The 72,089-nt window shown below is 41.2% G+C and overlaps 2 protein-coding genes and 4 pseudogenes across 2 annotated transcripts in view; 3 read left to right on the forward strand and 3 right to left on the reverse strand.

Moving 5' to 3' along the window:
- Window positions 1-21,025: 21,025 nt before the first annotated feature.
- On the forward strand, window positions 21,026-22,073 carry LOC120429536 (40S ribosomal protein S2-like; annotated as a pseudogene).
- Window positions 22,074-29,562: 7,489 nt separating this feature from the next.
- Window positions 29,563-40,501, reverse strand: LOC120429541 (sorting nexin-6-like; annotated as a pseudogene).
- Window positions 40,502-42,158: 1,657 nt separating this feature from the next.
- LOC120429537 (uncharacterized) lies at window positions 42,159-49,615 on the reverse strand (annotated as a pseudogene).
- Window positions 49,616-50,159: 544 nt separating this feature from the next.
- Window positions 50,160-50,537, forward strand: LOC120429542 (superoxide dismutase [Mn], mitochondrial-like; annotated as a pseudogene).
- Window positions 50,538-51,761: 1,224 nt separating this feature from the next.
- Window positions 51,762-56,040, reverse strand: LOC128092324 (uncharacterized). Its single transcript, XM_052705958.1, has 3 exons — window positions 55,613-56,040; window positions 54,928-55,375; window positions 51,762-53,312 (listed from the first exon to the last, which is right to left on the reverse strand). The coding sequence occupies exons 1-3, from the start codon at window positions 56,038-56,040 to the stop codon at window positions 52,401-52,403; spliced, it is 1,788 nt and encodes a 595-aa protein (XP_052561918.1). The 3' UTR covers window positions 51,762-52,400.
- Window positions 56,041-69,846: 13,806 nt separating this feature from the next.
- The window catches only part of LOC120429543 (uncharacterized), a 2,847-nt gene continuing 604 nt past the window's right edge, over window positions 69,847-72,089 (forward strand). The window contains exon 1 of the mRNA XM_039594599.1: window positions 69,847-72,089. This exon is cut by the window's right edge and continues 604 nt beyond it. Coding sequence (XP_039450533.1) covers window positions 69,847-72,089 — 2,243 coding nt within the window.

Here is a 72,089-nt window from a genome sequence, read left to right on the forward strand (position 1 = left end):
AGGACACGGGAGTTCTCGGTGAAGGAAAACACCGCTGGTTAAGTTTGTTTTGGTTTTGGTGTCGCTTGATTGGAATCCTGATTTGTGGGGGAACATTGTTTTCGCGAATGCGCGATTGTGTGCGTGTGTTTGTTTACGTTTGACGTATTCATGGTAAACGGGTGATTACAACTGGATGAAACTTTCTTGGTGTTTCCGGAGGGGGTGAGCGAGAGAAAAACTGACAAATCCGCGTTGGTGCTGGTTGCGGCCTGCGTTTGTTTATGTGACTGTGCTTTGGGGTTTGTTTACGTTTTTAATTGATTATTGTGAGTGTGTGGCAGGGGCAGGGACGTGACAATGTGACATTGCTTCTATCCTTTAGGGGTGTCCGTGACAGAAGGAAGAACCTTTCTCTGGTTATTTCAGAGGAGGTAATCTATTGAGCGACTCGCGGGCAGTTTCCCGGTGAAGGTGGAGAGTTGAGTCCATTTGAATCGATGGTACATGCTGGTTCTATATACTTAGCAGGAAGAAGTATTTCAACGATTTTTTGACTCAGATAAGTATTATTTGTTTTCCTGTTCATTTTTTTTATATAATATCATGTTGAATTATTTGATAAAAAATAACCCTGGAAATTCTGTTTGAGAATTGATACTTTGTGATTTGTTTTCTTTAACAGGACCACAACCTGGGCATGTTTTGGGACATTCAGCATCTGGCGTTTTGTTTAATTAGGCAAATTAGCTGCGATGCAACCGTGCTTTGGTTGAATGGATTTGAAGAGGATTAACCAGGTATGTACGAAAAATATTATTTTAAAGTGAACCTATCACTGTTCGAACTTCATTTTGTTACTTTTGCGCATATATATTTTTTTTTTCAAACCAAATCAATGTAGTCATAAATTTTATATTAATTGAATTGAAACACCAAGATATATTGATCACAGATGGCTTCGAAAATCTTTTTCTAGAATATTTTGTGCGAATTATTGTTTTAATATTTTTTAAAGACGTTCTCGTAAAGAGTTTTTTTTTTAATTTCACGTTGTTGCAGTATTTTATTGGTATAGTAGTTGTCCTAAACTGAGATGAGGAGTACCTTTAGAAACTGTTTTATTCAAAGAAAGATTTGGGTTTTGTGCGAATAATTCAACTGAAGAAAGAACATCACCTTTCTTCAATATTTGATTTGCTTTTATTATTTCAGTGTTTTAAAGAATTTGGGCATGAATCGTTTTTAAGTTTATAAATTGATTTTTTTAGAAGTAGATTATGTTAAAGTCAATGTAATTTTTTCCAACAAAAAAGTTGTTAATATTACATTGAAAAACTGATGATCTATGTAACTTGCAATATCAAATAAAGTGAAATTTTATTTAAATATTTAATGAATTTCTTTAAATATTTTTTACATTTAAAAATATTGTTGACTTTCAGTTCACAGAAAAAAAATTATGGTAATATTCATCAGGAAATGGTGACAGATTTTGTGGCAAAATAAATGATTAATTTTACCCCAGAAAATGATGAATTTTAATCAGTTTTTGATGAATATTCATCAGGTTCACATTTTTAAACATTTTTTATGAAGTATTAGTAAAAAAAGGTAATATTCAACCTACCAAATTTTCAACATTCCAAAATTCAACTTTTTTTTTCTGTGATGATATACAATAATAACAGATTGATTGAAAGTTATTAACAAAACCTTCAAAAAATAGATAAGACTGGTATCCCTTAAAATATACACATTGTATCTGAGTTTTGTGGCATGCATATAAAATGAATATTAATGGGAAAAACTCAATACATTAATCGATTTAATTTAAAAATCTATTTTGATAATTAATTCAATTTATACGCAATGTTTTTCACAGTACGCTTTCACTGTGCGCGCACGCTCTCTCTCTTTTCGCTCTTGCTGCTTACGCTCGCACACACGGCGAAATGTCAAAACAGGAATCAAAACAAACCGGTGCTGTGCTTTTTCGTTCAGATTTTGGTGCATTATGTGTCGATAGTCGTATGTATTTGTGTTTGATTATGTGTAGTGAGTGAGGGGAAAGTGGAGGTTGTCGTTTTACCGCGGAAAAGAACGATTTGTAGCGAGAACCTTTTGTGTTTTTGCGTCACCATTTTGGTGCATTAGAAGAAGGAAAACTAAGTAGATTCACCACCGCCAGAGTGGGCCACCGATGGAAACTGAGGCTTCAATTCGGTGCGGAGTGAACCCGGCAGGCTGTGCTGTTTTTGTTTATGTGTTTTATGTCGGTAATTGCGTGTGTATTAGTTTGTTTATGTGGAGGATGTGGTTTGCAAAAGAATTTGGAGGAGGTTTTTTCGCGATCGACTTTTGCACCTGTCACAGAAGAAGTCAGAAGAAGAATCCTCGTTGCCGGTATGGTCACCATCATTCAGCTCTACGGAAGCTCTACAATCTCCAGATTCTTCCTGTGGCAGACGGTGCTAGTTTTGCCTGTTGACAGATGCATCTCACGGAAGAGGAGCTTTGCAGTCGCAAGGTATTATTTATTTATCTTAGCCCCCAAAGTTTTTGTTCTGCTGCAGCTTGTCCCCACCGTCAAAAGCCAGGATCAATTTTTTTTTCAACCTCTGAAGGAGGAGGAGGAGGCAAAACGGTGCAATCTAATAAGCAGCTGCGTTTTGTAACTGTCTCCAGCGGGGCGGGTCCTACCTATTTAGCAGCACCATCTTCCATCGGAAGATTTTGGGACCTCCATCGTTCCGGTAGCCATCATTTGCATTGGACAAATCCGGTCATTTCGACAACGGAATTCTCGTTTTTATTCAGATAAGTATTGTTTGCTTTCATTTTGTAGAAGTTACATTTAATAATTATTGTAAAGGTGGAGTATCTTTACAAAAATGATTTACATTTTCATTTTAGAATTGATATTTTGTGTTCTCTTCTCCTTCACAGGACAGCAATTTCTGGACAACCATCATCATATCATAGTATTCATCATAGGGAATTGATTGGATGGGTTTAGAGATCATTTACAAGGTATGTTAAACAATATTGTTATGTGAACATATCACTTTTTATCAATTGGATATTCAAAACATGTCAATTCCCGTTTTTTTAAAAAGATAATGGGTCTTAATTGAAAACATTCATGGTGTTGATTTTTGAGATATTAACCTTAAAACTACCATTTAGAAAAACTTCACGCAAATTGTAATTCTCGCTTTTTTTTCAATTGTCCTTTGTACATAGGAAACCCATGGCGCATTGGTGGTTCTGAAAAAGTAATCTAGAATTGGCCAAAATAAAAAGGAATTTAAAAATATGCAATTTAGCATATCAAATAGATGATTACACCAGCTGTATGATTAACTTTTTTTTCGTTTTGCAAAATCATCTTCAATCAAAGTCATCTGGTTTATGGTACCCATGCTTATTAATGTTAGCCCCAAATCAAACAAAAGAATCCATTTCATATAAATTAATTAGACTCTTGAACACTTATATATTTTCAAAAAAAAAATACCGATGCCACTTGTTTTCATAGTTCTATTATGTTTTCATATGACAGTTTTCGACATTAAAAAAACTTCTTGTGACTATTTCTTTTTGTAAACAGTGCATTGGGCTTACTCAGTTCAGATAGCGCGAAGCACTTTTACTTAAAAAATAAGTCCTTTTAAGTTTTCTGTCGAAAAATACCATTTGAATATAAAAATGTATCATGGGAAGTTGCGAAATATGGATTGGTAAGATTTCTTCACAAATCACAAGTTTTCATGATACATTAATGTTTCTGGATGATATTTTTACGAACAGTTTTTCTCAGGCAAAAACCTGAACCTGTCTTAATTTTTTTATGTTTCTGGATGATATTTTTTCGCACCAATTTTTTCAGGAAAAAGCAGAATTGGCCATGATTATTTCATGTTCCTGGATGATATTTTTCGGTACCATGACATGATATTTTGAAGTTCAAAATGTCAACTTGGTTTGATATTTTTTTGATGTTTCGTAGAGTAACTCATGTTACATTTTATGTTTCTACATCTCTTAAGTCAAGCGTTCTGGAAACATGTCATCTTCATGTTTTTGGCAACATGACAAGTTTACCGTAAGATGTAATTTTCTGATCGGGCCGGGAATCCCTTGCAACCTCCGCCGTACGAACAACGCTGCCGTTTGATCGACCTCGATACACTCTAGCTACGACGAGACCTAGCCCGTGCAATGACTTCTACTGATGTCCTACTCGGCCGAATTGATTACCCTGACCTGCGTAACCAGATTCAGCTCCGAGTGCCTACCCGTCAACTACGCCACACATCAGCTCTCGAAGTTCCGTTTCGTCGCACCAACTACAGCGCGAATGGTGCCATCAACGGACTAAAGAGAGCGTTTTACAAAGTGTCCAGTGTGTTTAGCTCAGATGTGTCTCGTACTACGTTGGGTTTTAAGTTTGTGTCTTTGTTAAGATCTCTGTTACTTATGTAAATTTAGTTTTAAGTGCATCATTGGGGCAAAAATAAGTGCCTTTTGAGAAGAAATAAACAATAAATCAACTGTAGATAACTCAGTATGATCATGAAACATACTTCCCATGATATGCAGTTTATTTCAAAAGTCGTCACAACACGAGAAGTTAACAGCAAGATGCGAATAAACAAGCCAAGATAGTTCGAAGTTATCGCCACCAACTCACTTTCCGCCCGGGATTCTAATAACAAAAAAATCATAACGTCGGATAACGAATCTTGTTATAAATTACATAATATGTTATTGGCCGGATGATTCTGGATTCGATTCCCATCTGCTGCAACCTTCCATCGGATGAGGAAGTAAATGTCGGTCCCGGCCTTGGTTGTTAGGCCGTTAAGTCATTCCAGGTGTAGGAGTCGTCTCCACCCGAGAAGACGGTAATAACAAAATTCATAATATTTCAATAACAAATCCTGTTAAAATAACAAACAGTGTTATTATTTTAACCTGAAGTTCAACTTCAAGAAGAAAAATTAATAACAGTTTCTGATAAAATAACAATATTTGGTATTGAAGTGATATTATATTGAAAATGTTTAATAACACGCCAATAAGAGGAAATGTTATACATTTCAAAAACTCTCCTAATAACAAAATTTGTTATTCGTTCGGTATACTGACTTAGAAATAAAATTACCACAAATCGCACAAATGGAAAAGTTTCTAAGTGTCCATAACACAATCTGTTATTATTTTTTCTTTTGTTAAATATGTTTAGATCTTTGGGATAATTTTGTCTAATTTCGTCGGGGTCAATATTTTGGCCATGAAATGGGGTCCTTAAGCTAAAATTATTCTAAAAAGTTGAAATATTGGAAGTTGATTTTTTAAATTATTTGATATACCCCCTAAGGGACTTTGCTAAAATTGGCTAGAACTATGGGATAATTTTGACCAATTTCGTCGGGGTCATTATTTTGGCCATGAAATGGGGTCCTTAAGCTAAAATTATTCTAAAAAGTTGAAATTTTGAAAGTTGATTTTTTTAATTATTTGATATACCCCCTAAAGGACTTAGTTTAAAATGGTTAGAACTATGGGATAATTTTGACCAATTTCGTCGGGGTCATTATTTTGGCCATGAAATGGGGTCCTTAAGCTAAAATTATTCTAAAAAGTTGAAATTTTGAAAGTTGATTTTTTTAATTATTTGATATACCCCCTAAAGGACTTAGTTTAAAATGGTTAGAACTATGGGATAATTTTTACCAATTTCGTCAGGGTCATTATTTTGGCCATGAAATGGGGTCCTTAAGCTAAAATTATTCTAAAAAGTTGAAATTTTGAAAGTTGATTTTTTTAATTATTTGATATACCCCCTAAGGGACTTTGTTAAAATTGGCTAGAACTATGGGATAATTTTTACCAATTTCATCGGGATCATTATTTTGGTCATGAAATGGGGTCCTTAAGCTAAAATTATTCTAAAAAGTTGAAATTTTGAAAGTTGATTTTTTTAATTATTTGATATACCCCCTAAAGGACTTAGTTTAAAATGGTTAGAACTATGGGATAATTTTTACCAATTTCGTCAGGGTCATTATTTTGGCCATGAAATGGGGTCCTTAAGCTAAAATTATTCTAAAAAGTTGAAATTTTGAAAGTTGATTTTTTTAATTATTTGATATACCCCCTAAAGGACTTAGTTTAAAATGGTTAGAACTATGGGATAATTTTGACCAATTTCGTCAGGGTCATTATTTTGGCCATGAAATGGGGTCCTTGAGCTAAAATTATTATAAAAAGTTGAAATTTTGAAAGTTGATTTTTTTAATTATTTGATATACCCCCTAAGGGATTTTACTAAAATTGGCTAGAACTATGGGATAATTTTGACCAATTTCGTCGGGGTCATTATTTTGGCCATGAAATGGGGTCCTTAAGCTAAAATTATTCTAAAAAGTTGAAATTTTGAAAGTTGATTTTTTTAATTATTTGATATATCCCCTAAAGGACTTAGTTTAAAATGGTTAGAACTATGGGATAATTTTGACCAATTTCGTCGGGGTCATTATTTTGGCCATGAAATGGGGTCCTTAAGCTAAAATTATTCTAAAAAGTTGAAATTTTGAAAGTTGATTTTTTTAATTATTTGATATACCCCCTAAAGGACTTAGTTTAAAATGGTTAGAACTATGGGATAATTTTGACCAATTTCGTCGGGGTCATTATTTTGGCCATGAAATGGGGTCCTTAAGCTAAAATTATTCTAAAAAGTTGAAATTTTGAAAGTTGATTTTTTTAATTATTTGATATACCCCCTAAGGGACTTTGCTAAAATTGGCTAGAACTATGGGATAATTTTGACCAATTTCGTCGGGGTCATTATTTTGGCCATGAAATGGGGTCCTTAAGCTAAAATTATTCTAAAAAGTTGAAATTTTGAAAGTTGATTTTTTTAATTATTTGATATACCCCCTAAAGGACTTAGTTTAAAATGGTTAGAACTATGGGATAATTTTGACCAATTTCGTCGGGGTCATTATTTTGGCCATGAAATGGGGTCCTTAAGCTAAAATTATTCTAAAAAGTTGAAATTTTGAAAGTTGATTTTTTTAATTATTTGATATACCCCCTAAAGGACTTAGTTTAAAATGGTTAGAACTATGGGATAATTTTGACCAATTTCGTCAGGGTCATTATTTTGGCCATGAAATGGGGTCCTTAAGCTAAAATTATTCTAAAAAGTTGAAATTTTGAAAGTTGATTTTTTTAATTATTTGATATACCCCCTAAAGGACTTAGTTTAAAATGGTTAGAACTATGGGATAATTTTGACCAATTTCGTCAGGGTCATTATTTTGGCCATGAAATGGGGTCCTTAAGCTAAAATTATTATAAAAAGTTGAAATTTTGAAAGTTGATTTTTTTAATTATTTGATATACCCCCTAAGGGATTTTACTAAAATTGGCTAGAACTATGGGATAATTTTGACCAATTTCGTCGGGGTCATTATTTTGGCCATGAAATGGGGTCCTTAAGCTAAAATTATTCTAAAAAGTTGAAATTTTGAAAGTTGATTTTTTTAATTATTTGATATATCCCCTAAAGGACTTAGTTTAAAATGGTTAGAACTATGGGATAATTTTGACCAATTTCGTCGGGGTCATTATTTTGGCCATGAAATGGGGTCCTTAAGCTAAAATTATTCTAAAAAGTTGAAATTTTGAAAGTTGATTTTTTTAATTATTTGATATACCCCCTAAGGGATTTTACTAAAATTGGCTAGAACTATGAAATAATTTTGACCAATTTCATCGGGGTCATTATTTCACCATGAAATGGGGTTTCAAGCTAAAATTAATCCGATAAATTAACTTTTGAGAGTTCTTTTTTTTTATTTTGTTATATTCGCTAACGGAATTGATTTATTTATTGAGAATTTTTGAAGTGTGAATAACAAAAACTGTTATTATTTTCACAGAGCCAGGAAGTCGGAGCTGACGTTGAAGTTCGAGCTGGAGTGTGACCTCGGAGACTGCATCGGATTCATCTAATTTTCAGCAACTTTTACTTGGAGTCGGAATCTGTGAAGTCGGGTATTTTTGGAGAGCTAAAGTCGTCGTTGACGTCATATCCTGCATCCAGTGTCGGAGTTGTCTTCAAAGTATGGATTCAAAGTCGCTTGGAGGTACCCGACTCTACAGCCCTGACTAGTACAGAGGAGTTATGGCAACTGCAGGTTTATTTGCAAATTATAAATAAACCAAAACAATAACTTTTTTTGTTATGGAGACATACCAGTGCAATAACATTTTTTGTTATTATGCTGCTCCACCTCTCCGCACAAAATAACAAATCTTGTTATTCCTTCATGATTCCTTCTGTGTTATTGGTTTGTTATTGCAATAACAACATAATAACAGTTTAAGTTATTCTTCGAACAAATCTTTGTTATTGATTTTTGTTATTTTAACAACTAATCCGATCATCCCAATAACATATTTCGATCTTCTCACAATATCAAAAACTGACCTTCCCAAGTTATTTCCGTCTGCTCGGGCATGCCATAAGTTCAAACAACACACCAAACCAAGCCTACTCCGGTGGAATCGCTGGCGGCGGTTGGACTCGCAATCCAAAGGTCGTCAGTTCAAACACTGGGGTAAAAGGTTCCTTGGAGTAGAAAGAGGTTTGGGTGCTCTCCCCATTCAAGCCTTCGGACTCCTAGGTTCGAGCAGAAACTTGCAATAGTTTCTCGTTAATGTGGATGGTTTGATTTTTTTTGTTATTGGCCTAGAATTTTCCAATATCAAAAAATGTTATTCCCAAGTTATTTCCGTCTGCTCGGGTTAAGACAAATTTTAACGGGTCCAGGAATACGAAAAGTTTGTATTGATACCGGAGAAAGGTATTGTGACGCATTTCCCTTGTTATTTACCCATGCTTGGGCATGCTTGTCAGCTTTTACTCGCAGATATAAATGCGCATTGAATGCTGAACAGTGGTTTAGTTTTAGTGCTGGATAGTTACTTGGGCATACATTTTGTCAGTATCATTAGAATTTCGGAGATGGAAATAAATTGGGTTCAAGGCACATTTCGGTGGAGTTATTCCTCATGCGAATCCTGTCAAATCCTAATAAACAAGTTTTACCAGTAAATTTTCAATTGAACTTGTTGCGGTGAATTAATATGTTATATGTTTTCTTTTTATACTTACAGACTACTATCATCATGCTTTAAACGATCTAATTGTAGAGTGCACAATAATGTCCATACCAAAAAAAATAATTCCAGATATCATGTGGTTGAGAGATGACGATCCAATCACTCTTAACAATAGAATACGTGCGACTTATGAGGGAAATGAGATGTTCCAGTTGAATATTTACAACCCAACCCCAGATGATAGCGGAATTTATACATGCATAGCAAAAAACAACGCTGGACAGCGAAGTATTTCTCATGAAGTCCATTTCATGACCAAAACTCATTACATTCATCTCCCTGGTATGCATCACGCCGATAAAAAGATACTGACTGAAGAGGAGTTAATGCAAAAAGAAATACTAGATTTGCAATTGACACAAGAAAGAGCAACATCTAAGCAAGTTTCAAGAGCCCAGCCACCTATGGAACCGTTTAAAGAAGAGTCTTATGTGATCAGAGATTCTAAAAATAAAATAAAATGGGCAGGTCAACTAAGCAACCAAACAGTACAAAAAGGGCAAACAGTGAAAATGATATGTTCTGTTATTGGAGAACAGGCTATTTTAAAATGGCAAAAAAACAGTAAAGCTATAGATTTTGATTCTCGTGTCAAATTGATGAATAGTGGAGTAATTGGACAGATCATGATTTCAGATGTTTCTGCTAAGGATGCCGGCGAATATGTGTGTCATGCCAAAAATAATTACAATGAAATCAAAACTTCATGTGTTCTCAAAGTTATTGAGCTACCTGTAGCTGGTGTCTCTCCTCCAATGTTCATAAAAGCCATCAAAGGTATGTTGCAACCAACTTATACAAAGCCCAATAGCACGCTGTTTTCGCTAAGAGCTTTCCGAACTGGTTGTTCAACTCATCAGCCATCCCGGGCACACGATAATAACAAAATTCATGCCATTTCAATAACAAATACTGTTAAAATAACATAAAGTGTTGAGAATCTTCTTGTAAAATCCATTTTTGCATACCCGACCCGGGCAGAAAGTCGCATCTTAGGATGAACTTAAAAATATCATGGACTGTTTTTGTGAACATGGCATGATTTTTGTTTGTTCCAAAAACTAAAAAATTGGTCGAAGAAATTCATGATACCGTATACCGGGGTGACTTTGATAGGATTTCAATTTGTTTTTGGAATATTTTCCAACAGGTAAGGTTTTTCTCAAGATTATTATTTTTAAAACATGTACTGGGGTAGGCCACTCAAAGTCCATGCACTATTTTGGAAAAAAAAGTTTTTTCAATAGTGTTTAGAAAAATAGTTACGTTAAAAATTCTTAGTTTAAATTCCGGGGTGACTTTGATAGTCATAGTTTTTCTGGTTGAAATCATATTTAAGATGTTCAAACTTTATTTGTACGTTAAATGTAAAATCAAAAAAAAACAATGTTTATATTTAGTTAACTAAGTTTATAAGCTTTTTAACAAAATACATATAAATTTTAGGTAAAATTGTTGAAAAGTCGGAATTTTGCCTGATATTTATTAAAACTAGTTTTGTTTATAAAATTATCGATTTATATTGCATTTTATACTGAATTAGAAGCAATCACAAGTTTTCACATTTTACATGAAATTTGTACAACTGAAATTGCTTATAAATATGGAGATTTTTTTAAATTGTGTTTCAAAAACACATATTATTTATTATTTACAAACTTACTTAACCTTCTCCTAGTGGAAAATTGTCCAAGGAATCCGAAAATGCATTCCGTTTTCCGATTCAAAATCATGTTCATTGAGAAAATCATGACACTTTGTTAAAGTTAAAAATGATGACTTTCATCAATATTTTCCTAACTATAGTAACCTAACTTTTTAAACTTTTCAAAATTTTTAGAACAGGTACTTTGAATACTTTCTTACCATAGTCAGTATGATTCTAAACCTTTCCGTAAGTATTTTAATTGTACTCCTCATTTTGCTGAAAAATTGCGAACCTATCAAAGTAACCCCGGCTGTCACAGTCACCCCGTTTTACGGTACTTTTTATGTTTCTAGACAGTGTATCACCAAATGTTTTATTTTCATTTCTATTTGATATTTTTGGACTTAGCAGAATTTCGAAAATTTATTAATTTGAGGCTTTGAAAAAATTTCGACCCGTCTATCATGAGATGGTATTTTGATGTTTGATCAAGTTTTCGCTGGACTTAGAAAAATTTCGAAAGCCAAATTATTTTGGGACTTAGAAAAAAATCGACCTCTCCATCATGAGATGATATTTTCTAGTTTTATCTTGTTTTCGCTGGACTTAGCAAAATTTCGAATGCCCAATTATTTTGGGACTTAGAAAAAAAACCGACCTGTAAATTATGAGATGATACATTTTTTTTTCATCATGTTTACGTTGGACTTAGCAAAATTTTCACTCCTCCGCAAAATGCCAGTTTTGCTAATAGAAATTTTTATAGAGTTTTTTTCACTTTAATTTACTTTAAATACACTAGTTAAACTAATCACATTAAACAGTATTTTACCGCATATAAAATTTCATCGCAAAGCGCAAAAATGAGTCCACGCGCTCGCTCATTCTCTCTTTTCTCTCTTCTTTCGTTTACTGCTCGCACGCAACGCGCGCGACATGTCGTGACAGGAATCGGTAATCGGCAGACAGACAGCTTTTGCGTTCGTGGCGGGCTGGTTTGTTTACGTTTTCGCGCAGTAGTTTTCCGCAGATAAATTGTAGTCCGCGAATCGTCGCGGGTTGTGAGTACGTTCTGTGGCCGAGGGAGTGTGTGTTCGTTCGTTCCGTGGCGTTCGGGAGCCGCGATATATTGTGGTTAAGTGATTGCTTTTGTTTTGGTGGCTGGGGGCGAAAAAAAAGTTCCGCTCAGTGTTGGCGGATGCAAGGAATGTTCAGGCCAAGCAGCTGTTCCCAGAAGAGGAATCCTCTTGCCCTCACTTGTCCTCCTTCCTTCTCCTCTTCCTGCAGGTGATGTCTTGACACGGATCAACGCCGGAACTATTTCGGCGAATTTGACAGGACACGGGAGTTCTTTGTGAAGGAAAACACAGCTGGTTAAGTTTATTTTGGTTTCGGTTTCGCGTGATTGTAATCCCGATTTGTGGGGGAACATTGTTTTCGCGAGTGCGCGATTGTGTGCGTGTGTGTTTGTTTACGTTTGCCGTATTCTTGGTGAGCGGGTGATTACAACTGGATGAAACTTTCTTGGTGTTTCCGGAGGGGGTGAGCGAGAGAAAAACTGACAAATCCGCGTTGGTGCTGGTTGCGGCCTGCGATTGTTTATGTGACTGTGCTTTGGGGTTTGTTTACGTTTTTAATTGATTATTGTGGGTGTGTGGCAGGGGCAGTGACGTGACAATGTGACATTGCTTCTATCCTTTAGGGGTGTCCGTGACAGAAGGAAGAACCTTTCTCTGGTTATTTCGGAGGAGGTAATCTATTGAGCGACTCGCGAGCAGTTTCCCGGTGAAGGATGAGAGTGGAGTCCATCTGAATCGATGGTACATGCTGGTTCTATATACTTAGTAGGAAGAAGTATTACAACGATTTTTTGACTCAGATAAGTATTATTTGCTTTCCTTTTCTATTTTTTTTATATAACCATGTTGGATTATTTGATAAAAAAAAACCCTGGAAATTCCGTATGAGCATTGATACTTTGTGATTTGTTTTCATCAACAGGACCACAACCTGGGCATTTTTAGGGACATTCAGCATCTGGCGTTTTGTTTAATTTGACAAATAAGCTGCGATGCAATCGTGCTTTGGTTGGATGGATTTGAAGAGGATTAACCGGGTATGTACAAAAATATTATTTTAAAGTGAACCTATCACTGTTCGAACTTCATTTTGTTAATTTTGCGAATATTTTTTTTTTCAAACCAAATCAGTGTAGTCATAAATTTTATATTAATTGAATTGAAACACCAAGATTATTGATCACAGATGGCTTCGAAAATCTTCTTCTGGGAAGTCACTAGAATATTTATTGCGAATTATTGTTTTAATATTTTTAAAAGACGTTCTCGTAAAGAGATTATTTTTTTAAATTTCACGTTGTTGCAGTATTATATTGGTATAGTAGTTGTCCTTAGCTGAGATGAGGAGTACCTTTAGAAACTGTTAAATTCAAAGAAAGATTTTGGTTTTGAGCGAATAATTCAACTGAAGAAAGAACATACCCTTTCTTCAATATTTTATTTAGTTTTATTACAGGGGTGCTCAAAGTTTTTGAAGGCCGGGCCAAATTTGAAGCTCAAATGAGCTGGCGGGCCAAATTTACAAAAAAAAAGGTTGTTAAAAAAAATAAATTACGTTATTACGTAATCTTTTAACATTTCTGTTAAATATTTAAAAAAATGTCTTTTCAAAATAATAGAAACCACAAAAGAACGAGTTACTATCGGTATTGTTGTTTCTGGTATTTGAAAAAAAAAGTTCTTAGCTGAATGTACTTGTGTTTTCAAAAAAAATAAATTAAGTTTTGTTTTTATATTTCGAAAATTGTGGTGACATTACATGTTGAACAATTCTTCTATAAGTTAAGTGTGGCTAATGAACAATCGTTGAGATCCAGAATTTGAACATTTCAATGAAAAACAACTTTTAGAAAATGTTTTAAGCTTCCGTATAGTTAACCTGCAATCATTTTTTTCAAAAAAAAAAGCGAATCAACATTTATTTATTTAATCGAAAATTCCCTAAAATTCAAATTATTTTTAATAAACCCAAACATGCTCAAATGATTTTAAATGCAAAGGAATGCATATTTAAATAATTTCAGCTAAATGCACTTAAATTTATTTTTTTTTAAGTTTTTTGAAAATATATTTATGCTCCTGGTTTTTTAATAATGGTGATCGACGAAAGCTTTGTAAAATATTTGCTGCAAACTTGATCCTCCGATTTCCACATTTTGTCTGCCTGAATCAGTTGATAGTCAATCAGATTCGTTATCTAACTGTAATGAGCTCGAATCCCTAAGGAAGTGCAATGTAAGTTTGAGGGTGACTTGCAAATTAATAAAGAAAACTTTTATTTTTGCAACTATTACAGAATTCTATCTAAGTCAAACTTGAACGTTTTTTTGATATTGATTTGATTTGATTTGATTTGATGTGATAACCAACAGGGCCACAAGGATGACCTATGTAGCGGTTGCCTAGAATTACAGTGGCTCAGACTCAAAGGGAGCATCTTCAAATTACTGCCGTATGAAGGGCCAAAAGGGGGTGGTTGGACGCGAACAAGCAAAATCACTCACAGTGTCCTCAGGGGAAGAGAATCTCCTTCCGACAGTAACCTCCAATAACTCCGAAAAAAGTCTGACAAAGCTGAAAAACAGGGCTCGCACCCTGTTGGGGGCCTAAAAGGGCGCGGCAGACAGCTGGAGACTGACAGGGGTCAAAAGATGTAGTAATTAGACAATCATTTAGAATTGTATAATTAATAAACTATTTCCCCCTTGTGACGTAGTTCTGGTCTTCCATTATCTACATCCAATCTCCGCCATTACAGCATACCGTCCACTGCCCTGATGCTCTCTCCCCGATCCCCGGCTTTGATTCTAACTACTGATGAAAAGGAAAATCATAGATGAGAAAAGGTCTATGCGGATGGAGAGCAAATCGAGCTCAGTATCCCCTCACAAAGACTGGTAGTAAGTGTGAAAAAGACAGTGGAAAATATAAAGAAAGGCAGAAAAATAAAAAGATAGAATGTCAATGCGGATGGATCGATGATCCCCTCACAATGACAAAAAAGAGACAAATGATAGGGAGAGCAAAAGAAGAACAGAAAATCAGGAATTAGAAATATTCAATGCAGATGAATGGCAAACTATGCTCAATATTCCTCACAAGTTAAATACTTTAAATACTTTAAATACTTTAAATCCTTTAAATACTTTAAATACTTTAAATACTTTAAAAACTTGAAATACTTTAAGTGCATTAAATACTTTAAAATATTTAAATATTTTAAATACTTTAAATACTATAAATATTAAATACTTTTAATACCTAAAATACTTTAAACATTTTTAATACTTCAAATACTTTAAACACTTTAAATATTTCAAATATTTTAAATCCTTAAAGACTTTAAATACCTTAAATACTATAAATACTTTCAAAACTTCGAATACTCAAAATAATTTGTATTTTTTGAATACTGTGAATACATTGAATACTTTAAATACTTTGAATGCTTTTAATACTTTAATACTTTGAATATTTTAATTCAATACTTTAAATATTTTAGGTACTTTAAATACTTTTAAAACTTTCAATACTTAAATACTTCAAGCACTTTTAAAACATTTATTTTTTCAATACTTAAACTACTTTTAAAATTTCAAATGAAATTGTGGAGCCGATGGAGAGCAAATCGAGTTCAGTAACCTCTTAAAAAACATCAATATAGAAAAATATTCAGCACACTACTTCATTAATTTGAAATGATTGTATCTACCACCTTATCACCCACACTTCTATTTTTAAATATGTAAACAAATTGGAAATTCAAAATTGATCCAACAGACGTTAATAAATTAATGAATGTCGCAAAAATTTCAATAGCTTTATTACATTCAAATCATAAAACCAGAAAAAAACAGAATTATTTTCCAATATCCACCACAACTTAAACAGAGTACCTGTAACAAATCAATAATTTTATATTTTAAAATATATCATGTGAAATTTTTTGTAAAACACTGAAAATTTTAATTGAGCGAAACCAATCAAAACCAGTGTGGATTCGAAAAAAAAAATAATAAAAATAAGAAGGCCATTTAAATAAGAACTTTGACACAAAAAACAAAAGTGTCAAGAAAAATGGAACAAAAGTGATAAGAAAAATGGAACTTCCTCACCGGGATTCTGCTGTACATCCGCAACCTTATCCCGTTCCAGTCGATCCGTCCAACAGCTTCGACTGCGCCAGGGTTTCCCACAACATCGCCATCGGACTCTTAACAGTACCGATATCCATCTTCTTTCAAACTTCCAAAGGTCACGATCCCATGAAAGGCACTCTTTAAAAACTTCCAAGGTTCTTTTTGTTTCAACTGGCGCTCCATAAACACTCGGAATTTTTTTTTCTTCTACACTCTTAAAAAACAGTTGAATTTTTCTTCGAAAAATTTCCTTTCTGTTTCAAACACTAATTCATTTGCAGGGGCACTCCTCCTCTTCCTAGGAGAATTAACTGTACGCGAGGGACCACGAAACGGAACCGACAACTTTGAATTACAAAATCTTTTTTAGATTTTTACTGAATAATCTTTTTTTCAGCAAAATTGACGCGAGCAAAACTTTTTTCGACCTTCCTGTTACGCGACCTACTTCGATCCTTGAACGTTTTTTTGATATTTCTAAAAATGTTTGATGAAAGTTTTGACGATATTTACTAGTTTCACTCATATTGAAACGTGTGAAATTGTTTTAATTATTAAATATTTTGAACAAATTATTTGTATCCTAAAGTGGGGATCAAAATATTGATAAACCATAAGTTTCTTTTTATCTAATCTAATCTAATCAGACCCTATCGCAGCCAATCTTTCGAAGGGATCCTGGAGAGTGCCTTAGGTTAGATGACTTCTAGCACTCTTCTTGTCATTTATTAACATTTACAGTGCACCATTGCATTAGAATGCATTGAAACATCACAAGCGTTAAACCGGCCAGGCCTACTGCGTAAAGCCGTATCGCAGAGATGACTCGTAATTGGGTTGAGTTTGAGCACTGAGTGTTCGAACAACAACACAATTCTGAATCGACAGGGGAGGAAGAAGCGTGGGGACACACCACCATACGCTCCGAGATTTTGGTTGTATTCGTTGGTTTATCAAGGTTTGGTACTCCGGGACCCTCTGGGATGGGACATTGTATTTCCACGAATGCCCTGGACTCTATTTGCCGTGGTTATAGCGCCACAACTCGCTCTCTGTAATAGTATTCCTAATTCCAGTCTACGCTCACCAAGTCGTCGTGGCCTAGTGGTTAGCATTTTTGCTTACCAATTCAAAGGACGGAGGATCGAACCCCGCCTCGAGCGACTTTGATTTTTCGTTCATATTCATCATTTCAAATTTATATGTTCTTAACTTTCTCGTTGGGAGCAGATGGGAATCGAACCCAGAACCATTCGCTTACAAAGCGAACACCGTAACCAGTCAGCCACGGCCGCTCCGTTAAACCATAAGTTTCTTTTTATTATCAAAAAAAATAAAAAAGATTATCATATAAAAAATTAAAATAAACCATAATTTTGAAAAAGTATAAAATCACTTTACAAGTGGTCAACGGGCCATTTTACATGATCATTAAAAATGGGTCCGCGGGCCACAAAATATCACATCGCCGGCCAAGTTTGGCCCGCGGGCCATACTTTGGGCACCCCTGATTTTATTATCTCGGTGTTTTAATGAATTTGGGCATGAATCGTTATTATGTTTATAAATTGATTTTTTGGAAGTCGATTAAGTTTAAGTCAATGTAAGTTTTGCTAACAAAAAAATTTGTATATTACGTTGAAAAACTGATGATCTATAGATAGATAGATGCTAGATGCAACTTGCAATTTCAAATTCAGTGAAATATTATTTAAATATTTAATGAACCTCTTTAAATATTTTTGACATTAAAAAATATTGTTGACTTTCAGTACATCATTTAATAACAGATTTATTGAAAGTTATTAACAGAAACTTTAAAAAATAGATGAGACTGTTATCTCTTAAAAAATACACATTGTAACTGAGTTTTGTGGCATTAATATGAATATTAATGGGAAAAACTCAATACATAAATCGATTTAATTTAAAAATGAATTTTGATAATTAATTCAATTTATACGCAATGTTTTTTTACAATAGTCGTATGTATTTGTGTTTGTTTACGTGTAGTGAGTGAGGGGAAAGTAGGGGTTGTCGTTTTACCGCGTAAAAGAACGAATTGTAGCAAGAATCTTGTGTGTTTTTGCGTCACCATTTTGGTGCATTAGAAGAAGGAAAACTAAGTAGATTCACCACCACCAGAGTGGGCCACCGATGGAAACTGAGGCTTCAATTCGGTGCGGAGTGAACCCGACAGGCTGTGCTGTTTTTGTTTATGTGTTTTATGTCGGTAATTGCTTGTGTTTTAGCTTGTTTATGTGGGGGATGTGGTTTGCAAAAGAATTTGGAGGAGGTTTTTTCGCAGTCGACTTTTTCACCTGTCACAGAAGAAGTCAGAAGAGGAATCCCCGTTGCCGGTGTGGTCACCATCATTCAGCTTCAGCTTCAAGTTCTACAATCTCCAGATTCTTTCTGTGGCAGACGGTGCTAATTTTGCCTCTTGACAGATGCATCTCGCGGAAGAGGAGCTTTGCAGTCGCAAGGTATTATTTATTTATTTCAGCCCCCAAAGTTTTTGTTCTGCTGCAGCTTGTCCCCTCCGTCAAAAGCCCGGTTCAAATATTTTTTTTCAGCCTCTGAAGGAGGAGGAGGCAAAACGGTGCAATCTAATAAGCAGCTGCGTTTTGTAACTGTCTCCAGCGGGGCGGGTCCTACCTATTTAGCAGCACCATCTTCCACCGGAAGATTTTGGGGCCTCCATCGTTCCGGTAGCCATCATTTGCATTGGGCAAATCCGGTCATTTCGACAACGGAATTCTCGGTTTTATTCAGATAAGTATTGTTTACTTTCATTTTGTAGAAGTTACATTTAATAATCATTGTAAAGGTGGAGTATCTTTACAAAAATGATTTACATTTTCATTTTAGAATTGATACTTTGTGTTCTCTTCTCTTTCACAGGACAGCAATTTCTGGACAACCATCATCATATCATAATATTCATCATAGGAAATTGATTGGATGGATTTAGAGATCATTTACAAGGTATGTTAAAAAATATTGTTATGTGAACATATCACTTTTTATCAATTGGATATTCAGTACATGTCAATTCCCGTTTTTTTTTTAAAGATAATGGGTCTTAATTGAAAACATTCATGGTGTTAATTTTTGAGATATTACCCTTAAAACTACTTTTGAGAAAAACTTCTTGCAAATTGTAATTCTCGCTTACTTTTTAAAAAGGTCCTATGTAAATAGGAAACCCATGGCGCATTGGTGGTTTTGAAAAAGTAATCTAGAATTATTTATTGGCAAAAATAAAAAGGAATCTAAAATATGCAATTCAGCATTTCAAAAAGACGATTACACCAGCTGTATGATTAACGCTTGTTTCATTCGTATTCAGTCTTACTTTCGTTTTGCAAAATCATCTTCAATCAAAGTCATCTGGTTTATGGTACCCATGCTTATAAATGTTAACCCCAAATCAAACAAAACACTCAATTTTATGTAAATAAGTTAGACTCTAGTACATTTATATATGTTCAGAAAAAAAACACCAATATATCACTTGTTTTCATAGTTCTTTTATGTTTTCAGATGACAGTTTTTGACATAAAAAAAAATTTCTTCTGACTTTTTTTTTGTAAACAGTGCATTGGGCTTACACCCTTACCAAAAATCATGATTTTCTGAGTTCAATATCCCACTTTTCATACGATTTTTTGAGTTCAGGTACTACAACCATAAAAATGGTTAATCGTATGAAAAGTGGGATATTGAACTCAGAAAATCATGTTTTTTGGTAAGGGTGTACTCAGTTCAGATAGCGCGATGCACTTTTACTTAAAAAATAAGCCCTAAGTCCCAAAATAATTGGGCATTCGAAATTTTGCTAAGTCCAGCGAAAACAAGATAAAACTAGAAAATATCATCTCATGATGGAGAGGTCGATTTTTTTCTAAGTCCCAAAATAATTTGGCTTTCGAAATTTTTCTTAGTCCAGCGAAAACTTGATTAAACATCAAAATATCATCTCATGATAGACGGGTCGAAATTTTTTCAAAGTCCCAAATAAATTAATTTTCGAAATTCTGCTAAGTCCAAAAATATCAAATAGAAATGAAAATAAAACATTTGATGATACACTGTCTCACGGAAAGAAGGTTTATCGTGAATCTTACTAATTTTCGGTTAAAAACCCTAAAAAAATTGGTTGTTTTTTCAACCACGATTTTTTTAAGCTGGAAATCCTAAAAAAAATTCCTGGATTTGACAGCTGGATCCAGGTTCTAAAAATGATAAATCTAGCTAAATTTTTAGTAAATTTTACTAATTTGCAAGCTGGAAAAATGCTGTCAGTCTCAAAAGCTGTATGTTTTGAGAAGGTCTGTTAGCTATTTTAGCTAGATTTTATGGTATTCTTGCGCGTTTTCTAGTTAGTCCAGCAATTTTTTTTTACTGTTTCAACCATTTTTTTTGGAATAATTTTCAAAATTTTCCATTAATGCCACCACAGCGGAAACCTTTTACCCAGCCTCTTGGCTGGAATAGCTAGCTTTTTTGCTGTTTTTGCAGGTATTTTGGTTAGTCTTACTAGTTTTTTTAGCAAGATTTAAAAAAAAATCATTTTTGCCCAAAAAGCTGCTCGTATTTACCCAGCCTTTTGGCTGGTTTAGCTTGTTTTTTCGTTGTTCTTGCTAGGTTTTTTTGTTAGTTAAGCTAATTTAGCGATTATTCACACTAGTTTTTTAAAAATAATTTTCCAAAAAAAATGCGTTTCTGAGTTTTAAGACTAAATAAGTGCTTTGGCCTAAGTACTATTACACGGTTCAATTGCAATTTACCTCCAATTTTTGCGGTCCAAATTTTCATCCTTTTCTCACGCGCTCAGCTAAACTCTGGTGATCCGACGTACTGCGAAGAGGAGCAGGAACCAGGTTCGTTAAAGATTTGGGCGGATTTGGCGGACGCAGCTCCAGCCCGTGGTGGATTCAGAGGAGGATTTGGTTCTCGCGACGGTGCCGGTGATGGCAAGATCCGCACCCATGGAGGATATGTACCTGATGTACTCGCTCACGATCAAAGAGTTCGAGATCATCGATTTTTCCATGAGCCGCTCGCTCAAGGACGAAGTGCTGAAGATCATGCCCGTCCAGAAGTAGACCCGTGCCGGTCAGCGTACCCCCTTCAAGGCGTTCATCGCCATCGGTGACTCCAACGGCCACATCGGTCTCGGCGTCAAGTGCAGCAAGGAAGTGGCCACCGCCATCTGTGGTGCCATCATCCTGGCCAAGCTGTCGGTCATGCCGGTTCGCCGTGGTTATTGGAGTAACAAGATCGGCAAGCCCCACACCGTGCCCTGCAAGATCTTCGGCAAGTGCGGTCCGCTCCTGGTGCGCCTCATCCCGGCTCGCCGTGGTACCGGCATTGTGTTAGCTCCGGTCCCGAAGAAGCTGCTCCAGATGGCCGCGGTATCAAGGATTGCTACACGCTGACGCGCGGTTCGACGACCACGCTGGGTAACTTTGCCAAGGCTACCTACACGGCCATCGTCAAGACGTACGCTTTTCTGACGCCCAATCTGTGGAAGGACCTGCCGTTGGCCAAGACGCCGTACCAGGAGTACGTCGACATTCTGGAGAACACCAGCAAGACCGGCCAGCGCATAATTGAGCTGATTACGGCGAATAAAAACAATGCAAGCGACCTTCACGGGTAGTGTTTTGTGGCGAGAACTTCAAAACTTGGCAAATTTGCGCGCGGTTTACTTGGATCGAGCTTGCAGCTGACTGGTTTTGGTTGTTTGTTTATGTTTTGTTTTCACAAAAAAAAATCTGTGAATTGACCGTGTACACGATCAGATTTAACTATTCATTTTGTAAAAATCGAGCAGTTAGGTGTCGAATGGAGCACCGGATTCAAGTGGTACAAATATGAAAGTTCTCCCATTAGGAATAATTGAGTGGAAGTGCTCCATTGTGATGCATATTTTTTATTAATAGAGTCCTAAAGCTCCATGTCAATTTAATGGTAATTCAATTTTGATTTCTTTATTTTTTCATTGCTAAAAAAAATTACAAGAAAACATTTTACATATGGTACCCTCACAAAAAGTTTTTTGTGAAGCAATGCTGCGAAGTATTTCTTTCAAAATTTATTCAAAAATCCACATAAACCCTATTTTGGCGTACAAAAAACCATTGTACCGTAATCTGGGGTGAATCGGGACTACAGTCTGAATAGGGACAGCAGTTTTTAGAGCACTTAAAGCTTTTAAATTTGGAAATGGATGTACACATTTTGTTGGCCTGAGTCTGTTCTAACCGAAACCAACCAGAAAAATCAAAATATTGTGCTCCAACATGGTTAAAAATGCTGTCCCAATTCGCCCCATGTGTCCCGATTGACCCCAGTTTACGGTACTTAAAAAAGCTTTATCCTTGTTACAATAATATTAGCTATTAATTTATGTTGTTTTATGTTTCAGATATTTGCATCTTCAAAATAAGTAGTCTCTTTAAGCTTTTTTTTTTCAATAACGATATTTAATTCAGTTTTTAATCTACAATAAAACTTTCTATAGTTTTTCTTCCTTATTCCCACCACCACCATCAGGAGGACCAGCTTTAACCTCATTGCTCTCTGAAAAAAAAATATGTTTAAGAACATTTAAACAATAAGTGATAGTTTAAATTCTTACTTAACGTAAGCCAACAATGTGTTGAGGCAGGTGTAATTGTGGTCGCTCGAAGTGTTTATATTATAACAATATTTTTGGAAAAAGGTCCATGTTGGTTTAGCATCCGGAGTATAAGCTGAATTAAGGACCATCGATAGTTTAATTACTCCGTCGATAGCTTCCAATAATCCGTTTACTGAAAAATATCTACCTTGATCTAAATAGATCAGATATTGCCTATTAGCGCTGTTTATTAAGATCACATGTGGCTGTAAAGTTAATTTGTGTTCTCTTAAAATGTTTCGATATTTATCCAACGCCGATTCCAATTCTGCAATTGTCTGAAATAGAAAAACATAATATAAGTATTCAGTTTGTAGTCTATAGTTTTTAATTTTAAGTTTTTAGTTTTTAGTTTTTAGTTTTTAGTTTTTAGTTTTTAGTTTTTAGTTTTTAGTTTTTAGTTTTTAGTTTTTAGTTTTTAGTTTTTAGTTTTTAGTTTTTAGTTTTTAGTTTTTAGTTTTTAGTTTTTAGTTTTTAGTTTTTAGTTTTTAGTTTTTAGTTTTTAGTTTTTAGTTTTTAGTTTTTAGTTTTTAGTTTTTAGTTTTTAGTTTTTAGTTTTTAGTTTTTAGTTTTTAGTTTTTAGTTTTTAGTTTTTAGTTTTTAGTTTTTAGTTTTTAGTTTTTAGTTTTTAGTTTTTAGTTTTTAGTTTTTAGTTTTTAGTTTTTAGTTTTTAATTTTTAATTTTTAGTTTTTAGTTTTTAGTTTTTAGTTTTTAGTTTTTAGTTTTTAGTTTTAGTTTTTAGTTTTTAGTTTTTAGTTTTTAGTTTTGAGTTTTTAGTTTTTAGTTTTTAGTTTTTAGTTTTTAGTTTTTAGTTTTTAGTTTTTAGTTTTTAGTTTTTAGTTTTTAGTTTTTAGTTTTTAGTTTTTAGTTTTTAGTTTTTTAGTTTTTAGTTTTTAGTTTTTAGTTTTTAGTTTTTAGTTTTTAGTTTTTAGTTTTTAGTTTTTAGTTTTTAGTTTTTAGTTTTTAGTTTTTAGTTTTTAGTTTTTAGTTTTTAGTTTTTAGTTTTTAGTTTTTAGTTTTTAGTTTTTAGTTTTTAGTTTTTAGTTTTTAGTTTTTAGTTTTTTAGTTTTTAGTTTTTAGTTTTTAGTTTTTAGTTTTTAGTTTTTAGTTTTTAGTTTTTAGTTTTTAGTTTTTAGTTTTTAGTTTTTAGTTTTTAGTTTTTAGTTTTTAGTTTTTAGTTTTTAGTTTTTAGTTTTTAGTTTTTAGTTTTTAGTTTTTAGTTTTTAGTTTTTAGTTTTTAGTTTTTAGTTTTTAGTTTTTAGTTTCAAAATCACGCTGGTAATTTGCAAACGTTGCTGCATTTACTGGTAGTTTAAGCAGAACACTCGGGAAAGGTAAACTTTTCGTGTACTCGGTTTTCTCAAATTAATATAAATATTGCTTTTATTTGACAGGGAATTATAATTCATGACACTTTTGCAGAAGATGACCTTGTACTGGGATTAAATCAGGTAAGGTAGTTTGTAAATAATCATTGTGTGATTGATGTTTGTTGGGGTAAGGAATCATTTCTCGAGTTTTTTTTTATGAAATGAGATTCTGGGAACTTGTTAAGGAAGAACCATAGTGATAATTTAAAAAAAAACCAGACTTACTCGTTGATTTTTTGTCGCCCGGGTGGCCGATCCTAGCTCAACATCGTAAAGTGCCCTCGGAGTAGTAAAACTCGCCATACAATGTCACCAGATTGTTAGCCCGATTCCACCTGTTTTTGCCAGTTGCCAAACAAACCCATTGTTTTTTCTGAAATTATCAAAATTATGATTAGAATTTTAAAAAACTTTTAACCCTTTTCAACAGTACTTTCTTACAGCCTTCCATGTATTTAAATGGAGCGAAAGAGAACATTATCACGACCTAGAACTGGACACCGTAGAAATGCTGGAACTTTAAGCTCTGCCGGTCGAAAAAGATGCGACGGGTTTCGGTAAACACGTCCAACCGGTAACGCCACTCGGCGTTCCGCGGTCGTCTCTGGACTACGATCACCGTTGAGGTGTTGCTAAGGGCGCCGATAGAGGAAAGCTGGTTGGCCCGAATGGACCATGGATGTTCCGTGCGATCTTTTCGAAGCGTCGTGCGTCGATTCGTTCCCGACAGTTGCAACTTTGGTGGCTGTTAAATTTACTTACATTACAGTCGTAAATGACAACAATCACTGCAAAACACTTTACAGAATCACTTAATTTCACTTCGCGTCACAGCACCTCACTGTTTTATTCTTTTTGCGTTAATTTATAAAACATACAACCACTCAGGATTCAAGGCAAACATGAACTGACAAGCGAATCCGTGAGCTGTCATTTCTACCTAATTTGTCCTTAAAATTTAGATAAAATTTAGCTAAAATAGGAGCTCTTTTAGCAAAAATTTTACTGTCAGTGGAATGCAGGCAGTCAGTTGCTGTCAGCAGAATAGCAATCGGTGTTCCTAAATTTCAACAACAATGGGTCCTGAATTTTTACTAAATAATTAGCTGGTACAACTAAAAAAGTTGTGTTTTAGCCAAAAACGAGCCAGCTAATTGCGATTGTTAAATTCACGATGGAACTCCTTTCCGTGTAGAAACATAAAAAATATCATGGATTTCTGCGGCCAATTTTTTAGTTTTTGGAACAAACAAAAATCATGCCATGTTTACAAAAACAGTCCATGATATTTTTGTGTTCATCCTAAGATGCGACTTTCTGCCCGGGCATGGTTGCACCAGAGCACCACTAATTTTTCACCTCAAATTGAAATTTCTCGAAAACTACTAAATGAAATGAACTTATTCTTCCTGCACTGTGTTACTTAAGATGTTTAATGCATTCAATTCAAATTCCAAATGTGGGGGAGAGTGGGGAGACTTAATCCTCGGGGAAACTTGACCCCTAGCCTGTATCTCGTCAGCATGCAGGTAAACAAATTAGCTCTGTTCTAGAAAGCTGTCGAAATTTACTCAAACTCATTGTGGAAAAAAAAATGTTCGGTTTGAGTTACACATTTTTGTCTAAAAAGTGCTGCAAAAAATTTCAAGAGATCTTTTTTCTTTGTTTTGATATATCTAGAAACAGTTCAAATTTATACAAAAAAAAAGTTTTATACATAAATTGTTTGATAAACTTATCAACTACAAAACCCTCACGCATTTGAGGTAAAATTTATTGTCATTCTATTTTTACAACCAATTGTTTAAAAAAGTGCAATTAGGGAGACTTGATCCCTGCATTTTAACAGTCACTGGAATTAGCCTCAAACTTAATTAATTGGTTTGGTATTTCGTACATGATTTCCTTTAGAATAGTTGTCGATGACTTACTACAGTTTGAACCATTTTTCAAATATTTTGTTTACACAATTCCCGCATAAAAAAGTACCATATAAAAACTTTTTTTCATATGGTAATTGAACTTTAAACTATATTGTTACTACCATTTCCAAAAATGTTTGACTACTATTTTAAAAATGGTATTTATATGGTTGGCATGAATTTTTACTATCTCACAAATGGTTTAACCATCTGGCATAAGGGTGGTTAGCAATGGTAACCTTAAAAAACTCAGTACTATTTTCGTCAAAAAACTGTTTGTTGTATGGTAAATAAATGGTTTAAGTACTATTTGGCAAAAAGTAACCTTAAATCAAACAGTTCACAAATAGTTTAATATAGTTAAATTTTAATTTTGGGAAATTGAAAAAACGATTTCACAAATAGTTACCATTTCTCAAAGTGTCATTGTATGATCCAATATGGTAATCAAATGGTAATTTTTTATCCGGGAACCCGCATAAACGAGAACCTTAAAAAAACTTTGTGTTAAATGGTTTCCTCACCATTTCAGAGATCGTAACCACCATTTCAAAAATGGTAGGAAAACCTTTAAAATACCATATCGGAAATGGTACCCTACCATTTATCATAAAGTTCGACCATCTGAATTGAGGGTGGTTAGCAACGGTAACCTTAAAAATCTCCATACAACGTTTCGTCAGATTACCATTTGTGTAATGGTAAAAATAAAGTTAATTTTCGCGTGGAAGCGACCTTTTTCCTCCGGTTTTTACTGTTTCAGAAACGGTTTTTAAATGGTATTTTAAGGTTTTTCTTACAATTTTTTACCTTGCTGCTACTGTTTTACAAATGGTTCGTAAATTGTTTTTTAGGGTTTTTCTTGCTATTTTTACCGAGCACTACTATTTTAGAAATAGTTTTCACATGGTTATTTAAGGTCAATTCTGTAATTTTCTCCCAGTTCCACTATTTGAGAAATAGTTTTCAAATGGTTTTTAATAGTTTTTCTAGCATTTTTTACCTACCTAATTTTTACAAAATTGTTCACTTTTTGACGGATGGTTCACAACAATAATATGAAAACTTTTTTGGCTTTAATTCTAGTTGATTGCCGATTCTGTTCGGTTGATCATACTGCCAAAGTCGTCCAAACCTGAAAAAATAAGAAAAAAAAATCACAAAGTATCGAGTAGAATGTAACATTTAAATATGTGTACTTATCTGATGATTCAAATGATTTCCTTGATTCCCAGTCACGGCGTTCTCACAGGATTCTTACAGAATTCTAGCAGAGCGAAAATATTCTTACTAGAACGCTGCCATAACCCTGCTAGAATTTCTCAAGAATTCTTTGAGAATTCTAGCTCAAATGCAATAACCGGTTCTATAGCAGGAGCCGGCGAAATAAACCGGTTCTGTAAGAATCCTGCTAGAATGCTGCTAGAACTATTCTGACAGGCCATCCTGCTAGAATTCTGTAAGAATTTTGCTAGAATGAAATGGCAAAAATTTCAACTAGAATCCTGCTAGAATTTTATTAGAATGTTCTTGCTAAAAATTTTGGTTGAAATTTATGACCTGGAATTTAGTTCAAATTATAAAACGACAAAATATTCACATTCCTGTTTAATAACAGTAAAAAGAAAACAAGATGTTTAACATTTTTATTTCGCAGAAAAACACTGGGAAATACTAAAATACTATCATTGTCTTTTTTCCTTCACTTCGGATTAATTCTGGCCTTTACTATGTAGTTTTAAACGTGTAGTGGATTAACCGGCATCTTCTTGGGATTCGGCGGGAACGGAAGCACCAGAACTCAACTGAGATTTTGGCCGTCAGGCGGCAACCGGAGTCTATGTTTCTTGGGGTGAAGTTCCGCCGTGTCTTCCGGGAGTTTCCAATCGGAATTGTGCCTGGGGAGTTAAAATTATGAAATTTTAGTTACTTCGAGGACACAATCAATTTATAACAATCTTACCAAAATGCGGATGGCCAGGAAATCATCAAAACAGCATGAATGGACATTTTTCGAATGAAATAAAAGATGCTGCTTTTGCTCACAAGTTTTTTTTTTGTTACAAGATGGCGGTCACAATACGGTTTGGCGAAAATGACGTAATTTCGACAGATTTCGCTTTGCTAGAAAATTCTGGCAAAATTCTTACAGAATTCTGATAGGTCTGTAAGAATCATTCTAGCAGGATTCTAGCGAAACCAGCTCTGCTAGAAATTTCCGTGACCGGGTTAATGCCAATCGTGCGTTCGCTCCGATTTTGTTTTGTCGGTCGGCTGCCGCCGAATCCTCCAGCACCAGCTGTTCCGTTGTTTCAAGTTCTCCACGGCGCTGAAATGATCAACAAGAAAAATTTAAACAAAGTATCTGGCAAATTAAATGATTTGTTTGAAAATTATACCTGCGCACAAAATGTAGACAACAACCAGCCGCACAAACGTTTCACTTCAGACTGTTTTTGCCTGCGCCAGCCTGCAACGAGTGCAGGTAACGAGCATAGTGAGAGAAGAGAAACGAGAGAGCGTGCAAAGCAGAGTAATAATACTCTGCCTGGCGCGCTCTTTCGTTTCTCTTCTCTCGCTACGCTCGTTACCTGCTCTCGCAAATATGCCGTAAATCCAAAATTATCAACTGTTGAAAAATGATTCGCTCATTCAATTGAAATAAAGTAACAATTATCACAAACATGTTACGCTTAAAATTGAATCGTCAACGAAACTCAAAGGAATTGTAGCGCATCAAAAGGAACCGACATTTTCGAGCCTTTTTGTTCTTGAGCTCCTCAGTTTGTTTTCTCTTTTTGTTGGTTTAGATTCTGTCAATTAAAATTGGTAAACTTCGGATTGGCTTTCTTTGGCAGCTCAAATGTGGGTAAAATCCAGGGGCAAGTAAGCCAAATGATGTCCACACAACTTAGTACTACTGGTGCAGCTGCACGACGAACACTTTACCGTAAAGTGAATGCCTTTACCATATGGTTCACAAACTCTCCGCCAAAGTTGTCATTCTTCGCTTTTATCAGCCCCACCATCGTTGAGTAGATCGTAAACTTTTCCGGCAACTTAGTCAGACAAAATCTTGTTCCGGAAGTTGCCCAAATCCGACTCCAGCACAAACCCAACCCCTTATGAAGCTATAGACAAAAAAGTTTAATTCTTTCATTTGAAAACAAAACTTAGTCAAATTTGGTAAACGCTTTTTGCAAATTCTAACTATTTTTCAATACTGAAAATTCAGTCAAAGAATATATCTGAAAATATTTTTTTTTTTTAAATTTACTCATAAATCAAACACGACACAAGGCTTTAAGAAACAGAGTTTTCGATGATAGATTTAATATGCTTATATCATCAGATTTTTAAAAAAAAATGTTGGTGGCTATTTCTATCACTACAACATTCAACAAAATAAAAATCTAAACACAACCTGTAAAAATCAAAAACTTTCTCGATTTTACTCCGAATTTATAAATAATTCTATTTATAAATCATGTTATAATTATTCAAAAAATCAATATGAAGGGGGGGGGGGGTCAACAGAATGTGACGTACTTTTCAAAGGGGGGTTGGAGCCAGCGTGACAAAGTATGACATAGGGGGGAGGGGGGGTTAATTTTGGCCAATTTTAGCGTGACATACTTTATGGATGACGCCAAATGGGTATTTAATGTTTCTATATGGTAATCGTGAATCAATATGAACCATTTGAACTTAAAAATCACCTTATGATTTAGGGTAACCATTTGAGTAAACATCCTCAAATAGTTTTTTACAGTCATCAAGAAGATAGTTGACCATTACAAACATTCAAATAACTCTATTACTAATGGTAACCATTTGAAAAATAGTTATCAAGGTCCGCCAAATAACATTATTACAAATGGTGACCATAACTCATAAGGTTGTTTTAAGGTCCTCACTAGAATTCATATAGTTTTCGTTTATCCCCCGCATAAACGAGAACCTTAAAAAAACTTTTTGTTAAATGGTTTTCTCACCATTTCAGAGATCGTAACCACTATTTGAAAAATGGTAGGAAAACCTTAAAAATACCATATCGGAAATGGTACCAAACCATTTTTCATAAAGTTCGACCATCTGAATTGAGGGTGGTTAGCAACGGTAACCTTAAAAATCCCCGAACAACGTTTCGTCAAATTACCATTTGTGTAATGGTAAAAATAAAGTAAATTTTCGCGAAAAAGCGACCTTTTTCTCTCGGTTTTTACTGTTTAAGAAATGGTTTTTAAATAGTATTTTAAGGTTTTTCTGACAATTTTAAACCTTGCGTCTACTATTTTAGAAAGGGTTTGTGAATGGTTTTTTAGGGTTTTTCTTGCTATTTTTACCTAGCGCTACTATTTTGGAAATAGTTTTCATATGGTTATTTAAGGTTAATCCAACATTTTTTTCCAGTTTCACTATTTCAGAAATAGTTTTCAAATGGTAAATTAAAGTTTATCATACAAATTTACTGCTTTTTGAGAAATAGTTTTGAAATAGTTTTTAAAAGTTTTTCTTACATTTTTTACTTACCTATTTTTTACAGAATTGTTCACTTTTTGACGGATGGTTCACACCAATAATATTTGTTTGGCTTTAATTCTAGTTGAATGCCGATTCTGTTTAGTTGATCATACTGCCAAAATCGTCCAAACCTGAAAAAGTAAGAAGAAAAAATCACAAAGTATCAAGTTGAATATAATATTCAAATGTCATATGTACTTATCTAATGATTCAGATTGATTGATGCCAATCGTTTGTTCGCTTGGTCGCATCCTCGGCGGAACAAATTTTGCACGTTCGATTTTATATTGTCGGCCGGCTGCCGGCATGATCTCTTTTGATTACCGATCGAATCCTGCAGCACCAGCTGTTCCGTTTTATCAAGTTCTCCACGGCGCTGAAATGAAAAATATAAACAAATTATCTGGTAAATCAAATGATTTGTTTGAAAATTATACCTGCGCACAAAACGTAAACAACAACCAGCCGCACAAACGTTTCACATCAGACTGTTTTTGCCTGCGCAGTGCGCTTGCCTGCGCGAGAGCAGGTAACGGAGCGTAGCGAGAGGAGAGAAAAGAGAGAGCGCGCAAGTTAAATTTAATTTTGCGTTGAATCCAAAATGTTGTTAACTACCTATTGTAAATTGATTTAGAAATGCAAATATTGCTTAAAGAATTGTAATTAATAAACAATAATTTAGGATATGAGATTCTGCAATCTGCATTCAAAAGAAGGCGAGCCCTTACGTTAGTGAACATTGCGTTTCCTTTGATGGTTGGCGTAAATTATGCGAAACCAAGAACAACGGAGGTTCTGAAACTCAATTTCGTCGGGGTAAACGCCCTATTTGTATAAAATATCACACTACACCTCCACACCACCGATTCCGTTGACGCTAGAGAACGGAACCGTAATTCCGCTGGTCAATCTAACCGATTCGATGGTAGAGAGCGTCAGAGAAAAAAATCTCAATAAACTATAGATCTGAATAAATATCTTTGAAAATAAAAATGCCAAATTTACTCGATTAACAATTCATTGCATGTTGTCATCAGCAGACGCGAAGCGACGCCGCGAGGTTACCTTCCTGGTCCACTTCTTTGGAGTTGCTGAATGTGCTCGACGAATAAGCAGGGCCTTGGCGGCGTTGCTGTCGCGCTGGTAGTACCGGAGCGTATCGCTGGCGATGCGGCCTTCCATGTTCTGAAAACTAAAGTGGGATTAGAGCGAGTTGAAAGGTTGTTGTTGCTGCGGTCTCACCCGAAACTTTTCGAAAATATCCGACGTCTTGGCCAGGAACTTCTCCATGGTGCCGTGCTCGGCCGTGGACAGCGTCGTTAGCACCGACGGTAAGCGTACGTGCGCGTCGGCCACCTCCTTGTGTTTGTTGGTATTTTTTCCGTGCGCAGTGCCGCTTCCTTGAGGTGCGCGTGGTGCTCGCCGAGGAATTGCAGCTCGTGCTCGAAGAAGTCGTTGACCTCTTTCACGAATGCGCCCAGAAAGTTTTCGTTGGTGGTTTTGCCTATACCTCAACAATTCAGCTTGGCGCACAAATCCTGGTCGAATTCGAGAAAAAACTTTCAAGTGGGAATCGTTCCGGAAAACCTGATGGGAGGTCACGTGAGAAACACCTCTTGCATGGTCACCGTCTTTTTGAACGTCACCAGATATTCCGCCTCCAGTTCCTCCTTTACCTTTTTGAACTCCTCCTTGGTCATGTTGCCTTCGCCCTCGCCCAGCCGCTGCAGTTTCTCCCGGGACGCGTCGAAATCCGGCCGCGGATTTCGGCGGAATGATGTACACGGCGTACTCTTCGTTCTCCTCTAACCGGTCGTGCAGCCACACAAACTATTCGTGCTGCGGCACCACCAAAAAGTCCGACTTGACCCGATCCTTCTCGCTTAAGGCATCGGAAATGTCCAGTTACAAACCACCCTCGCACACACTAATGGCAGATCCATCACCGGCAGATGCAGATCCCATCCTCCAGCGGAGTCCCGGCCAGCAGCGGCGTTCCGTTGCCGTTCTCCTCAATCGTCCCGTCCTGCAACGATCCCAACAATAAATTTCCTGTCTTATCAGTGCCCTCAAATTACTCACCATAATTTCGAGTTGGTTGCAGCTGCTGCTCCTACTCCACCTTCTGCTGCTTTCGAGCGGAATCGATCCAATAAGACACTCCAAAACAATCTTCAACACTCGCAGGAATCGATATCACGCACTGCAAAAATCTGGCCACAACACAGTGGAACCAAACAGCAGCAGTAGCACGAACTGTTTTTGATTCTTTTGCCACTTCATTGTTTATAAACATCACGCTGACGTTTTGTATCAATGACCTGACAATTAAGTAGACAGGTGAGTATGAAATGTCGGAGTCCTTGTCGAAGTAAGCTGCGGACAACTTCCCGCTGCAGATTTCTGAGAATGCCAGATTTTTCATGTGTTAGACAAAATAATGATCAATCATTATATCAAATTCTACACCTAATCCGATGCACAGCCAGTAAATATTTACACCTCAAATTTGCACAATAAATATTGCACACCACGCATGCCTACTGCGGTGAGTGTCCAGGATAAAAGCTATTATCAATTTGAAGCAAAGCTTTCAGGTGTGTGTCTTGGAAAGTTTATTTTCCTGCTGTAGTTTGAGGTGTGAACTTTTGTAAAGAGCTTTCCACAACTTGCATGATTGCCGAAAAATCATTGCATTCTGCAATAAATATCTGTTCCAGATTTTAATTTTTACCAGTTTCGTCATTTTTTTTATTAAGATCTAGATTTTTTTTAAAAGGTCCAATAAATAATTTTTATTTTTTTTTGCTTTTTGGTTATTTTTGAATACCCCTGATTTACATATCATTACAAACACTCAACAACCAAAAACTAAAAATTTAATTTATTGGACATTTTCAAAAAAAAAACTAGTTATGAACATTGATGAACGAGTTTAAAAATTATTAAATATTTATTTAAATGGTGAAATCCAGAGTATTTTTAAAGGTCCTGTAAACATATGAAACACAATAGGTTTTAGGACCTATTCAAAAATAACTCTAGAAATCTGCAGTTTTTGTTTTGAACCAAATTTCCAGTTTTTGCTTCTTGAGTATTTTTGAAACCGCCTTGAGTCAGGGGTATGAAAAAACACCCAAAAAGCAAAAACTGAAAATTTGGTTTATTGGACCTTTTAAAAAAAAAAACTACAGAAATTGGGTACTAAAGCCCTTTGTAAATTTTTATGTACAACGGTAAAAAACACGATTAAAAACCATTTCTGATCACTTTTTGCCTTCCTCACCTTACTGAGGAAAGGCTATAAAATCACTCGAAAAATGAACTTTTTAGTTAGACCTCCTAGACCTACCTTCATTTGTACATATCGACTCAGAATCACCAGCTGAGCAAATGTCTTTGGTTTGGCTGTATGTAGACATGTGTACCGAATCAATGTCACTGGAATATCTGGTCACTGGCTGAACCGATTTTGACCGGATCCGCCTTATTTTGTTCGTTTTGGGGTCCCCTAAGAGCCTATTAAATTTTATTCTGTTTAGTGAAGTAATTTGAAAGTTATGCCATGAAATAGTTTTTTTGTAGATGCTAAAAAGGGTGATTTTCAACATAACCTCAAATGGCCGGGTCTGCTGTTGCAGGTCGACCCAGTCACGAAATATTCTAGCAGAGCTGGTTCTGCCAGATTCCTGCTAGAACAGTGGAACATTTCAGCTAGAATGCTGTAAGAATATCCAGCTCTGTGGGAACTCTTCTAGAATCCTGCTAGAACGTCGTGACTGGGGACGAGCGAATACAGCGTTGTAATTTTTTCTATATGAGAGATCTGTATTTCCTTATGTAAAAGTCTGTAATTGGCAGGTATATTTGTTGCGGAAAAACGGAATCGACGTAACACCTTATAATGTGGCCCTCTTAAACCTTGCGGTTTCGTCAACGGATCCACAGGCGTGTATCGTTCTTTTTGCGACAAGACTCCGCCTCCCGGGTCTCCTAAGTGTGAAGGTATGGCACGGGGAGAGGGCACCGAATACCTATATTAACACTTAGAATTTTTTGCGTCTGCCTCGGGATTCGAACCTACGACCTCTGGATTGTGAGTCCAGTGCGCGGTCCGATTGATCCACACAGGCAGACTATATTTGTTGCACCTTTATAGATTTTTACTAACTTTAAATGCTAACTAATAATTTTGGAGCATTATTTATTATAGTTTGATAACAATTCAGCTGGAATAAAAAAAATACAATATATTATTGACACTTACTACTTATTTCAAAATAATAAATTTCAAAAGTCTGTACTAAACATTTGGTTCAATATATCTGGCATCCTTGTGTGCGAGAAACGTCAAGTCGCAAGTTGTTTCGTTTCGGTTTTGTTGTGCTGCAATCCTTCCTCTTGAGGAGGCATTTCAACGATTTGAGCCAATTTGAACGGTATTTTCGCGATTCTCAAGCCAAATGCGGTGGATGACCATCAGTAGTGCTAAGCGCTGGTGAACTGTCCCCGCGTTGGAGTTCCAGAACGGGTGAAAAAGTTATGTTAAGGCGGCGGCGGCTCGCCAGGAAGAAACTTTTTTTGTGTGGACCGGGAGCTGGACAAGTAAAACGAGTGCGTTTGCGAGCAGGACCGGGCTCAGAAAAGCTGGAGATCGCTAAATGGTATGAAGTTTTTTTTTGAGATTCAGAAGAATATTTCCTAAAAGGACTTGTTTGTTACAGGCCGGCAATTATAAGATTTGTCTGTTGAACATTGCGTTGGCCAGAAAGCACAACTACAAGGCCAGGTCGGAGCCCAAGTTGGCCGATGGACGAACTTCCAGTGCTGATGGAGAAGCTTCGCAAAGCGAAGAACCTACGCCAGCTGCATCTGGACTTGAACAAGCCGGGGAAAGAGGTGATCTCAGGTGGTCCTTCGATGACTCCAGAACCAGTGCGAGTCCTGGATGGTGGTCCAGTTAACGCAGATTCAATTGGATATTGTGGAAATTGGGTCGTCGGATGTGGTGTGGACTAGGGAGGAGGTGTGCCAAATCTCGACGTCCCTGTCCGTTACGGTTAGACCAACAATAGGAGGATGCCCTCGCTCAGCCGGATCGACTTTGGCCGGTTGGCCAACACGCGGCTTAAGCACGTCAGCCTGAACGACATCCACGATTGGGTCCGGCTGTAGGACTGCTAGGGCAGATGCGGCACCTGGCAACGGTTAGACATGCACGCCTGCTAGCTGGACAGTTGGGCTGAAGTCTTTGGAGCGGTTTAGCAGGCACCGGCGTTGCTGTTTTTTGTAGCTGTGCTGCATATATATATAAATATATATATATATATATTAGGGTGGTCCAAATCCGGACTTTTTTGGGGCTACCCCCTGAAATCAAATATTGACCCATCACTAGGCTAAATTCCAAATTTGAGCTCATTCTGACCACGGGAACCCCTCCCTCCAATCGCTTAAAGTTTGTATGGGAAAAATCGTCAAAATGTATGGAGAGAAGCAACTGTTTAACTTTTTTACCTGTGGAATGCGCCATAGTTATCCGATTCTTACCATTTCTCAAATGTAGAACCTTCATTAAATTTAGAACAACTTTCCCGAAGACACCATATTTTTAGGATTTTTCCCGCGAATTTATTAGCGCCCAAAACTGACCATTTTTGCGCGGCCAGCTGTAAGGGGCTACCTAACAACGATGTTTAATTCCAATTCGTACACGCACGTGCTCTCTCTCAGGTTCAAACTCTCTCACGAGCTTGCTCGCCTGCCTGCCTGTTTACCTACAGGCGCGCGCGCTGTTTCTCAGCTTGGACTTTTGTCGTCGTCGTCGTTTTCGTTTTCGTTTGCGCGCTGCATTCCTCGCATGTTTATTATAATTTTCAAGATATATTTCGATATTTATTTCGAGATATAAAATTAAATGTAATATGTGATTAACAATAGATATCATATTATCAGAGTGTGTGTGAAAGAATACAAATTTCGATAAAATAGTTCATCCATGAATTGTCATCTGTTATTATTGAGTAAATTTTTAATTTTTTTTTATTAAACTCAAGACTGGGATTTTAACTATTCTAGAAAAAAATATAAGACATTTTTTTAACTTAGTCAAGTGTAGATTTTAGGAAGAACAATACACTTAGACAATTCATCGTTTAAGGGAACTGTTTTTTCCGCTTTTGTATTCTATCAAACAAGCTTAAAAAGAAAACATTTAAAGTTTTTTAATAGCCCTATGATCACGATTATTTTTCATTCCATACAAAATATTTTAAACTGGCGAAAATATAACAAACTTCCTTACAACAAATTGCGGTATATTTTGCCTTTGACGATTTTTAGAAGTTTATGTCAGATTCCAAAACATCCAAAAAATGAAACGATGTCTAAGAGCTTCAAAAATAGAAATTGTTGAGCTAGCTAGTTTTATATCTGGAATCAAATTGCGAATGGACAAGCAGTTGGTCGGATGATATTTAGAGTAAAAAAAAACAAAATTTGTATTACCTGAAGATTTTTTTTAAATAATTGAATCATTCTCTCTAATGAGCATATACGAACAACTGCTTGTAATGCTTGGAAAAACGAACAAACCCTGTTCATTTGCTTCATTTTTTTTTAATGAGCCTAAGCCAAGGCCTACGCTGTATTTTATTCAAATTAATAGCGAACAAAACCATCGACATTTTTTATATATTATGCTAAACCTGCTATTTTAGTTGAAAATGATAATAAACATGCCAAGAACGCAGCGCAGCGGATAGCAAACGAAAACGATGACGACGACAAAAGTCCAAGCTGAGAAACAGCGCGCGCGCCTGTAGGTAAACAGGCAGGCAGGCGAGCAAGCTCGTGAGAGAGTTTGAACCTGAGAGAGAGCACGTGCGTGTACGAATTGGAATTAAACATCGTTGTTAGGTAGCCCCTTACAGCTGGCCGCGCAAAAATGGTCAGTTTTGGGCGCTAATAACTTCGCGGGAAAAAATCCTAAAAATATGGTGTCTTCGGGAAAGTTGTTCTAAATTTAATGAAGGTTCTACATTTGAGAAATGGTAAGAATCGGATAGCTATGGCGCCTTACACAGGTAAAAAAGTTAAACAGTTGCTTTTCTCCATACATTTTGACGATTTTTCCCGTACAAACTTTAATCGATTGGAGGGAGGGGTTCCCGTGGTCAGAATGAGCTCAAATTTGGAATTTAGCCTAGTGATGGGTCAATCTTTGATTTCAGGGGGTAGCCCCAAAAAAGTCCGGATTTGGACCACCCTAATATATATATATATATAAATATATATATATATATATATATATATATATATATATATATATATATATATATATATATATATATATATATATATATATATATATATATATATATATATATATACATATATATATATATATATATAAATATATATATATATATATATATATATATATATATATATATATATATATATATATATATATATATATATATATATATATATATATATATATATATATATATATATATATATTTATATATATATATATATATATATATATATATATATATATATATATATATATATATATATATATATATACAGCAATTCCCCACGAAAACAGCATGATTCGAAAAAAAAGTTCTCCGATCGGGCTCAAAATTTTTCTGGGGGATCCTTGGCCGAAATAATTAGACCCGTATTTTTTTGTTTGGCTATTAGGGTGACCTACGCCGTGTTAGGGTGGTCCGAAAAATGGCAATTTTCATCGATCTTCGCAAAAACTACTTTTTTCAAAAAATCATATCTCCGCGCCATTTCATCCGATTTTAGCTGTCCTAGACGCAAAAGAAAGGTGATTAGTTTGGCTATTTGGGAAAAATAGTAAGAAGTTTCGAAAATCTAGCTTAACATTTGAAAAGGTCATATGAAAACTTAAAATGCTGTTTTGAAGGTCTCGGGACCAAAGAGCCTATGTCTGAAAATATTTTTATCGGACTCCTCGGAAAATTTCACATAACATATCAAAAAATGGTGAAGTTATGTTTTCGATACTCTGAGATACGATTTTTTGAAAATAAAAACTGTGTTTTTCGACGCGCCACGCGCAAAAATTGGAAAATGACGAAAACGGGAAAAAATCGACTTTTTTCACTAAAACTACGATAACTTTAAAATTTCAGCGATGACCTATACATGTTAGGATACTAAAATTTTCGTAATTAAAAGACGCAACTTTTGGTACCATAACATCTATAGGTCATCGCTGAAATTTTAAAGTTATCGCAGTTTTAGTGAAAAAAAGTCGATTTTTCCCCGTTTTCGTCATTTTCCAATTTTTGCGCGTGGCGCGTCGAAAACCCCAGTTTTTATTTTCAAAAAATCGTATCTCAGAGTATCGAAAACATAACTGCACCATTTTTTGATATGTTTTGTGAAATTTTCTGAGGAATCCGATAAAAATATTTTCAGACATAGGCTCTTTGGTCCCAAGACCTTCAAAACAGCATTTTATGTTTTCATTCAACCTTTTCAAATGTTATGCTAGATTTTTGAAACTTCTTACTATTTTTCCCAAAAAGCCAAACTAATCACCTTTCTTTTGCGTATAGGACAGCTAAAATCGGATGAAATGGCGCGGAGATATGATTTTTTGAAAAAAGTGGTTTTTGCGAAAATCGACGAAAATTGCAATTTTTCGAACCACTCTAACACGGCGTAGGTCACCCTAATGGCCAAACAAAAAAATACGGGTCGAATTATTTCGGCCAAGGATCCCCCAGAAAAATTTTGAGCCCGATCTGAGAACTTTTGTTTCGAATCATGCTGTTTTCGTGGGGAATTGCTGTATATATATATATATATATATATATATTTTTTTTTTTTTTTGATGTAGGTAATCTCGAAAACACTAAACTTTAAAATTCGATATCTCTGGAACGAAACATATTCATTTCTGTCGATAAGTGATTCTTATGTAAAATTGGCCGGAGAAAACGATGGTGAGGTCAAATCAAAAAAATAAGTTGGGGTGTTTTGAGATACGGCCGTTTAAAGTTTTCAATTGCGCAATACAGGTAGAAAAAATAAATTAATCAACATTTTGATCACGGAAATGGATTCAAAATTGAGTCTAAGACCGACCTTCTAAGATTTGTGGTTCCTGAGCTATCGCCGTTTGAAACTTGGAGGTTTGGTCAAAAATCGCCAAAAAATTGATTTTTTGGGGAGGTACAAAAATGGAGGGGGTGGTCCGATTTGGATGAAATTCGGGATTCTTGCATGTTTTGATAGTATCAACAGCTCTGCCAAATTTGAGCAGGATCGGAGAGGGTAATTTTCAAATTTGCACTTTTTCGTGCACAGTTGAGATGGAATGACCCATACTTAACTTGTTATATTTTAAACAAAAACGTTCAGGCTTTATGTGAAATTTACTGATAGAAAATCAAAAGTTTAGATTTCTTATTCATCCATTTTGCTTAAGATTTGTAATTGTTTGGTTACAATTCTTCAACGAACCTTCACTTTTCTACTTGATTCCGTACATACAACATCACACAATACATGACAGTAGAAGGGTTTTCGTGCCGCTGTAACGAGATAGTCCTTGACAGCGATAGGGCCAGGACTACTCGAATTGAGTGGAAAAGAAAATGGAGCTTTTCCCCTCCCGTTTGGAATTCGAGCGGGAAAATGTCTTGTTGGCCCGCCGATGTTAAGCATCGGCCTCTTTTTTTCCGTGTGTTTAGTCGTGTCCGTTTGTACCAGTACCGTCCTTTGAGCTGTGTACGTCTTCGCCTTCCGGAAGTGGAAGTGCCCACACGGAAGTCTAGTTCCGTCGGCGCGACGGCACACGGGTATCCGGTGAACCTAGCCTTGTGAGTGCGCAGGAGCCGTTGGCTACGTTTTTCGTCAAACACCGACCCCAAATCTCTGGCGCGCGGCGCCATAATCGTCCAGGAGATTATCCCCTCTCGGCACGCCCAAATCAGTGGACTCTGGGGCTGCCGAATCCGCCACTGAGGGAAGACGCCTGCCGCAAGTAGGACCAGCAACGCCCGCTGGCCTACCTCTGCGTTCCAGCCCAACCCAGCAGCAGCTTAAGCCATCCGGAAGTCGACGACCAACCCCCCCCCCCCCCCCTATGGGATCGCGGCGGCACAGTCGAGGGCGCTCCTGTGACCGGCCTTGGAGCAGGTGAACGCCGAAGGCGTTCGAGGTTTCGAGTGGAGTCAGCGAAGCCTCGCGGCGAGTCCAGCTGCTGAACGGTACGTTGCCCCTGAAGTGCATTACACTCCCCAAACACACCCACACCATACACTTATCCAGAAAATACACGTTTTGATTAGAAAATTGTGGTTTTTGATTTTTATTTCATCCGTGTCTCACTTGAATCGCTGAGTAGAAATGCCGACCCTGAGTGATGAGTAGTCAGTAGCTTAGGTCTACGACTAGGTACCTGTAAGTAGATGGTCTCTGCCCTGAAAAAGGAATGAGCTAGTCCACCTTGATACTGAAAAGTCATAAGTTTCAATTGGCTTCCTATCGGAAAGCACGAAAAGCGATCAAGTTTGACCGGGTGGTGTAAAAATCTAAGGATTTTTCCTTCGGGAGGTGGCAGGGATCCGTGCTAGCACAGCTTTCTTCACCTGCACACTTTCCCCGCCCCGACCAAAAATCTGTGTTAGTGCCTTAAACGGTCTTAAATCAATTGAGCGTTTTTGCGCTTACTCAACGCTTTGTTTAGCCGTTTTCGGTTTTGGAAATTCGTGGTTTTGGGCAATTTGTGTTGTTCGGAAACCGATTGAACTCACATGAAACATATTACATAGATTATGAACCCACACATGCATCCCTGTAATCAATAACACCAAACAACAACACACATGAACCCACCACCTAGACAAAATTAAAATTTTACGACTTGCACTGCAGTCGACACATCTCGCTCCATACACAATGACACGAAGGAAAAGAATAAAACTGAAGAAAGTGGAATGGAGGAGAGTGGAATGGCAGGGTGAGGAGTACGACGCAGACTGCTCGGACGTTGAAGGTCTAGTCGAGATGCCCAGCCCAGCGACCTGTGAGTTTAGGGAACCAGAACCGGAACCAAAAACTGAAAGACCACCTCAGTCGGCAGCGGGATCGGCCAAAAGCATAGGCAAGCTGTCCCCCGGCAAGGTCGGTGGCAATAAATTGAAGAAGAAGCAGTCGCGATCTTCGCCGGATTCGGGTAACGGAAGTACCCCGAAGAGTCGGCCGCGGTCTGTGAAATTTAAGAAAAACCAAGGACTAGAATCGAGTAGGTCGTCGGACTCAGCCATGGGCAGTTCGGCAAGGAACCTACCAAAGCCGACGAAATCGTCGCAGGTCAAGCATAAGGCCAAACATAAATTTAAGGAATTTGAACATGAAATTAGAAAAATACAAACATCTGTGATAACTTTGCTAAACGGAAATGGAAATGAATTGGAAACGGAAATAGAACCTGATTTGGAAGAGATTGTCAGATTGATTTCGGAGATGCGGAAGAAAGATCCGGATTTGCCAATCGAGGAGAGGTTGTGCGAATATTCTAACTTTAGTTTACATTCCACACTTCGGATGAACGTAAGAAATTCGACCGAGGGTTGGCAGTCCACGGGAGCTGGTGAAGGGTTCATATACCTTCGGAGCTCACGATCGAATCAACCCGAAGACCCGGATGATTACGGCGAGAACGAAGTGATGGAATGGCGAACCTGCAATTAAAAGAGAAAAATAAAATATTATTAGATAACCGTACTATTGAATGTTTAATGTTGTGTCAAAAATGTGTGAGCGTTTTGTAAAATTTTGTATTTGTGAAAAACTTTTTGAACTCAAAGACTAGTGGATTTTGAACACCCCTAGTCGTGAAAGTGAGTAAAATTATGTTTGAGGTTGAGACTGCATAGTTACACTGGTGGATCAAGTGACGGTGAAGGAGTGATAAGCTTTTATCCTTCACCCGAATAATGTCCGTGGAGCTGTCGCGAGTGGAGTTCTCAACGGCCAATTTGGTCAAAAATAATGAAAAGGTATACCTGTTATGTTTATACTGGCGGTTCATAGCTGCACTGGCATCCGATAAGACGACCAAGGAGTAATCCGTTGTGCCCTTGTGTCCGAGCGCCGGATGTGGAGTGACAGTGAGGGGACTGTGCCACAAAAATCACGGCCAGTAGTGCCAAACCTGAAAAGTCACGGTCAAGGCGACCATAATTAGTGATTTTAATTGCAATTTTAATGTGTACACTAACCTGAAGTACATCTTGCTTAGTCAAGATGGCTCTCACGGTTCATCCCGGGAATTTAGTGGGTTTCTGCAGGCTCATCTTCCTCGCGAAGATGACGCACTGGCAGCAAAACGCCACCAAAGTTTGTCCTTCAATGGGCTACAAAGAAAGCAAAATTTTGACGAAGCCATTCTTCGTTGCTTTTCTTCAATGAATTTGTAAGTACAGTCATCCCACATATTCGGAACACCCACAAATTCGGAACACTTTTGTGGTAATTTGTCAATAACATGCCAAATGAATCATTTCTGGCGACCCTTCTATTTTTAGGACCTTTATTTGATCATTCTCTTGCTATTTCATTAGCAAAAGGAGTTCTTTTTGAATAAAAAACTGCACTTCGAGACTGTTTTGTTCAGAGCTGCAAAACACTGCCTCCAAATTGCCTGTTCCATAATTGTGGGATGTTATTGTGCCTCCCACAATTGTGGAACACCTGAATTTAACAGATATTTTCACAAAAAAAGTTATCAGATCATTTATAAAACATTATTAAGCTTGAGTTTCATTGGTTCCAGTGTGTGAAGTCATTATTTTGTAGAAAATATGTACTCCTGGAGAGAATCAAAGTTTGTTTACATCCGTAAGAAAAAAGTGTTCCGAATTTGTGGATTTCAAGGGTCAAAGTTTTTCTTCAAAAACTTGATATAAAAGTTAAAATTTGCAGTTGTTTGATACAGCATTCGAAAGATCGCAAGAAAAGCTTTCAAATGAAGGTAAAAGCGAATCATTAAGTTAAATTATCGATTTTCCATGATTTTTTGAACATTGGCCGATCTGTAAACTGTTCCGAATATGAGGGATGACTGTACTTACCCAAACATACCGTCATTACATGACGAAATCTGGCCAGAAAAACGACCAAAACTGTCCACGAAAACTGCACCGTCGACCGAACTGATGAATGAAAAGTAAACATTGCGTTATGCTTTGACAGTTCGGCGACGTGTCAGTCGTGACGTTTTTGCATCTGTCATCTGCAGAGAAAGTTTGCTGCAGGGGCTCAATTTGATTTTGTATCACCCCTCAAGGATCGAAAGTGATCTAATTTGTAATTATTATTTTTGTTGCGCAACATAGATATAGAGTTGTCTACCCCAATTACGGGATGATTTTAATATAACTTTTAATTTGTTTCTGCATGTTTTCTGTTAATTTATTCATTGAATTCTTGTAGTTTGTGCATGTTTTGTTTATTTTATTTATTATTTGAGTTGTTTTGTGGAGGTTCATAATTGCGCGTTGTAGAGTAGTTGTACCTGAGAATTGTAGGTTACTTTGTCCACACCCACGAATCCAAAAAAGGCCGACGATGGTTGAATAAAGCGTTGTTGTAAAAAAAAATGCAAAACCTCGTTGAGCTTTCACATTTTTTTCACTGGGGTGGTGGATAGTGTAACCGTTGGTTACAATTCTTCAACGAACCTTCACTTTTCTACTTGATTCCGTACATACAACATCACACAATACATGGCAGTAGAAGGGTTTTCGTGCCGCTGTAACGAGATAGTCCTTGACAGCGATAGGGGCAGGACTACTCGAATTGGGTGGAAAAGAAAATGGAGCTTTTCCCCTCCCGTTTGGAATTCGAGCGGGAAAATGTCTTCTTGGCCCGCCGATGTTCCGATGCCGATGTCGAGGGCGCTCCTGTGACCGGCCTTGGAGCAGGTGAACGCCGAAGGCGTTCGAGGTTTCGAGTGGAGTCAGCGAAGCCTCGCGGCGAGTCCAGCTGCTGAACGGTACGTTGCCCTTGAAGTGCCTTACACTCCCCAAACACACCCATACCCTACACTTATCCAGAAAATACACGTTTTGATTAGAAAATTGTGGTTCTTAATTTTTATTTCATCCGTGTCTCACTTGAATCGCTGAGTAGAAATGCCGACCCTGAGTGATGAGTAGTCAGTAGCTTAGGTGTACGACTACCTGTAAGTAGATGGTCTCTGCCCTGAAAAAGGAATGAGCTAGTTCACCTTGATACTGAAAAGTCATAAGTTTCAGATTTCTTCAACATTTTGAAAGGGGGATCAAGTTACCCCTAACATTTTGAAAAAGCCGGTTAAAAATATATATTTTTTTATTCAACGCTTGGCATGACTCGAAGAGATCATCTGATTAAATACCTTTATCAGCCAAAATTAGTTGAATGTTTAAGCTTTTAATTCAAGCAAAAAGTTAATAGTTTTGTGAGAAATTAAGAAAATTACGTGCGATACAAATAAAGGGGATCAATATCTCCCCACTCTCCCCTTTGTTGTAACTATGGCAAGTATTTAATTAATTTTTTTCTTTCGATCAACTGTGAAATGTCATGGCATGACAAGGATAAGCTGTCCGACGACTTCGGCCCGAAATGATGCTATCTCGAGAATGATCTGCCGGACGTGCTCAAGGGCCCTCCCGGGAACCGAACCAGGGGGGGCTTGCGTTGATGGTAGATCTTAAAATGCATATCAAAGAACTTTTTGTCGGTTCAAGACTCCGCGTCGCAACTACTCCGCCGGATCGTGCACCGCCGCCACGTGCTGCTCGAGCCGTTCTACGAGTCGTACATCTGGTCACACGAGGCGATCGCGAATGGCCGCCCAGGGGAAACGTCGCACGCACTGTGGACACTTGAAGCTCATCTACTCGATCGGATACACCGCCTTGGTGTTCTTCCGGATCATCAACAGGCGACGGAACGTTTCGGAACAAGAGCAGCACTGATATAAGCAGTTGTTCAGTCGGATGTAGTTGTGCTCCTCTTCGGAAGAGTCCTGCTCGTTGTTCCAGCAAAGTATCGTAACGTCGTACTCATCGGGCTTCCCTTCGACGCCATCGATCCCGGACGTTCGGCCTTCATCTTCATGGCAGCAGCGAATGCAGCCAGGTTGGAAGGATCCATCAACCTGCAAAAAAAATCTTTAATTTCAATTTACACCTCAATCCCCACCAACTAAACCTACCTGTACATCTTCCTAGATAATCATCCGCGCCATTCTCCCTCTGGGCCAGTAGCAGGCTTGATTTTTCTATTATATAGACAGCTGAGAGAAGCTCCTTCCGGAATCTAACCATACTCGTCCTTCCGCCCGGTCCCTGAACATGTCTTATAGTTGGCTAGAGATTAGCCGCAAATCGCGGCTGACACCTTAGGTCATGAATGAAGGTCTGGCAGTGAGCAGCGTCCTGAAAATCGTTCAAATGTAACTACATATTTACAAAAATAAATCAAGGAGAGAGAGAGAGAGAAACTCTTCCAACTCACAGCGACTCGTCGTCGCCGTTGCTCGGTACTTCCGGCACAACGCCGCTGTCATCTTCCAGGCTAGTTCCACCGCCGTGCTACCCAAACGCAGCTCCTTCTCGACTTCGTCCTCCTGCAGCAGCTCGGTCAGCACTTCGACGATATTGCGCGATTCCTGCAGCATCTGTTTAGACGTGCTGAGCTCCTCCTTGAGCGACGAAAGCTGCTCGTACAGGTCCATGTTCTCCGAGAGGGATTCCTCGAGGACGGCGCGTCGCTTCTCGGCCAGCACCTCCCAGTAATACTGGTTGAGACCTTCGGCCGAGGTCAGGTCCTCCTCGGTGATGGTAGGTTTCGAGCCGAACGCCTTCTCCAGCGATGTCCGGCTCGACTGGGACTGGACCATCTTTTTACGCTTCAGATCGATGGCGGCCTCCGCCGGATCGGTAAATAGTGCCTTTTTGGCTAGCTCCTTGTGGGCCATGAAGGCCGGCAGTTTCGAGCCCAACACCGACTTGATTTAATTTTGCTTGTTCATGGCGGAACTGTTCTTCACCTCCTTAAGCACCTGTCGCGAGTTTCGTTGGTGCTCCCGAAAGGAAGAGCGCGACAAAGACGAAAGGGACAGTGTTGTCTCGTTGTCCGCCTTCATCACGACGGCCCTTCCGTGCGTCGCAGGTAAGATGACGAGAAATTGCGTTGGTAGGTGGTTGATTGGGGAAGTTTGACGGATACCACCGCCTTCAAGGCCAACAGCCACCGCCCCCACCTCGGAAGTCAATTTTCACGAACCTTCCTCATCACCAGGAAACAAACAAACCGGCACTGTGTGCACCGTGCATCGATTTCGAAGCGAACCTTTCCGGAAAGGATTTAACTGTCATTTAATATGACGTTCCGACGACGATTCCGCGATTAAACAAAAAAACATGATTTGACATTTCGAGCTGGCAGTTCTCGCTGTCAAAACCGAGGCGAGAAAGAGAAAAACGATCATGGCGGCCGCTGTCACGCTGGTAGTAAGCGATTTAAAAAATATATGGGGGAAATCAATTTAAATTCAATATTTCCCAAATTAAAGACCGGTTAGGGATGAAATTTGACCTGGTGGAAGCTGATTTTTTTTTTGAACCAGCAGGTCAAATTTTGTCATCCTGCGATTCGTTGTTGCTGGGATATTCACAAAAAAGAAAAATTCTCAGAACAAATTTGAATTTCTTACCACCAAACGAACAGCGCCATCTATGAGAAATTTTGGCCCGTCGGGTAATCCATTTGGACAACTCGATTTGCGGCGTGCGGCGGCAACACGCACACTTATCACTGAGCAAAACTTACACAGCTCAACGAAGTGTTCTACACATGATCTGGCCCTGCTGTACAGAGCACTCAAATATCAATCGCAAAACACTTGAAATTTCGGTGATTGGCCATGAAATAATGTCAATAGCCAAACACTTGAATTTTAAATGGTATTGAAAAAAAAAGTACATACAACCGATTTACAGGTTCTCGCTTGCTAGTCGTGCGGGCTACCACTGCGCCGGCCGGCCAGTTGAAGACGGGAGTGTTTTTTGTGCTATTGGTTCTTGCCTCGCTTCTAGCCTTCGATGAAAGTCGCGCGAAAATCAATCAGTGAAACACATTAAATTCATGTGGATAATCACGTTGACTTTGAATAGTGCCTGTTTTGGGTAGATCTTAAGATCATTTTCAAGTGTTTTGCTCATCACTTTGAATAGTTCAAGAAGGTGGGACAAATTCACGAGCAAAACAATTTATTACATCGGGACAACGTACCCTCTGGGCCAGGAGGCCCTTAAGACGCCCCTGCCGGTTGGTCTTAGAGCCACGACCGGACAGGGGTGGGCTCGGGGCCTCTTTTGCGCGACTGGCGTGGTTTTCAAAGCAAGGAGCTCTAATTTGCAAGGCGGCTCGGATAATCAAAAGGACAAACCCTGTTATAATCACTTTTAGACGGTTTTTATTTTACTCACTGTGGGCGTGTGTGTGTGTGTTGCGGGGGGCATGCTGGCGGCTTCTTGAAGATGGCGGCTTCTGCGGTTGGCCGGTGGGAGGCCACGTGCGGTGCGAAGTTCGCCGTTCTCGGCCTGTCGATTCTGCGATCTGGACGGCCTGGTGCTGGAGTTGTGGTGCACGGTGCACGATGCCACGTGCGCTTCGTCGTCGGCTGAACTTGGCCTTCTCGAGGCCGCTTGCTGGAACTCGTGGCGGTCTTTCGGCTACGGTGGGGCCGAAACTAGCGTTGTTGGGTGTCACCGGCGGCGTACGTGCTGTCGCCAATCGCCGGTCGTCGAGCTGTTACCTAGACCTCGTGGGTGATCGCTTTTGTCGCCGAGGTACATGCTGTTTCCCTAGGCAAGCGATCCACCAACAGCTTGGGATGCGTCGGTCGTCCTGCCAGCGGCGGGACGAGGCTATCCGACGGCGGCGCTGTTCGCACGGCTTCTAGAGTCCGGTCTGCCCTTCTGGGCAAGGTGCCTGACCGCGTGGGCTAGTGGTCCAACGAACGTGCTATCGTGGACTCAAATAGGTAATTAATTACGGGCCCAGAGGGACCAACCGTGCACGTAAGAAGGAAGAGGGTAGCGAGCTGGCCAGGAATTTGGGGGTCACACTTGGGGTTTACATTTCTTTGCAAATTATACCTGATACAATTGCCTTCACCAGTGGAAGCTTCTTTTCCACTTCTTACAACGCGGTATAGACTTGTAACACTCGATCACTTGATGACGGGATGACGATCTGGTTCACTCAGTGGTTGGTGTGGAAAAAGCCTAATCAGTGAACCCAAGATCAATTGTTGGCTCGCTCTCGCCGCAAACCCTCTTTTATTCCCTTTTTCCTTCTCCCATGCATGCCCTCAATCCAATTGACAATCTCCCTTTTTGGGTCACGATGTATACCCCCCCAACGTGTGTGCTGTTATAGTGTTTTTACAAATATGGTTCCCTTCGGTTCGCGAGTAATGTGTGCTTTATTTGATCTTTATCCCTAAACTGTGCTCTGTTGTAATATGTTTGTGAATTAATCTTTTAATTTTAACGAATAACAAATCATTTTAAACAAAACTGTGCTCTGTTGTAATATGTTTGTGAATTAATCTTTAAATTTTAACGAATAACAAATCATTTTAAACAAAACAACACAAACATCCCTAATTCTAAAAAGCCCTACTAACAAGTTAAATCGTTAATTTATAGCAATAAACCCTACTCCTATTTGCAACCGTAAGCGATGGTTAGCAAAATGGATTGCTGATGTCGTAACGGTAACAAATTGAAAAGCTTGAGCCACCCGAATGAAAATAACATGTTAAAAAATACCAAAAAGTCAACCGCCCAAACACTTGCATTTGATAGTGGTTTGGATTGATGTTGAAACACAAACCAATTAGATCTACGATGTGACTTTATTCAATCATTCAAGTGTTTGGGCACTTGAATAAAAAGTGTGGCATATTTTCAGTGTACAAAAACTCGGTTTGATAAACCAAAGGGCCTATCCACGATTATAATTTGGAAAATATTTATTTCAGGAATTAAATAACTATGATAAAACAATGGATTTGAATTTGAAAACGTGTTTTAATTATATTGAATGGAAACTCACGCATCTTAAGCAGGTCTCTGTCCTATTTAGAATTTGCGTATTCTTACGACCTAATTGTTCAAGCATTAGAACATAAAAGTTGACCCGTTATCAGTCGCAATAAAAACACATTTACTTAAAATTAAATTAATGACAGAGATACATAACAAGTTACAATGAAAAAAGGTTCTAAATTTTACGCAGAGCTTAAGTTCAAATGTTATTAAACAATCAAGAAATTCAAAGGGAGATTATAGCTTGTAACTTGGTGTGAAACTTTCTCATCTGTCATGTTAAACCTAGGGGCTGGATAACTTGGTCAATAGGTTAACAATAGTTTGTTAAAATATTTATATTTCGTCAATAGTTTAACGCGACCTTACCTTGTATTTTGCAACCTTGATCCAAAAACGCTGTCAAATTAAAATGTCAACATAAACATAAACACAACAACTCTGTCACGAAAATGATCAACTGGACGGTGCCATTAAGTTTCAAGGCGGTGGCCACATCAACCATTCGATCTTCCGCAAGAACTTCTCGCTGGACCGGTCGGATCCGTTGGCCGAGCTGAAGAAGGCTTTCGAGCGGGACTTGTATGAACTCAAGAAGTAGATGGAGGCCGCCGCCTTGGCCGTCGAGGGTTTGGAGCTACAAAAAGACATCGCTTTGGTTATGGCTTGTCCGGACCAGAACCCGCTGGAGGCAACTACGAGTTTGGTCCCACTGTTTGGAACTGACGTGTAGGAGCATGCGTACTACCTGCTGAGCAAGAACCTGCGTCCCAACTAAGTCGATGCCATCTGGGACGTGGGCAACTGGTAGAGTCGGCATGAAATCCAGAAATAATGTTAGGAAGTAAACATTTAATTAAATTATAGCAAAGATTCTGAACAAAGAAATTCTAAGGCTAATTCGAATTTTTAACTGCGGACAGAACAGGCGAAGTTGCCTACTTCAGCAAGCCATGTTGCATCTTTACACCGTTTAGGCGAAACCTTGCCAATCCTGAGCACCGGCCGGAAGACATGACCTTCTGCTCCTGCTAAGACCACCCTCCTGTCTGGACGTTATCTTGCGTGGCTCCGTGCGGACCGTACTGAAGTCCGTGCGAAAAGGAAACGTTCTACGATCCGCTGAGCTGGTGCATTCAGACCGTAAGCTGCGCGTTTTTTTTCCGGAATGCCAAGTTCGACCACGTTATGCGTCTGAGAAACGCCGGGTTAATCGATTCAGGGCGCAAACGCGCAAGAGGAGAAAGTTGAGCTTGAGTAGGTATGAGGTTCGGATCGGGGATTCAATTTATTAACAGGTTGTTTTACCTCCTTTTTTCACGCGAAAGGAGAAATTACGGTCATATTCATGGTCAGAAACCTGAAAAAATCCTGCGAACCGGGAAACCCGTTAAATTTTGCCGCAAGCTGCACCGGAGGTGCTCCTTTTGCCTGCTGCTCTGAAACTTTCTCCCGTTCTAACTCCGTTTTACTTGGTCAAAAGAGCAAATTCTTCGTTGAGGTAAGAGCTCTCTCTTATGATGGCCGGGTTTGACCGAATTTTCGACTAAGTATTTCTATTTTACAAGAATTTTCGGATTGTTAGCAGAGAATAAGCGGAAACGCAAAAAACTTCGGTCGTCAAAATGTGGTTGTTGTTTCAATCTGTCATCTGTCAAACCAAGGTGTCCAAATGCAGGTCGAAACATTTTTCGTTAATATATTGACGAAATATCAAAAACAATGTCAATATATTGACGCATGGTTAAAACTTTAACTCTGACCAACCCCTAGTGTTAAACTTTACATTTGCTTGACAAAAAGTTTAACTACATGTTGCACTTTTAAAAACAATGTAATATTTGAAAAAATCTTTGTTTGAATACCAGGGTGCTCAACCATTCTGTTGAGTTGCATCATGATATACAGTTGGGTGCACCGGTGGTGTACTAAGGGAGCGTTCTTTTATTACGTAACGCAAACATTTGGATTTTTGGACCCCCTCCCCTCCCCTCGTAACAAATTTTCCATACAAATTTGAAAAAAAAATGTATGGATCGCAACACATCCTTCGACCCCCCCCCCCTTTCTGTGTTACGTAATAAAAGAAAGCTCCCTAAGGTGCTTTCAGCACAGTTGCTATGATGTGACAATAAACAGCTCGGTTTGAGTTCTAGTGTGTGTGTGTGTATGTGTGTGTGTGTGTGTGTGTGTTTTTTTTTACAAGGTCGGAATCTGCTACAAGACACCTGAGAATTCATTTCTCAGGTAGTGTGGGGTTGGGAAACAAAAAAAAAGATTACCACTAAACCAGTCCTTGAACGCCTTGCCCTTTTCCTCCCGGGACCACCTTCCGGTATAACTTCGGGGGGGAGGCGTTGCATTTTCCGCACTAGTTACAGGATCCATGCCGGGTACTAGAACCATTTCCTGTTCTACATACATATGAGTCCATGCGAGGGTTTAACCGCGCCCAAGAATCGCGTTGCTTTTGATCGGCTAGTCATATGCAGCCCTCTCCTTGGACCATCGAGACGATTTGGTAGAGCCAACCGTCAAAACGTACTCTCCTTCACAGCCACACTTGTGGGTTCTCGACTCCTGTGACCATCGAGACGTGTACCGATTTTGGTAGAGCCGACCATCATAACGTGCTCTCCTTCACAGCCAAACTCGTGGGTTTTCGACTAGGCTCCTAGTCGTTCCTCCTCTGATCGTCTCTCCATTTCCGCTGGAGAGCCGAAGTGATCTGCGTCACCGCTCCGACGACCGCATTCCACTTGGCGATGTCGCTGCACATTCTTTGCATCACATTATCCGAGCTGGTGTCCGCTCCGATAATGGCAAGCATTTCGCTTCGCGCTGCCTCGAAGCGAGGGCAGCCAAACACCACGTGCTCCGGTGTTTTCTCGCAATCAACGCAGTCCGAACAGAGAGGAGACTCTGCATGTCCAAACCTGTGCAGATACTTCCTGAAGCAGCCATGGCCCGACAGGAACTGTGTGAGGTGGAAGGTGACCTCTCCATGCCTTCTGCTCACCCACGTGGATACGGACGGGATAAGCCGATGCGTCCATCTGCCTTTCTCCGTAGTGTCCCACTCACGTTGCCACCTTGCCAGCGATTCGGCTCTCGCAGCTTCCCGGATACCTCTCGTGCCTCTTCGGGTGTAGCGCACGGTGTCCTCCTCCAGTGTGATGCCGATGGGGATCATTCCGGCTATGACGCCAACTGCTTCCGACGAGATGGTCCTGTATGCGCTTGCAACCCGTATGGCCATCAGTCTCTGCGTTCTGTCGAGCAGCGCTCGATTTCGCTTCGTCCCCAGCGCCGTCCACCATACCGGTCCGCCGTACCTAAGTATGGACGTCGCGACACTTGCCAAGAGACGGCGCCTACTGCTTCTGGGTCCAGCGTTGTTCGGCATAATCCTCGACAGTGCCATGATCGCCTTCGCCGCCTTCTCGCAGGCGTAATCGACGTGGCTGTTGAAGTTCAGCCGGTCATCCACCATCACCCCGAGGTACTTGAGCGCTCTCTTCGAGTGCACTACGTGTTCCCCAACGTGTATCTGGGCCTGCTGCACCTTTTTGTGGTTACTAACCATATCAACACTCCGTCATACATTCCGTTCCACAGTGCTGAACCCAGAATGGATCCCTGCGGAACTCCCGCGGTAACAACAACGGTTTTTTGTCCATCGGCAGTGTCGTAGACCAGCACGCGGTTCTCGAAGTAGCTCTTCAAGATCATGCACAAATAGTCAGGCACCTTCATTTTGTGCAGCGCTGCTGCTATGGCCGCCCAGCTGTTGAACGCGTTCTTGACGTCAATCGTGACTATTGCGCAGCAACGGTTCCCTCTGCGTTTTTTCTTCCGCGCTTCGTCGGCTTTCTCGACCACTTTCCGGATGGCGTCCACCGTGGATCTCCCTTTACGGAAGCCGAACTGCCTCGCTGCTAAGCCATGCTCGCTCTCCGTGTACTTGGTCAGCCGGTTAAGGATGATCCGTTCCAGAAGCCAGAAGACCGGTACTCCTCTCTGCACTCCTCTCTAGTTGCTTCGGATCTTGCTCTCTGGCGCTGAGGCAGCTTGCTTGAAGGGTACCGAGTTCTTCATTCCACCAGTAGGCTGGACGACGACAGTTCCTTGGCTCCAGTCTCCGCGGCATGGTTGTGTCGCATGCTGTCACTAGTTGTGCTGTTAGCTCGTCGGCCCTCAAGTCTTGGGGACCCTCGCTCCAATGGAGCGCTTCCACGAAGAGACCTTCGTCGAAGTATTGCAGCTTCCATTTACTCCCGTTGGACCGGTTGCTCCTTTCTGGTACAGGGGCTCGTCTCCAGATGCTGTACCGGATCGCTTGGTGATCGCTACGGGTATAGTCTTCACTTACCCTCCAGTTCATGTCGGCCGCCAGTCGCGGGCTACAGAACGTAACGTCGATAATGGACTCACGACCGTCTTTGCGGAAGGTACTGCTGGTTCCACGATTCGCCAGCCTAACGTCCAGCTTTGCCAGAGCTTCCATTAGGCTATGCCCCCTAGCATTGGTGCATTTGCTACCCCACTCGACTGCCCATGCGTTGAAGTCACCTCCGATGACGATTGGGCTTCGTCCGATCAGTTCGTCGTCAGACTATCCAGCATCTGCTGAAACTGCTCCAAGGTCCATCTTGGGGGAGCATAGCAGCTACAGAAGAAGGTTCCGTTTACTTTGGCGATCACGAATCCTTCAAATGCTCTCGAGACCACTTCCTGTATGGGGTACCGCCCCATCACGTGTATCGCCGCCATTCTTGCTGTATCCGCGACCCAGTTTCCATTGTCGTGGGGAACTCGGTACGGTTCTGCAATAATTGCCACGTCGCAACCCGTCTCCGCGGTCGACTGCCACAGCAGTTGCTGTGCAGTGTCGCAGTGATTGAGGTTCACCTGGGACACCTCCATTACTTTTTGCCCGAGGCCAGCTTCTGATATACCGGGCAATTAAAGCCACCCGTCGTGTGACTATTGCCATCTCCTTCTTTATAGAGCATGCACTTCGGCTTATTTTTGCAGTCTCTTGCCATGTGGCCTTCTCTACCACACCTTCTGAAACTGTTGGTTCGATCGGGACCATCGCAATTTCTCGCCTGGTGGCCGAAACCCATACAGCGGAAACACCTCGTCATCTGCTGGGTCACTCGAGGAACAGGCCTCAGTGGACACACCGACCACCCTACTTTGACCTTGCCGGCTTCCAGCAGCTTAGACGCCGCAGGCGTCGATAGTCGGATCGACGCAATTTGCGTGCCGCCGTAGGCTTTCCTCAACCGGATTGCCATCGGTGTCGTACGGTCATCCAGAAGAACGATCAGCGCATCTTCTAGCTCTTCCTCCGTCGTGATCTTGTCCAGGTTCCTGCACTCGATCGTTGTCTCCGGCAATAGCGCCCTCACCTTCGACTCGTAGCCTACGGCTTTCTCGACGAGGGACTTAAAAGCTGAGCTCTTGACCGCGGGATCATTTTTCAGCTCAAAAAGCATCGCGCCGGTCTGGGTGCGCCTGGTTTTAACCACGTTCTCGCCAAGCTCCTCGAGTTCCGGATCGGTTCGTACTTTCCCGAGGAGGTCTGCGTACGAAACACCTTCCTTCACCTCGACCACTAAAGCCTCGCCTTTGTTACGCTCCCTGCGAAACTTGGGTTTTTGGGTGTCCTCGTTCTGCTTCCCTTTTTTCTTCCGCTTCTTTTCCTTGACCTTCTCCCATTCCTTCTCCTTCCCTGGGTCTGGTTCTGGCTCCTTCGCTGGGTCCGGACTGTCTCCATTCCCCTGCTTCTGCTTCTTTGCGTCCTCCTCCTCTCCAGGCGTTTCCCTGTCCCTTTTTGTGCTTGGGCCGGGCGGCGTTTTCGGTTCTTTCTCCCATAACGCTTCCTCCTCCAGTTTTGCCTCCAGCGCTTCTACGGCTCTTTCAGCTCTCAGCTTCAGTGAAGTTCTCGTCACCACCAGCGAACTGTTTTCGCGCTCTGCAGCAATCATGGCTGCCTTGACTCCATTCACCATCTGCTTGATTCTGGTGTGGACGTTGTTTCTGTCCTTGATGAATTCAAAGAGCTCGTTAACCCTCCTTCTGACCTCCTGCAACGCGGTCCTTCCGAGCAGGACTCCATCCTGAGGGGTACCGCCGGCGAAGTTCAATACGGATGACTTGGGAGTTTCCCCTCCAATGACTCCTATCTGCTGACTCGAAGCAGCCGCCTGGTTCAACACTGGGGATCTCAACACCTTCCCGCTTCCACGGAACGCGCTAGCCCCTCCGCTTGCTGTGTCGCCGCCGTTTGACTCGCCTCCTGCCATTTCGACGTTTGCGTCCTCTTCTACCTCCGTGTTTTCCGATGCTTGGGGCGCATCGGGACCCTTTTGTTGGTTTGTTTCACTTGTCTTCATTTTGAATCCCACGAGTCGCTAGGAAAATACGGTCCGCTGCGGCAGTGCCCTGCCGTGACGCAGTAAGGGCAAATTACGTGTGGGGTGCGCCCCTGTGCCCCACAGGCTCCGTTATCGACTGGGAATTTGTTGAACCCCCACAGCCATGCATCCCTCGACACGGGTCGCGTCACATCTTGGATTCGGGGTTTGGTGAGGTTTTGGGCTAAAACACTTATAGCGGCGTTCGATCGCTTGACAGAGATGTTTACGGACCCATGTGGTTTTTTTTTCGAAGAAATTACATCCTCCCGCTGCTGGTCCGGGGGCGATTCAATGAATGTATGCAATCGCCGACAGCTATCCGCCTACTGCAACCCGCCCGGTAGCTGGCAGCTAAGCTCCGCAGGGACCCTCACCTATCCCCACGGTTCACGGGTGTGTGTGTGTGTGTGTGCGTGTTTTTTTTTTTTTTACAAGGTCGGAATCTGCTACCAGACACCTGAGAATTCATTTCTCAGGTAGTGTGGGGTTGGGAAAACGAATTTCCCGACCCACTAAACCAGTCCTTGAACGCCATGCCCTTTTCCCCCGGGACCACCTTTCGGTATAACTTCGGGGGGAGGCGTTGCATTTTCTGCACTAGTCTACTTACAGGATCCATGCCGAGTACTAGAACCATTTCCTGTTCCACATACATATGAGTCCATGCGAGGGTTTAACCGCGCCCAAGAATCGCGTTGCTTTTGATCGGCTAGTCATATGCAGCCCTCTCCTTGGACCATCGAGACGTGTACCGATTTGGTAGAGCCAACCGTCATAACGTGCTCTCCTTCACAGCCACACTCGTGGGTTCTCGACTCCTGTGACCATCGAGACGTGTACCGATTTGGTAGAGCCGACCATCATAACGTGCTCTCCTTCACAGCCACACTCGTGGGTTTTCGACTAGGAGCCTAGTCGTTTCTCCTCTGATCGTCTCTCCATTTCCGCTGGAGAGCCGAAGTGATCTGCGTCACTGCTCCGACGACCGCATTCCACTTGGCAATGTCGCTGCACATTCTTTGCACCACATTATTCGGGCTAGTGTCTGCTCCGATAATTGCCAGCATTTCGCTTCGCGTTGCCTCGAAGCGAGGGCAGGCGAACACCACGTGCTCCGGTGTTTCCTCGCACTCGACGCAATCCGGACAGAGAGGAGACTCTGAATGTCCGAACCTGTGCAGGTACTTCCTGAAGCAGCCATGGCCCGACAGGAACTGTGTGAGGTGGAAGGTGACCTCTCCGTGCCTTCTGCTCACCCACGTGGATACGGACGGGATAAGCCGATGCGTCCATCTGCCTTTCTCCGTGGTGTCCCACTCACGTTGCCACCTTGCCAGCGATTCGGCTCTCGCAGCTTCCCGGATACCTCTCGTGCCTCTTCGGGTGTAGCGCACGGTGTCCTCCTCCAGTGTGATGCCGATGGGGATCATTCCGGCTATGACGCCAACTGCTTCCGACGAGATGGTCCTGTATGCGCTTGCAACCCGCATGGCCATCAGTCTCTGCGTTCTGTCGAGCAGCGCTCGATTTCGCTTCGTCCCCAGCGCCGTCCACCATACCGGTCCGCCGTACCTAAGTATGGACGTCGCAACACTTGCCAAGAGGCGGCGCCTACTGCTCCTGGGTCCAGCGTTGTTCGGCATCATCCTCGACAGTGCCATGATCGCCTTAGCCACCTTCTCGCAGGCGTAATCGACGTGACTGTTGAAGTTCAGCCGGTCATCCACCATCACCCCGAGGTACTTGAGCGCTCTCTTCGAGTGCACTACGTGTTCCCCAACGTGTATCTGGGCCTGCTGCACCTTCTTGTGGTTACTAACCAGAACCATCTCCGTCTTGTGGTGAGCGATCCGCAGCTTCACCTCGAGCATCAAGTTTTTTTTCTGAATTTAATATTTTATTTCAGTTGTACAATAATATTACACCGCCATAATATCAATCGCTCTCCCCATTGAACTTTTGTTCTTTAAAAGGGAACACGATTGGCATTTAAGTTTCATTTAAATGTACATTAAAGTTAATTAAACAAATAGTTCTCGATCATTGCAATGGTCTCCGTAGCCAGAATTTCGACCTCCTCAACATTTTCGCCGGTTACCGTCAGCACTATGTCGTCTGCAAAGCCAACGATCTCCACGCCGTTGGGTAGCCCCAGTGTCAACACTCCGTCATACATTCCGTTCCACAGTGCTGAACCCAGAATAGAACCCTGTGGAACTCCCGCGGTAACAACAACGGTTTTTTGTCCATCGGCAGTGTCGTAGACCAGCACGCGGTTCTCAAAGTAGCTCTTCAAGATCATGCACAAATAGTCAGGCACCTTCATTTTGTGCAGCGCTGCTGTTATGGCCGCCCAGCTCGCACTGTTGAACGCGTTCTTGACGTCAATCGTGACTATTGCGCAGCAACGGTTCCCTCTGCGTTTTTTCTTCCGCGCTTCGTCGGCTTTCTCGACCACTTTCCGGATGGCGTCCACCGTGGATCTCCCTTTACGGAAGCCGAACTGCCTCGCTGCTAAGCCATGCTCGCTCTCCGTGTACTTGGTCAGCCGGTTAAGGATGATCCGTTCCAGAAGCTTTCCGAGGGTGTCCAGCAAACATATAGGCCTATACGATGATGGGTCCCCCGGTGGTTTGCCTGGCTTCGGCAGCAACACGAGCTTTTGAACCTTCCACGGGTCGGGGAAGTGTCCTTCGTCCAGGCATTTCTGCAGGACTGTTCGATACCTGTCTGGGAATGCTTGAACCGCCGATTTCAGGGCGAAATTCGGGATTCCATCCGGGCCGGGTGCTTTCTTCACCTTCAATCTTTTCGCTACTGCCACAAGTTCTTCGTTGGTGATCAGATGACCTTCGGCTTTACTACCCCCTTCGTCGTTGTACGGTGTAGGAGGCCAGGTCGTTGGATCATGTCTTGGGAAGAGCCCTTCCACAATGACCTTCAGCTTGTCGGGACACGTTTCAGCCACCATCGATGGGCCTCTGATCTTCACCATCGCGACACGATATGCGCTCCCCCAAGGGATCGCATCAGCGTCTTGGCATAACTCCTTGAAGCAGTTTGTCTTGCTGCATTTGATCGCTTTCTTGAGCGCAGCCTTTGCAGACCGATACTCCTCTCTGCACTCCTCTCTGGTTGCTTCGGATCTTGCTCTCTGGACTCGTCTTCTGGCGCTGAGGCAGCTTGCTCGAAGGGTACCGAGTTCTTCATTCCACCAGTAGGCTGGACGACGACAGTTCCTTGGCTCCAGTTTCCGCGGCATGGTTGTGTCGCATGCTGTCACTAGTTGTGCTGTTAGCTCGTCGGCCCTCAAGTCTTGGGGACCCTCGCTCCAATGGAGCGCTTCCACGAAGAGACCTTCGTCGAAGTATTGCAGCTTCCATTTACTCCCGTTGGACCGGTTGCTCCTTTCTGGTACAGGGGCTCGTCTCCAGATGCTGTACCGGATCGCTTGGTGATCGCTATGGGTATAGTCCTCACTCACCCTCCAGTTCATGTCGGCCGCCAGTCGCGGGCTACAGAACGTAACGTCGATAATGGACTCACGACCGTCTTTGCGGAAGGTACTGCTGGTTCCACGATTCGCCAGCCTAACGTCCAGTTTTGCCAGAGCTTCCATTAGGCTATGCCCCCTAGCATTGGTGCATCTGCTACCCCACTCGACCGCCCACGCGTTGAAGTCACCTCCGATAACGATCGGGCTTCGTCCGATCAGTTCGTCGGTCAGACAATCTAGCATCTGCTGAAACTGCTCCAAGGTCCATCTTGGGTGAGCATAGCAGCTACAGAAGAAGGTTCCGTTCACTTTGGCGATCACGAACCCTTCAAACGCCCTCGAGACCACTTCCTGTATGGGGTACCGCCCCATTACGTGTATCGCCGCCATTCTTGCTGTATCCGCGGCCCAGTTTCCGTTGTCGTGTGGAACTCGGTACGGTTCTGCAATAATTGCCACGTCACACCCCGTCTCCGCGGTCGACTGCCACAGCAGTTGCTGTGCAGTGTCGCAGTGATTGAGGTTCACCTGGGACACCTCCATTACTTTTTGCCCGAGGCCAGCTTCTTGTACACCGGGCAATTAAAGCCACCCGTCGCATGGCTATTGCCATCGCCTTCTTTACAGAGCACGCACTTCGGCTTATTTTTGCAGTCTCTTGCCATGTGGCCTTCTCTACCACACCTTCTGCAACTGTTGGTTCGATCGGGACCATCGCAATTTCTCGCCTGGTGGCCGAAGCCCATGCAGCGGAAACACCTCGTCATCTGCTGGGTCACTCGAGGAACAGGCTTCAGTGAGCACACCGACCATCCTACTTTGACCCTACCTACTTCCAAGAGCTTAGACGCCGCAGGCGTCGATAGCCGAATCGACGCAATTTGCGTGCCGCCGTAGGCTTTCCTCAACCGGATTGCCATCGGTGTCGTACGGTCATCCAGAAGAACAATCAGCGCATCCTCTAGCTCTTCCTCCGTCGTGATCTCGTCCAGGTTTCTGCACTCGAGCGTTGTCTCCGGCGATAGCGCCCTTACCTTCGACTCATAGCCTACGGCCTTCTCGACAAGGGACTTGAAAGCTGAGCTCTTGACCGCGGGGTCTTTCTTCAGCTCAAAAAGCATCGCTCCGGTTTGAGTGCGTCTGGTCTTAACCACGCTCTCGCCTAGCTCCTTGAGTTCCGGATCGGTTCGTACTTTCCGGAGGAGTACGCAGACCTCCTCCCTTCGTTCACTACTTTTAGATGGTTGCTGGCCCCTTCAAAAGCCACCATCTAAAAGTATCTGTATCTTTAAAGGGTCACTTCCTAGCATGTTGGTATGTTCTACAAAGTTGTTCCTCAGTTCAAAACCTATCTCCTACTATAAGAATCAAGTCATTTCATCGATTTATAAAAAAAAATCCTAATACAATGTAAAAAAAGATAGTTTCCCATGGAAAATAAATCAAAATCCCATATAAATTTCAAATTAAAACTGGAGCTCCTAGACCTTACCAAATGGGCTCAAATTTTCAGGAGTGCTTCTGGGGACATAAAAGAACGAAATTCCGGTTGATGCAAGACAAAATAACAACTTTTGTCTTTTTCATAGAAACGTGAACCACGCTAATCTACATATCGACGTCGTCGTGCTATCTTGTCGCACCCGCCATTTTGACGTTCCGAGAAAAACGCGTTTTAATGTTTGACCTTGAATATACAAAAACGAGAGCACGCAATGTAAACAATAACAAACACGTTTGGTTTGGCTGACCATTCTGTGCATTGTCCCAAAGTTTGGTTGAAGTTGGTTGCTGGAGTACCGAGTTATAATTACAAATGTTTACGGTAGTCTAGCTTGTACGTGCGACAAACGCATCCTGACTTTCCTGGCCTGAAATCCCTTTGGCCTTTTGTCGCACTTACATCAATTTTCATGGAGTGACAAGATAGCACGACAAGATTGAAACTACTTTCATATGTAAAGTGACAAAAATGCACGGAGTTTTTTCGGTTTTTGTTGAATATCTCAGGATTGAAATCGAATTTTGGGGATCTGTGAAGGTCAAAAGGTGAGGCATTGTGAGCTGCACAAAATGGCGTTCTTAACTCAATTTGGCCCCAAATGCACGTACGACAAGTTAGCACGATGGCGACGTGGGCATCGTCGCTTCAAAAATCAATACCTGGTTTCAAGAAGTTCGAATGACTTGATTTTTTCAGCACTCTTCGTATTTATCCAACTCGGTGAACCTCGTTGGATAAATGTACGACTCGTGCTGAAAAAATCCTCTTTTTGCAACTTGTTGCATAAACTACTATTAACATACCGAAGCCGTCAGAAACTCTATAATCAAATGAATTTTCATGAACAAGAACATTAGGATTAGTATGAATATGTTATGTATTTTATCGTTTTACTTCATAATTAATATTTTGAATTTTCAATTCAATTCAATTTATTTTATTAGTAAATAATCAATTAACAATTCCGTATTTCTTATAACCTAATAGAGTTTTGGAGTTCCTTTCAACTATGATTTGAACTATAATTCATTTTGATGTAATTGGATATTCTAACAATGGATTTGGCAAGAGAAGGAAAAATTTAAAAAAAAACCTTCTAGATTTACTAAGGAAAAGGATAGAAATAGAAAAGCTTAAAACTAAATCACAGTATGTTTTGTCTATTGACGTCGAAAAGCTTCACTGCACAAGGCAGCTTATCCGTTGTAGATGTACTTCATCATCAGCTCACTGAGAGCTTGGAATTGTTCTGCCTTGTTTCGGCAGGCACGAAAGCGCGTGAGCATTTCTCAAGCAAGGGCGAAAAACTTAGGAAGCGTGAAGAGGTCATCACCGGTAACATCAGCTTGTCCCGGGGGAGAACCGCCCCCAGAAGCGGCTACTCTAGCGTACGAACCTCCCCAACCAGGAGGGAACGCTGGGTTGGTCGATGGAACCGCTCCGCCGCCAGCTGCTGCAGCGTTCGAGCTCGAAGTCTTCGGAGGTTGGCGGGACGCTGGCGCTTTCTTCTTCTTGTCCTGCTCCTCGAGGTACTTTTTCCGCGCGGCACAGCCACGGAAATTCGCCGTGTGGTTTCCACCACAGTTCGCGCACTTGACGCGCGCTTTGTGCTGCTGGGCGTTTTCCCCCAGCTGGTCTTTCCGCGGAAGATTGCACCTTTCGGTGAAGTGGGTCTCACCGCACTTTACGCACCGGGGTGGAAGATTGCAATTTCTGGAACCGTGTCCGAATTTTTGACAGCGGTGGCATTGCGCTGCGTCGGTCGGATTTTTCGTGTAGAATCGCCACGTCACGAAGAAGCTGTCCAGTGCTTTAATCCGCCGTAGATCCTGGATTTTGACGGACCCACGATCGAAGTACAGGAGGTACAAAGTGTACGTACCTGTCACTGTAGTCGATTTCGAGAGCACCTTTATCTCTCGAGGCTTTACCTTGACGCCCGTCAGGTGTTCTTCCAGGTCGGAGAACGGGCGGTCCGGATATCCCTGAAGGACGATCTTCACTGGGACCTTCTCTGCAGGGTCAAATGTGAAGAATTTGAAGTTTCGCAACTTCAACTTCTTCACCACCAAGTCGAAATGCAGCTTCTAGTGGGTAATCACTTGCACAGAAGTTTTGCTAATTTTGAGACAATATTGGAGTCCCTCAAGCAACTCGTCAACATCGTCAGCCAACGTATCCAAAACAAAAATTGGAGGTGGTCGTCGTTCCTTCAGAGAGTTACCGTTTTTCTGCTTTCCTCGCTTGCGCGCACGTTCATCATCGTCATCGTCGTCGCTAGCACTGCTGCTGTCACTGGCGGTGTTGTTTTCTTCTCCACTCAGCATCTCAAATTCGTTGCTGGTGAGAACGTTGGAAGTGGTTGTTGTCGTAGTGCTGGTGGACTGCTGCTGCTGCTGCTGCTGGCCGGAAGTGCTTCCGGATGCCCGGGTCGATTGTCTCGTCCGTACTGGGGACTCACGTGGACGGTATGACACGTGTAAAAACGATGGATCGGTGACGTCACTGGGCACGCTCCCGTGCGCGATGGCGGTCGATGCGGCGTTGGTGTGTTTACCTTTCTGCACTCTGCCGGTAGATGAGCTTCGCGGGTTTTTCGAGGCCGCACTCGAACTGCCACGGCCACGGCCGGCCCTTGGCATGCTGGAGCAGCAAACTCGCGGGTAAGCACTGTTAATTACGGCGAAAAAATCGAAAAGTTTGAGGAGCTCCGAACAGTTGACTGTTGCTGGCTGGTGTTGCCAGTCCCGATGAAATATTTTGAATAAAATTAATTTTTCTGTTATTTGATTAATAATTAAAATTTTCGCAATTTATGCCCGTAAGGGTAGGGGGGGTCTCAAGTTGTATGGCATGGACTCACATAAAGAAACACACAGCAGTAAATAATAAATATTTGACTTAAAATGAATTTATTACGCTTAACAAAATTTTGTTGGGGGGTGGAGGGGAGGAGGGATGGTGAAAGAAAGAGGGGGGAGGGGTTATGTTCTTAAAGTGAGGATGTATTGGCTTATCCATAATTTAATAATATAAACTCGCAATACAATATATACGCAATTCTGTTTTACTTGCAAATGTATGAAAAGTAGACTATTTATTATAAACAATCAACTATTGAAAAACATGAAAAGTCATAAAAATAGACGTATACCATTTCAATACCATACAATTACTCAAATTTGTATGAAAAAACATTTTAAAAGCAAAAAAATAATTTGGCCGCCTGTTTGTATGGGGATGGCCCATAGTGCAGTGCCCTGCCGTGACGCAGTAAGGGCAAATTACGTGTGGGGTGCACCCCTGTGCCCCACAGGCTCCCTTATCGACTGGGAATTTGTTGAACCCCCGCAGCCATGCATCCCTCGACACGGGTCGCGTCACATCTTGGATTCGGGGTTTGGTGAGGTTTTGGGCTAAAACACTTATAGCGGCGTTCGATCGCTTGACAGAGGTGTTTACGGACCCATGTGGTTTTTTTCGAAGAAATTAAACAGAGCCCTTGTTCAATTCCGCCACGTCCTAGACATCCTCCCGCTGCTGGTCCGGGGGCGATGCAATGAATGTTACAATCGCCGACAGCTATCCGCCTACTGCAACCCGCCCGGTAGCTGGCAGCTAAGCTCCGCAGGGACCCTCACCTGCCCCCACGGTTCACGTGTGTGTGTGTGTGTGTGTGTGTGTTTTTTTTTTACAAGGTCGGAATCTGCTATCAGACACCTGAGAATTCATTTCTCAGGTAGTGTGGGGTTGGGAAAACAAAAAGAGTTTTCCCGACCCACTAAACCAGTCCTTGAACGCCGTGCCCTTTTCCCCCCGGGACCACCTTTCGGTATAACTTCGGGGGGAGGCGTTGCATTTTCTGCACTAGTCTACTTACAGGATCCATGCCGGGTGCTAGAACCATTTCCTGTTCTACATACAGCAATTCCATTTGAAAAGAGCCTAAACCGAAAAAAAGGTTCTCCGATCGGGCTCAAAATTTTTCTGGGGGTTCCTTGGCCAAAATAATTAGACCCGTATTTTTTTGTTTGGCCATTAGGGTGACCTACATCGTGCTAGGGTGGTTCGAAAAATTGCAATTTTCGTCATTTTTCGCAAAAATCACTTTTTTCGAAAAATCATATCTCCGCGCCATTTCATCCGATTTTAGCTGTCTTAGACGCAAAAGAAAGGTGATTAGTTTGGCTATTTGAGAAAAATAGTAAGAAGTTCCAAAAATCTAGCTTAACATTTAAAAAAGTCGTATGAAAACTTAAAATGGCGTTTTGACCGTGTCTGGACCAAAGAGCCTATGTCTGAAAATATTTTTATCAGATTCCTCGGAAAATTTCACATAACATATCAAAAAATTGTCGATGTCGAACCGTACGTTTCGGAGATATGATTTTTTGAAAATAAAAACTACGTTTTTTGACGCACCGCGCGCAAAAACAGGAAAATGACGAAATCGGCAAAAAAACAACTTTTTTCACTAAAACTGTGATAACTTAAAAAAATTAGCGATGACCTATACATGTCTGGGTATCAAAATTTTCGTTATTGAAAGACGCAACTTTTGGTACCCAGACATGTATAGGTCATCGCTGAAATTTTTAAGTTATCGCAGTTTTAGTGAAAAAAGTTGATTTTTTGCCAATTTCGTCATTTTCCTGTTTTTGCGCGCGGTGCGTCAAAAAACGTAGTTTTTATTTTCAAAAAATCATATCTTGGAAACGTACGGTTCGACATCGCCAATTTTTTGATATGTTATGTGAAATTTTCCGAGGAATCCGATAAAAATATTTTCAGACATAGGCTCTTTGGTCCAGACACGGTCAAAACGCCATTTTAAGTTTTCATACGACTTTTTCAATAGTTAGGCTAGATTTTTGGAACTTCTTACTGTTTTTCTCAAATAGTCAAACTCATCACCTTTCTTTTGCGTCTAAGACAGCTAAAATCGGATGAAATGGCGCGGAGATATGATTTTTCGAAAAAAGTGGTTTTTGCGAAAAATGACGAAAATTGCAATTTTTCGAACCACCCTAGCACGATGTAGGTCACCCTAATGGCCAAACAAAAAAATACGGGTCTAATTATTTTGGCCAAGGAACCCCCAGAAAAATTTTGAGCCCGATCGAAGAACCTTTTTTTCGGTTTAGGCTCTTTTCAAATGGAATTGCTGCATACATATGAGTCCATGCGAGGGTTTAACCGCGCCCAAGAATCGCGTTGCTTTTGATCGGTTAGTCATATGCAGCCCTCTCCTTGGACCATCGAGACGTGTACCGATTTGGTAGAGCCAACCGTCATAACGTGCTCTCCTTCACAGCCACACTCGTGGGTTCTCAACTCCTGTGACCATCGAGACGTGTACCGATTTGGTAGAGCCGACCATCATAACGTGCTCTCCTTCACAGCCACACTCGTGGGTTTTCGACTAGGCTTCTAGTCGTTCCTCCTCTGGTCGTCTCTCCATTTCCGCTGGAGAGCCGAAGTGATCTGCGTCACCGCTCCGACGACCGCATTCCACTTGGCGATGTCGCTGCACATTCTTCGCACCACATTATCCGGGCTGGTGTCTGCTCCGTAATGGCCAGCATTTCGCTTCGCGCTGCCTCGAAGCGAGGGCAGCTGAACACCACGTGCTCCGGTGTTTCCTCGTAATCGACGCAGTCCGGACAGAGAGGAGACTCTGCATGTCCGAACCTGTGCAGGTACTTCCTGAAGCAGCCATGGCCCGACAGGAACTGTGTGAGGTGGAAGGTGACCTCTCCGTGCCTTCTGCTCACCCACGTGGATACGGACGGGATAAGCCGATGCGTCCATCTGCCTTTCTCCGTGGTGTCCCACTCACGTTGCCACCTTGCCAGCGATTCGGCTCTCGCAGCTTTCCGGATACCTCTCGTGCCTCTTCGGGTGTAGCGCACGGTGTCCTCCTCCAGTGTGATGCCGATGGGGATCATTCCGGCTATGACGCCAACTGCTTCCGACGAAATGGTCCTGTACGCGCTTGCAACCCGCATGGCCATCAGTCTCTGCGTTCTGTCGAGCAGCGCTCGATTTCGCTTCGTCCCCAGCGCCGTCCACCATACCGGTCCGCCGTACCTAAGTATGGACGTCGCGACACTTGCCAAGAGGCGGCGCCTACTGCTCCTGGGTCCAGCGTTGTTTGGCATAATCCTCGACAGTGCCATGATCGCCTTAGCCGCTTTCTCGCAGGCGTAATCGACGTGGCTGTTGAAGTTCAGCCGGTCATCTACCATCACCCCGAGGTACTTGAGCGCTCTCTTCGAGTGCACGACGTGTTCTCCAACGTGTATCTGGGCCTGCTGCACCTTTTTGTGGTTACTAACCAGTATCATCTCCGTCTTGTGGTGAGCGATCCGCAGCTTCACCTCGAGCATCCAGTTCTCGATCATTGCGATTGCCTCCATAGCCAGCACTTCGACCTCCTCGACATTTTCGCCGGTTACCGTCAGCACTATGTTGCGTACGAAGTTTTGGTATTCAAGACTCATGAGTAATTATTGGTATTAGTAGGTAAAATTAAAGAGCAGGGGGTGGATCCCACTCCCTCAAAATGGAACTAAATTTGTGTTGTAAAAAGTTCATCTTATATTTTAGTGCATTTTATCGATGATTTCGTACGATTTTTTTTTATTTCAGAATATTTCAACCTACAAACAAATGATTTGATTCTTGAGACTCAAGTGGATGGCACTCCAAACCCTGATATTCAATGGTTTAAAGACGATGAAAAAATTATCTATGATGACAAATACATGCTTAATCGGGAACCGAATGGCAGATATCAGCTAAGGGTATGATACTCGATTTTCGCCTTTGAGTCATTTCGCCTCAACTGTACACATAAAAAGTACAAATTCGAAATCAACTTTTTTTTATCAAGCTGATTTGGTGGAGCTATTGCTATTCTTTTCTTTTTTTTGCACCGCCCCAAAGTTTTGCGATTTTCGTATTTTTTCAGAAAACCTCATTTTTTTAAATGGCCATATCTCGGAAACAAAAAAAAAAATACACTCAACCCCCGGTGGTTGGTAACTTTTTCGTTTGACACTTTTTAGTTTGTACCCCATTGGTTTGACAAAGTCAAACTAAAAAGTGACGAACTGTCACTTTTTACACGGGACTCACACTTCCTATCAAACCAAACGTTTGGTAGTAAGTGTGAGCTCTGTGTAAAGAGGGTGTCAAACTAAAAAGTGACCCCGTTCGTTTGACAACAGTTGGTGTCAAACCATCGGGGTTACAGTGTAGAGCAAAACTATAGACAGTTAATTTTTAAGGACATTTGACGCGGGAAAATTGAATGGCGAGTTTCCTGGCAGCACTGGCAGCCGGCTGCAACCAAAACAAAGCCGCGGAAAAAAGAATCAAAATTTTCGCTGTTTTTCACGATTTACGAGCGGAAAAAAGTGTCCAGTGCCGAAATAAAATCGTTTGCTCCGCGTTTTAAGTGTTTGCAAGTACCACTCAGTGTTTTACAAAGTTTTTTTGAACAGTAGTTTTCCCTCCTGCAAAGTGAGGTGATGTGCTAAGTGTCTGTTTGTTTTGAAACGCCAGCGCCAATAGTGTCCGGTAGCAGTACTATCACCAGTTCAACATGGCAAAGAATCGCTCGAGTGACGAAATCTGCGATGTCTGCAACCGCGGGGCGCCACCCGGGTCCAAAGGAAAGCGGAAGCCAAAAACAATTAGCTGGATCGGGTGCGATGCTTGCCCGCTTTGGTTCCACCCAAGCTGTGTGAGGATCAGCGATGTGCAGATGGAGGAAATCGACGACTACCAGTACTTCTGTGAATCCTGCTCGGTACGGGGCAGTCTCATCCCGAAATCTCAACCCGTGACAGCCGCCTTCGGAGAGGTCAGTGGGCTGAAGAAGGTAATCCAAGATCTGTCAACGGAGCTGACCAAACTCCGGGCCGAGCTCGATGCTGCTCGTGAAACCAGCAAGAAGCAGATGGATCGCCTTCGCAACAACATCAACAGCAACATCCGTTCAGACGCTACCACGACCCGCCTAACAAGCGATCTCAGCGAGAAATTGGAAAAGATCGAGAAAGGAGCCCAGCTCGCGAACACCTGCTCCCAATCGATTAACTCCTGCCGGCTCGCGATCAACAAGATCCCGTTCAAGGAAGGCGAAAATGTCAGACAACTGGTGGCGGATGTGCTGACCCTGATAGGATGCAGCGAAGAACAAGCGTGCCTCACCAGCTGCTTTCGTGTTCCTACGAAACCATCAAAGTGGTCAGACCGATCACTCACTCCGACTATCGTTGCTGTCTTCAGCAGTCCCGAGGTCAAGCAGAAGGTGCTACGGAAGTACTTTGAACGGTACAAAGATGCTGCCCTTCGAAATCTGAGAAATGGACCCGCCCTCGATTACCGGTTCACCGTCAACGAAGTGCTCTCGATAAATACGTTTCGGATACGGAACCACGCGCTTCGGCTGAAACAACGAGGTGCGGCCCGGTCCGTTTTTGTCAAGAACGACAGGGTGTCGGTGCTTTTCCCCGGACAAGCCAGATACATACCCGTCAATTCCATCGAGCATCTGCAAGAACTGGTAAGTGCGGAAAATTCTTCCGACTCTTCCTCTCTGTTTTTCGACGCCCTGTCCGCCAATGTCTCAGCATCTTCGCGCTGCTGACACGAAACGTCGCTGGCGTTTCTACTTACCAACATGACAAACATCTCCAACCTTCGAATCGGCCACCTGAATGTCAGGGGCCTTGAGCACCACATCGATGGTGTTAAATTTCTGCTCGACGCTCAACAATACCACGTCTTTGGGGTCACGGAGACGAAAATGAGAGCTTCCGCTCCGGTCGGACCGGTACGAGTTCCCGCTTACAATCTCATCCGGCACTCACTGCCGTCCGGCCGTGGACGCGGCTCAAAGGCCTGCGGCGGAGTGGGACTCTACGTTCGACAAGGTCTCAAAGCAACACCGGTCATCAAATCGACCCACGACAACGCAGCACCGATCGCAACGAGGGTTGAGTACATGGTGGTTCAAATTAAAATCAACGAACTCAATGTTGGGGTGGCTGTGGTGTACAACCCGTCATGCTCAAATCCGACGTTCGCCGTGCTCTACGAAAAAGTCCTTCTCGAGATGCTCGATCTTGGCTTTGACCGAACGTTCATTGTAGGGGATTTTAATATCAACGTGGCGTCTGTCCTCCCTTCGTTGAATCTGACCTCGTTGAGACGGATTCACTCAACGTTCAACCTCACCGTTCTACCTACCGGCCCCACAAGAATCACCGACACCACCTCAACTACCATCGACCTGCTGATCACCGACTGTCCACAGTCCATTCGAAAGGCAAAAGCGGTATCCGCAAGCGCTATTTCAGATCACGAGGTGATCTACCTGCTTGCTGATGTCCTGGTGAGGAATCGAAACCGGCGTACGATCCGTGTTCGGAACTTCCGGAATGTCGACGTGCTGCAGCTGCAAGCAGAGTACCAAGCCAAGGACTTTCAACGCTTTTACGAGTCGAATGATGTGGAAGAAAAAACTGCGCTGTTGACGGCCGACTTGCAAGATCTCCTTGACCGACATGCGCCGGAAAGGACGATTTACGTACGAGATGAAAGAACTCCCTGGATAACGCAACAAATCAAGCAGACCATCGAGCTGAGAGACCTCGCTTTAAAGCTGTACAAGCGCAACCCGAACCGGAGGCGAGGTGATCAGCAATGGTTGGAACACTCACGATTGCACGACCGTGCGAACTCGCTGATTCATGCGGCCAAGACACGCTACGCGGATCAGCACTTCGGACACGAACTCCCCGCAAAGAAGCTTTGGTGCAACCTCAGAAGAGAAGGCATACACAACTCTACCAAGTCCGGCCCGCCTGCAGAAGGAATCGATGCCGATGATCTGAACCGCTTCTTCTCTGATGGTCACAGAGAGCTCGGCACGGGGCAGCGTAGCGCACAGCAGAGGGAACCAGCGCACCGAACAGCAGTTGATCACGGCAGAAATGGGTTCAACTTTCGACAAACTAACGCCGAAGAAGTCAACCGGAAGATCCTCGAAATACAAACCAACGCTACTGGCACCGATGGCATCCCCATCTCGTTTGTGAAAATGCTTTGTCCGCTGATCCTGCCTGAACTTTGTCACCTCTTCAACGCAATTATCGCGGCTCGAACGTTCCCGTCTCTGTGGAAAACAGCTATTGTAACACCTATACCCAAGACTCCAAGCCCCAGCCTGCCCAAGCACTTCCGTCCAATCAGCGTCCTCCCAGCTGTTTCAAAAGTGTTGGAAAAAATCCTGCTTGACCAAATCACCGATCATCTCGAGAACCCGAACCTGCAGCTCCTGGCCAAACATCAGTCAGGATACAGGAAAGGATTCGGAACGACAACTGCTCTTGCCAAGGTAACGCACGACATCTACGGGAACCTAGATAACAACAACTGCACCGTCATGGTACTTGTCGACTTTTCGCTTGCGTTCAACTGCGTCAACCATCACCTGCTTGAGAACAAGCTGAATCGGGAATTCAGGTTCTCGAGCGCTGCTTGTAAGTTGGTCGCATCGTTCCTTGGCCAAAGAAAGCAAATGGTCCGTCTCGGCGATAAAGTGTCAGCTGTACGGGATGTCACCGATGGTACACCGCAGGGGTCCTGTCTCAGCGCGCTGCTGTTCAGCCTTTTCATCAACAGCTTACCCGGAGTCCTGAGATGCGAGTACCAACTGTACGCTGATGACTTACAAATCTACGTGTCTGGACCGATTGAGCAGATCGAAGACCTGATTGCCAGCATCAACACCGACTTAGCTGCGATCACAAACTGGGCCAACCAAAATCAACTTCACCCAAACCCCAAAAAAACACAGGCCATCGTCTTCACCAAAGCAGGTTCCGTTCAACCCCACACGGACATCGTATTCAGCGGGGA

The sequence above is a fragment of the Culex pipiens genome, chromosome 1 (assembly GCF_016801865.2).
Source record: "Culex pipiens pallens isolate TS chromosome 1, TS_CPP_V2, whole genome shotgun sequence".
Classification (NCBI taxonomy): Eukaryota; Metazoa; Arthropoda; class Insecta; order Diptera; family Culicidae; genus Culex; species Culex pipiens.

Coding starts and splice junctions, on each gene's coding strand:
- LOC128092324 (XM_052705958.1), bottom strand. CDS start 56,040: ATGGCAGGAGGCGAGTCAAACGGCGGCGACACAGCAAGCGGAGGGGCT. Junction 55,376..55,612: donor GCAAAACTGGAGGAGGAAGC/GTTATGGGAGAA, acceptor CAAGTTTCGCAG/GGAGCGTAACAAAGGCGAGG. Junction 53,313..54,927: donor TGGAAGCCGGCAAGGTCAAA/GTAGGGTGGTCG, acceptor CGGAGTGTTGAT/ATGGTTAGTAACCACAAAAA.